Source organism: Heloderma suspectum, chromosome 6, assembly GCF_057233095.1.
Source record: "Heloderma suspectum isolate Gila_16-S chromosome 6, 16-S_ref, whole genome shotgun sequence".
NCBI lineage: Eukaryota > Metazoa > Chordata > Lepidosauria > Squamata > Helodermatidae > Heloderma > Heloderma suspectum.
Genome location: NC_139463.1, coordinates 107,406,944 through 107,479,032, shown reverse-complemented (window position 1 = coordinate 107,479,032; position 72,089 = coordinate 107,406,944). Strand labels below are relative to the sequence as shown.

General features: G+C 45.8%; 2 protein-coding genes across 2 annotated transcripts in view; both read right to left on the bottom strand.

The window, feature by feature from the left end:
* Positions 1-15,061: 15,061 nt before the first annotated feature.
* Positions 15,062-24,536, bottom strand: LOC146342345 (vomeronasal type-2 receptor 26-like). The gene is made up of 3 exons (XM_084807812.1): positions 24,501-24,536; positions 16,432-16,558; positions 15,062-15,963 (listed from the first exon to the last, which is right to left on the bottom strand). Exons 1-3 carry the CDS (start codon positions 24,534-24,536, stop codon positions 15,062-15,064), a joined length of 1,065 nt encoding a protein of 354 aa, XP_084663938.1.
* Positions 24,537-71,664: 47,128 nt separating this feature from the next.
* LOC146342344 (vomeronasal type-2 receptor 26-like) overlaps positions 71,665-72,089 on the bottom strand; it is an 8,124-nt gene continuing 7,699 nt past the window's right edge. Inside the window, exon 5 of the mRNA XM_084807811.1 lies at positions 71,665-72,089. This exon is cut by the window's right edge and continues 477 nt beyond it. Within this exon, the coding sequence (XP_084663937.1) occupies positions 71,665-72,089 (425 nt within the window).

The window sequence follows — 72,089 nt, the reverse complement described above, 5'->3', positions numbered from 1 at the left end:
TGGGAATCCAACGACAGTTTTTTTTTTTTTACTTACAAGGAGACTTTATTGGGTAACTTACAGCACACAGGCGTACCTAATGGTTGGATCAGACAGCTTCTCTGAACCACGAGCCATTGGGCTAAATGGGTTTTATACCATACATGTTACCCATGAGACAGCACAACATTAGCAAGCATTTTCAGCATAGGCTAGAAGTGTTTGGTTCTCAGGCACAGCCTCCTGTAAACAAACTTCGCTTCCCAGGCAGAGTGCTTGATAACACTTTCATTCATTAGCATGGAACGTGCTATACCATGCTATCTGCCCTTTGAATCATTTTCATATGCTCAGAAGGCTTAGAGGCTTACTAGCAAGGGAATTGCAACAATAATGAACTTAAGCAAGCACTGTGGAACTCTAGGCCCCTCTTACACTGCAAATGACTTGGCTACGCTCCTGGGCCCAATACATTTTACCCTCAGATGATTCAAGGCCACTAGCAGTCTTGCCCAGAGGGCCAGATCTTTTTGCTCTGCTGTTTTATCACTAGGGGGTTGACATCTACTTTAATGTACACTTTAAATGCGATAGCCATATAAGCAAGCACACAAAGTTACAAAGCAGCCAATAACAGTAAGAATTATTGCAACTACTCACTTTTATCACCCCCTGATCTCTTGAAACTCATTTGAAATTAGGTCGAAAAGGGACTCCCCTCTGAGGTGCTGTGTTTTTTTCACTTTGCACATACAGAACCTTGTTGCTGTGATTCATCACACTTTGCATGTATGTAACAGCCCAAAGGCAGGCTATTACTTCTTCCCCCTGTTTGGGAAGAGAAATCTCTCTCTCTCTCTTTCTTGCTTTCTCTTTCTTGCTGATCTGCCTGTATTGCAGATCATGTTTCAAACTTTCTATATAAAACTCTCCGCTCCATGCACTAGCCTTGTTTCTTTATTTGTCTTTTTTTCAAGTTAAACTCACTGACTTAAACCTTTCTGCCCTACACTAGTCCCAATGACGCACATTTGGGATAGGCTCTTCTTAAGCTCCAGGCATAATCAGCTGCTTCCAATTTACCCTGGGGGCAACTATGGCCACACTTCTTCTCTACAAATGTTCTTTCTCTTTGCTTCTTGCCTTCTCTGTCTTCTTTTTTTCTCCCTTCTGTATGTGTCTGCCACTTTCTCTATTTCTCTGTCTTTCTCTACTTGTCTCTGTCTTTGCCCTTGTCAACCACTGGGAACCACACTCAGTATCATTTGGAGTTGCAACTAACAGTAAAAACATCTGCAAATATCACATATATTTTATGATATCTAAGAAATCATAAAATACACACAACAAACTTTTTTTTTGCAATTTAACACAATGAATGGAAAACACTTCTTGCATGGTAAGGCATGATGGAGCAGATCCAGCAACTATACTGCTCCTCTGGCTGCATGCTCAGGGCTCATCAAAATCAAGGGATGGGCATACTCACACACGCAAAGAGTTCTAGGTCACCATTTTTGCATCAGCAACTCTATGCTGCATGAGTTCTAGCAGAAGGAAATCTAAAAGTCATAGATCAAACTCAGCCTGTTGTACACTGAGCTGACTACAAACACAGACACACAGTCTACAGCAATGAGAGTTCAAGTTTATGAAAAGCCTCACAGCACTGTGAAAAGGGGGGGAAGCTCTCGGGGCTATCTATCGCTAGACAAGCTTGCCAGGGATTTGTAATATCTCCCCCCCCCCACACACACACACACACACACACACACACCCCTCTTCTCTTCTCTTTCAACCTGGTACACGAAAGCAAAGTGCTGAAACTCAGAATGCTGGGGGGTGATGGGCATCACCTTATACTTGCATTTTTCAGGCCGCCATTAATCTTTTTCGGGGAGGCGGTGGGGTGATTTGCAGGACTTCAAAGGCAAGCTTCCCAGTTTGTTTGTATTTGTAAATCCCAAGCTCAAAACAGGACACGATGAGGTACAGGGCAGCCAAATCTTTGCTTTGGCATGGGCAACAAATAACTCAGGTCAGCTTTCTTTGCTGGGGTCTCAAACAGGAAAACAGTCTTAATTTAAAGTTGTAACATCACTGACAGCGTCAGCCAGCCAGCTACACAGATTTCACTGTTTTTTAAGACAGTTACTCCAATATCTTCTTTTCTTTTCAATCAGGTTGGGTCTCCCAGCTTACACAGTTCATTGCAGCTTTCAGGAGCATGGTAGTAGCGCGATTTTGGCTTGGCCAAATGATGAAGACGGACACAAAGAGGGAAGGGAATTGGTCAGCGAGTAAGGGGTCTCACTGACCGACACAAGAGGACTTCTTACACCACGTGCTTTGCTACTGGCCTGGGCACCCGGACGGTCAACGGCGTGCTATAGAAACCGCAGTAGCCACTCACACAATCTTCTATCACTTCATTTATACGTTTCTGCCGCCCACTATCCCACTTTTTCCACTAGAGTGAAGCAGTTTCCTCAGCGCCTTGCTGAGTACTAGTGCCTGCTCGGGGAGTGATCAAGTCCCCCTTCCACCCCAACTGGGTGGGTTCCCCTTGTATACGTATACTTACACTGGCCTTTCTCCCGAAGGCGGGGCCCACTTTCAACTTCATATACTTGCCTTTCTCCTGAAGACCTCTAATGTGGGTTTCAACTCAATTGCAGCTGCAATATGGGCAGGGCTCAAGTTCCTTCCTCCGCTTCCCGAGGTTGTCTTGACGCTCGCTGCCGTTCGGGCGGTCCCGGCTCAGGCTTTCTCCCGTTCACCTGACAAAAAGGTCGGTGGCGCCAAGAAAGGGAGGCATGCGCTGAGCTCTCCCTCCCGGCACGGCGACTAAGAGCAAGCAACTGCCACCTCTCTGTCTCAGTGCCTGCCACAATCCGAGTCACGGCACCATTTATGTTGCAGGAATCAGAGTCAGAGAGACCACAGAGTGAAGGAAAAAAGAGTTTTTCTTTATTAACGCGCGGGCTTTATGGCTGGAATCACTTCCAAAGAGCCAAAAGCCCTGAGGTACATCAGCAAATTGTTTTTATAGACATTATGACACATAGGAAAAAGCTCCCCCTCTCTTTTCTGTGTGGTTTTGCAGTATTCAGCATGTCCTCTTCTAGCACCATTGTTTATAGCACAGGAAATGGGTTATAGGGCATGATAAGCAGAGAACAGCAGAGAACATGATATACAACCCTATGCTGACCTTAGCCTTGTTGACAAGATAAGACATTCCTGTGTCTCGTCAGCTTACAAACATATATTTAAGGGAGCAAGAGCTCAGCAAGAACGTGAGGCATGAGGCTACTTAGTCTGACCCTCTACATTGCTACTACATTTCCATTTAAAAATGCAATCAAACAAACAACGACAAAAATCAGTTGAACCCTGATGACCACTTCATCATTAGGTTTAGTCAGGAGTCTAGTCCACGGGTGTAAAGAAATGCTGTTGGTTCAAGGGCTGAATTCAATTTTGGAGAAGTTCTTTTGTTCCAGTGATGAGTGAGGTCTAAAGCAAAAGGGATGGAGCCCAAAACACAAAACTACCAGCATACTTTAGCCTGCAACGCTTACTGCCAGTAATTAAATCCTAGGAGAGGCATTTCTGCTTTCTGCTTCATTGCCTACGCTAAAGCCTTTGATTGTGTGGATCACAACAAACTCTGGCAAATTCTGAAAGACATCGGGGTACCAGACCACCTTACCTGTCTCCTGAGAAACCTGTACGAGGGTCAAGAAGCAACAGTAAGAACCGGACATGGAACAACCGATTGGTTCAAAATTGGGAAAGGAGTACGACAAGGCTGCATATTGTCACCCTGCTTATTTAACTTATATGCAGAGTACATCATGAGGAATGCCGGGTTGGATGAATCAGAGATCGGAATTAAGATTGCCCTGAGTTGGACACGACTGAACGATTCAATCAGCGATCATCTGATTGAATCATCAGTCGTTTCACGACTGAAACGATTCAATCAGCAATCATCTGCACGCCAGGCATTCCTGTCCTCTGCTCTCTCCCGGAGTGTGCTCAAGACAAGTTCAAGTTCAAGTTTTCGTTCCTTATTTTGGCACGTCTTAGTCTACGTAAACATTTACGTAGACTAAGTCGGCGAAAATAAGGGGAACACAAATAGTGTAGCGTCTACGCTATTTGCGTTCCCCTTATTTTCGCCATCTTATTTTCGCCATCTTCGCCATCAAAATAAGGAACGCAAATGGCAGCGGCCATGGCCGCCGCCATTTGCGTACGCACGTTTGTTTGTTTTTTAAAGTCAACCGTGATAGTCTACGTAAACATTTATGTAGCCTATCATGGTTTTTTTAAAAAAACCTAGCTGTGATAGGCTACGTATATTTTTACATAGCCTATCACTTTTTCTTTTTTTTTTAAACTGGAAATGGCAGCGGCAGCAGCCGGTCGGAAGACTGGCCGCCGCAGCCGCTACCGCCGAACTGCCGCCAAACCACCGCGGGAGCCACCGGCGGAGCTGCCGCCGCCCGGAAGATCTGCCCCAGGTAAGTCTCGTCCTGGGGGGGATCCGCGGGGTGGCAGGGGGGTGGCAGGCCATTCCACCACAGATTTCAGGGGGCCTCAAAATCCTACAAGCTAGGCTTCAGCAGTATGTGAACTGAGAACTACCAGCAGAGGAACTAGAGATCAAATTGCCAACGTTCGCTGGATCATGGAAAAAGCAAGAGAATTCCAGAAAAAACATCTATTTCTGCTTCATTGACTACTAGGGATGGTGGAGAATTCTGGCACGGATTTCAGTGAGGCCGAATGCCAATGCATTCGGCCTCCTGAAACCTGTGGCGGAACGGCCTCCCACACCCTGCCAACCGACGGAATCCCCCCTGGGACGAAGCTTACCTGGGACAGATGTTCTGGTGGCAGTGGTTCTGGCGGCAGTGGCGGCGGCAGCTGCTGGTCTCTCAGCCAGCTGCTGAAGCCACAAATGATAGCTGCGTAAGTATTTACATAGCCTATCATGGCAAAGAGCAGGGGCGCAAACAGCGATTGGTTCAAAATTAGGAAAGGAGTACGACAAGGCTGCATATTGTCGCCCTGCTTATTTAACTTATATGCAGAGTACATCATGAGAAACGCTGGGTTGGGTGAATCACAGGTCAGAATTAAGATTGCTGGGAGAATTTTCAACAACCTCCGATATGCAGACGATACCACCCTAATGGCAGAAAGCGAAGAGGATCTCAAGAGCCTCTTGTTGAGGGTGAAAGAGGAGAGTGCAAAAGCTGGTTTGAAACTCAACATTAAACAAACGAAGATCATGGCATCTGGCCCCATCACTTCCTGGCATATAGAAGGGGAAGAAATGGAAGCAGTGACAGATTTTACTTTCTTGGGCCCCAAGATCACCGCAGACGGTGACTGTAGCCATGAAATTAAAAGATGCTTGCTCCTTGGGAGGAAAGCTATGGCCAACCTAGACAGCATAGTAAGAAGCAGAGACATCATCTTGCCGACAAAGGTCCGTCTAATCAAAGCTATGGTTTTCCCAGTAGTAATGTATGGCTGTGAGAGCTGGACTATAAGGAAGGCTGAGCGCTGAAGAATTGATGCTTTCGAACTGTGGTGCTGGAGAAGACTCTTACGAGTCCCCTGGACTGCAAGGAGGTCAAATCAGTCCATCCTAAAGGAAATCAACCCTGAGTGCTCATTGGAAGGACAGATAATGAAGCTGAAGCTCCAATATTTTGGCCACCTAATGCGAAGAGAAAACTCCCTGGAAAAGACCCTGATGCTGGGAAAGACTGAAGGCAAAAGGAGAAGGGGACGGCAGAGGATGAGATGGCTAGATAGCATCACGGTCTGCAATGAATATGAACTTGAGCATGCTCCGGGAGAGAGGGCAGGACAGGAAGGCCTGGCGTGCTATGGTCCATGGGGTCACGAAGAGTTGGACACGACTGAACGACTGAACAACAACAAGACCAGCTGGACACCATGGGATCTTACACACAAATGAAGTCGGATGTCCTGGAGGAGATGCCAAGCCTCAGAACATGCCAGCACGTGATGGCGATGAATCACAGCTGTGTGGAACACATGGAATGACAAGACGTACTTGCCATGACCATAAATTCTCTGAAATGGCTGCTGGTTCCTGTTGTACTTCTGGATTCCTCCCTGTCTCCGAATCTCTGTATATGAGCTCAAGAAAAGACAAGACAAACCACCTGTTCCTCTGAGTTCCATATTCCACCAGCATGTGCATCAGATATGAATGCCACCATCTCCAACCATCTCTGTTTACCAGGAAGACCTCCAGTTTATGAGTCTACATCCCTGAAAATTCATATCCCTTTGCCCTCTTGCCGGTCCAGGAGTGGCATGGTCAGTTTAAAAAGGTTTTTTCTTTCTTTAAAACAGCGTTGCTTTAAACAAAGAGTTTATTGCTCAGGCACACCTAAGACAGCCTTCTTTTGGGAAGCCCCTAGGAAGAAGAAGTGTTTTGGCTGAAAGTAAATGGAGACAGAGGATTTCAATTTAAAAAGAACACCCGCAAACAAGGCAGTGAGCACAATTCATTTTTTAAAAAACCTTATGTATTTATTATCAGAATATACTACACTGCGTTTTTATTTATGAAAATTTTGTGACTCTTTGCGGACGATGAAAAAAAAGCGGTATGACTGCTGGCTCCGCAGGACCTTGTGGTGCCGTTCCGCAGAGGATTCCGTGGCACGGACTGAAGGGAGTTTGATCCCATGTCAGTCCGTGGCAGAATTCTCTGACATCCCTACATAGGAGTTTTGCCCCGGAAAGATTTGTTGTATGTCTGCAAAACCTGGAGCTGTCCCAAACATGCTAGTACTCCCCTCCTATGACTCAGAGGCCCCAATAGCTGACTGGATTCACTTTTAGTCAGAAGTACACGGCGTGTTGTTCAGTGCAGTTGAATCCTGAGTAAACATGGATAAGATGACCCAGTTGCCCAAGACTAGACCTAGGCATGAGGCACCATTCTGAGGCATCTGAGGTTGCACCGAGGCGGTGAGGGCAGAGACAGGAAGGAAGAAGAGTGGCCTCTCCTCCGCCCCTCCTCCCGGCCCCTGCTGTACTTTGTATTTCCTTGTCAGCAGAAAAGTCGGACTGAAATGGGTTTGAAGGTTCATCTGGAATGAATAAAGAATTGCTCAGCCTGTTCCTCTAAGGAGACGTGCCTACTCCCTCCCTTCTCCTTTTTTCTCTCCGTGCTCTCTTTTGTTTGCCCATTTTCAGCACAAGCACAGAGCTGCTAAAAGCTGACTACGAAGGGTGGAAAGGCCATTTCAGGGCTGGCATCTGGATCTGAGGCCATTGGTGCTTTCTTTCCTGTTTTCTTTTCCTTCGCTTCAGGTCCAAAATATGGCAGTGAAAATGTTAACAGGGACTGGCCAATATGATCATATGATGCCAGTGCTTTATGATCTATACTGGGTGCTAGTCCATTTCCAGGCCCAATTCAAAGTGCTGGTATTAACCTACAAAGCCCTTAAACAGCATAGCGCCAGGTAGCTGGAAGGACTGTCTACTTCCATAAATATCTGCCCTGACCCTTCCATCATCCTCAGACGCCTTTCTCTGGCTGCCTTGGCTGATTGATGTGAGGTAGGTGGCTACTGGGGTGAGGACCTTTTCAGCGGTGACACCTTAGTTCTGGAACACCCCGCCAAAGAGGCTCGCTTGGCACCTACATGATTGTAGTCTTTCTGGTGCCAGATCAAGACCTTATTTTTCCAGGCTTTATAGCCCTTCCGTTTTAAAAATTGTGTGCATTTTTTTAGATCTTTGCACTATTGCTGCTGGCTGTTATCTTCATTCCTACTTCACTTGTATTCCATTTCAAATGTACGTTTTCATCTTATGTTTTACTATGTTATCCTATTTTATGGTTACACATTTCATTTTATCAAGCTGTCAGAGAGCCTTGGCTAATTGGTGGTGTAGACATTTAATAAATAAATACAATAAATAATTCAGGTGAGGAAGTGAAAAGGCCTCCTGGAACCAGTAATGATATCGAGCAAAAAGTATGGGATACATTATGGATAAATCAGTCAAAGAAAACCGTATCGACAATCCCTAGAGAGAATTCATCAAAATTGTTACACCGATGGAATATGGTGCATCTGGCAAGGAGAGCCACTACAAACAAGACAAAATGGAGGTATTCCAGGAAAAACTGGGCAGTCATCTCTCAGGGATTCCTGCCCTGAGCAGAGGGTCTGATGGTCTAAGTGGCTCTGTCCAGCTCTATGATTCTATGATTCTATGTTGGAGAAATTGGAATCAGCAGGGTTTATATATTCATATGCAGTGATTATGTCCTGTTGTGTGTTACAGTTTTGGAACATCATATTCTTAGATATGGCAAACACTACACATTGAACTGCATATGTTAGATCAGCATTGGCTCTACTAACACGGAATGCTTTAAACTGGGCTGTGTCTCCATGACAAAGGAAGGAGAAACTAATGGAGCAGTACTGGATCTTTTAAACAAGGAATCAGCTTTGCTGCGCTTTGCTCCATGCAGGGCTCCACGAGCAGGTTCTCCGTACCAGTAAAAATCACTTCACAGAACATACTTCCTGGCGGGGGTTGGAGTGAATGTCATCTCACTGGCAGGGGCTGCTCAGCCAATAAGACAGGCTCCCCCCCTTCCTCCTTCCCCCTGTAACTCCAGATGTGCCTGCATTTCAGGAACAAGCCTCATTGAGCACAATGGGAATTCCTTCCAAGTAGACACACATATGCTTGTGCTGGGAAAGAGAGGGGGAGAACACAAAGATGGGAAACCAGCCCCCATTTTAACCCACAGGATCGCTACAATGAAGGATTGAAGTAGTTACTTCCTAAGGCGATAAAACAAACAAAGGAGAATCAGAGCCTTGAGATCACGCTTTACCACACTTAGAGGATTGGGCTTTAAACTGTGCCATGTCAATTGAGGGGGATCTCTGTAAGTTCTGGTGTGGGCATTCAGAGGGCAAAAATCATTGACCACAATGGGAGTTACTTCTGAGGAGACACAAATTGGTTTGTGCAGGGACGGGAAACACCCCTTGACCCGGGTCATGGTGAAAGGCACACCCCTGGGCAGGGCTAGCATATCTGAGGTAAAGGTGGGGTTTGGGGCACACAGCAACTATACTGAGGAGAACCTGGCAAGGAAAAGAATCGGACTTTAAGCAGTCACAGGAAATCCAGCTCTTCCCTGATAACTTCAGGGTGGCTGCTGGATGGCCATGATGTCATGTATCCCTAAGAACCTCAACACACAGCTGGCTTGGAGTGAATCACTGGTGGAGACAGCCCCTTGGATTCTGGCACTGAGCAGTGGGTTGGACTTGATGGCCTAAATGGCCTCTTCCAGTTCTGAAAAATCAAAACCATCTCCTCCCCAAACCAAAGTGGCCAGCCACATACACATAAGCAAATCAACAGAATAAAATCAAAATGCGTCATTTTCTGTTATTAATAGTTTACTTCATCAAGGACAAAACAAAATATGGGAGAAATTCATAAAAGAAAGTAAAGCAAAACCATACACTGTCTTTTATTATTTGAAATCATCAGATATGCCTTATTGCTCTCCCCATTTGCTGGGGAGAGAACAGACCTAATCCTCTTCCTACATTGCCCCTTGAAGAGCAAACTCCAAAGAGCCTTCAATAGAGTTAACTACCCAAGGCTGGAGGAGTCAGTCTGGAGGAAAGGTATCAAGGAGAAATATCAGCGAATAAGCAGCTGTGGGCATTCTTTCTCCTCGTGCATATGGTAGAGACATAAGGACATAAGAAGAGCCACTCTGGATTTATTTATTTATTTATTTATAAATTTATTAATCGCCCATCTGACTGGTCACCCAGCCACTCTGGGCGATGTACAACCCACCATAAAACAATTTAAAACAATAAAATTTTACCATAATTTTTTTTTTTTAAATACCCTAACCCACCCCAAATGCCTGCCTGAACAACCACGTTTTTAATGCACGATGGAAGCTCATTAAAGAGGGGGCATGGCGGAGTTCCCTAGGGAGGGAGTTCCACAGAGTGGGGGCCACCACAGAGAAGGCCCTCTCCCTCGTCCCCACCAGTCTAGCTGTCCTGGCTGATGGGACAGAGAGAAGGCCATCCGAGGCTGATCTTGTTGAGCGGCCTGTCTGGTGTTGCTGGAGGCGCTCCTTAAGATAGGCTGGGCCGGAACCATATATGGTTTTAAAGGTCAAAACCAACACCTTGAATTTGGCCTGGAAAACAACTGGTAACCAGTGCAACTCCTTCAGCACTGGAGTGATGTGATCTCGCCGGCGGCTGCCTTTAATCAGGCGAGCCGCCACGTTCTGTACCAGCTGCAGCTTCCGAACCGTCTTCAAGGGTAACCCCACGTAGAGCGCATTACAGTAGTCTAAACGAGAGGAGACCAGGGCATGTACTACCGATGGGAGCAGATGGTCGGGAAGGAAGGGGCGCAGCCGCTGTATCAGATGGAGTTGATACAGCGCTGTCCGGCTCACAGCTGACACCTGAGCCTCCATGGACAGCTGGGAGTCCAAAATGACCCCCAGGCTGCGGACCTGGTCTTTCAAGGGTAGCCGTACCCCATTCAACACCAGGTCAACATCCCCCAGCCTCCTCTTGTCTCCCACCAAAAGTACCTCGGTCTTGTCAGGGTTCAGCTTCAGCTTATTCCTCCCCATCCAGCCACTCACCGTCTCCAGACATTTGGACAGGGATTCTACGGCCAACCTTGGTGAAGATTTGAATGAGAGGTAGAGCTGCGTGTCATCCGCATATTGATGACACTGCACCCCAAACCTCCTGATGATAGCCCCCAGGGGCTTCACATAGATGTTAAATAGCATCGGGGAGAGGATGGAACCCTGTGGCACCCCACAAGTAAGTGGCCACGGGTCCGAAACCTCCTCTCCCAGTGCTCCCCTCTGGTACCTGCCGGAGAGGAAGGACCGGAACCACCACAATACAGTGTCTCCAATGCCCAACCCCTCCAGGCGGTCCAGGAGGATACCGTGGTCAACGGTATCAAAAGCCGCTGAGAGGTCAAGGAGAAGAAGGAAGGAGCATTCACCCCTATCCAGAGCCCTCCTCATATCATCCACCAAGGCGACCAAGGCCGTTTCTGTCCCATGCCCAAGCCTGAAGCCCGACTGAAATGGGTCTAGATAATCAGTTTCTTCCAAGTGTGCCTTCAACTGCACCGCCACCACACGCTCAATCACCTTGCCCAAAAATGGCAGATTTGAGACTGGGTGAAAGTTGTTCAAAACTTGAGGATCCAAGGAGGGCTTCTTTAAGAGTGGTCTTATCACTGCCTCCTTGAGGGCTGATGGCATCACTCCCTCCTCAAGGGAGGCGTTCACCACCGCCTTGATCCCCTCACCCAGTCTCTCTCTGCAGCTCATAATGAGCCAAGATGGGCAAGGATCAAGTAAGCAGGTGGTCGGCCTTACAGATGAAAGCACCTTGTCCACTTCATCAGGAGGAAGAAGCTGAAACCAATCCCACAAAACTGGTTTGCCACAGGCCGCCTCTTGCTCACTAACTGTATCCACAGTGTGCAGAGTAACACACCTAATCTGATCAATTTTATCTGCAAAGTGCCTTGCCAAAGCCTCACAGGAGGCCTTAGAATGCTCCAGTGGTTCCGGAGCCACAGGACCGACTAGGCTCCGGACCACTTGGAACAGCCTCCTGGGGCAGCACTCTGCAGACGCGATGGAGGCAGCATAATATTCCTTTTTTGCTGCCTTCACCGCCACATGATAGGCTGAAGATATAGCTCTAGCCCGTGTCTGATCGTCTTTGGAGCAAGACTTCCGCCACCGGCGCTCTAGCCATCTCACCTCCTGTTTCAGAGCTCGTAACCGCAGATTGAACCATGGTGCAGTCCGAGCCCTGTTCAGGGGGAGAGGGCGTTTCGGAGCCACCCGATCTAATACCCCAGTAATTGCGGCATTCCAGCCACCAACCAGGGTCTCGACCGAGTGGCCGTTGGCATGCCCCAGAGAATCCCCAAGCGCGTTCAGGAATCCATTTGGATCCATAAGACGCCTGGGGCAGACCATTTTAATGGGTCCTCCACCCCTGCAGAGGGGTTGTGGAACCGAGAAGTCCAACATCACCAGATAGTGATCTGACCATGACAAGGGGGTGGTGGATATACCCCCAACTTCCAGATCACTCCCCGCTTCTCCAGAAACAAACACAAGGTCTAGTGCATGACCGGCTACATGGGTGGGCCCAGTTAGAATATGGTGCAGCTCCCAGGAGGCCATGGTCTCCATGAAGTCCCGAGGTGCTCCTGTGAGGATGGCCTCCAAATGTACGTTGAAGTCCCCCAACACCAGTAAGTTAGGGGACTGTACACGCACATCAGAGACCACCTCAAGCACCTTGGCCAGGGAGTCAGTCGTGCAGTGGGGTGGACGGTACACGAGCAGAATCCCCAGACTGCCCTTCGGGCCCAACCTCCAGTACATGCACTCAACAACCTTGGTCTCCCGGAGAGGGGTCTGGTGAAGACCAAGGACTCTCGGTAGATAACAGCCACTCCCCCTCCCCGATCCCCAGCCCTCGGCTGCTGTGCATACGAAAATCCAGCTGGACACATGGCTGCAAGGGTTGGAGCAGCAGCCTCGGCCAGCCAGGTCTCCGTAATACATGCCAGGTCTGCACCCTCATCCAGGATCATGTCATGGATGAGGGAGGTTTTCTGGGTAACAAACCTGGCATTGCAGAGCAGCAAACGAAGGCCAGAAGATGGGGTCACGCCTCCCCCAGCCATCCTTTGGCTCTGGACAGGCCCGGAGCAGGGGACAGATACTACACATCTCTCCCTTGTTCCCTTGGATCAGACCAAGGGTCCATCTAGTCCAGCTTTCTGTTCACACAGTGGCCAAAAAGCTGCCCACAGGAAAGCCACAAGCAGGACATGAGTGCAATATCACTCCCCTGCCCATGTTCCTCAGCAACTGGTGTACATAAGCTTACTGCCTCTGGTATTGCAGGTAGCACATAGCCATCAGGACGAGGAGCCATTGATAGCCTCCTCCTCCAGGTTTCTATCTAATCCCCTTTGAAAGCCATCCAAATTGGTGGCCATCACTACATCTTGAGGTAGCGGATTTCATAGTGTAACTATGCGCTGTGTGAAGAAGTACTTTCTGTGATCTCTCCTGAATCTCCCACCAATCAGCTTCAAGGGATACCCCAGGTTCTAGTATTTTGAGAGAGGCAGAAAAATGTCTGCATATCCACATTCTCCACACCAAATGGTCAGAAGCACAGAAGAGGCACTGGAGGTTGACAACATCATGTAAAGGACCCGCAAACATCCGTCAGTAACCAATCTCCTTTGCAGGTAGGCATGTAGGAACTAGAGATGTCAGAGAATTTCACCACAAATCTCGGGGAGGCCGAATGCAAGCTCATTCGGCCCCCGAAATTGGTGGCAAAACGGTCTGCCCCCCCCACCCCCCCTGGATGGGACTTACCTTATGTGAATGTCCGTGGCGGCGGCGGCGGTGGTGGCGGCTCCGGCGGCTGTTCGGCGGCGGCGGGTGCGGCGGCCGGTCTTCCGACCGGCTGCCACCGCCGCCATTTCCAAGTAAAAAAAAACCAAAATGTGATAGGCTACATAAACATTTACGTAGCCTATCACGGCTGATTGCAGTGATGCAAATGGTGGCAGCTACGGCCGCCGCCATTTGCGTCCCGGCCGGCCAGGATTTGCAGCGGGAGGGATGGGGCGCCTCCCCCCCAGCCAGAATTTCAGGGGGGAGGGACGGGGTTCCTCCCCCCCTGCCCAGAATTTTGGGGGGAGGGACGGAGCACCTTCCCCCCACCGCGAATCAACTTTTGGGTTCAGGTAAGGGACTTTCGTACATCCCTAGTAGGAACCCACCCCAGCTCAGGTTCTCCGGGCGCCTGCTGAAACACTGCCCCTGCAAGCTTGACGAGTCGCCCGCACTCACTCCGGGCCTGTCTGGTAAGCACCAACCATTTTGCCACCCTTTTTTGGTGAAAAAGGGGGCTTAAAATGTGCATATTTAAATATGCGCAGTTTGGGACCAAGAAAGCGTAACATGTGCAATACTAGAGGCATTATGCGGGCCCTTGCCAGACAGGTCAGGGTGAGCCTGGGAGGACATGAGCAAGGGCAAGTGAGGGCAGGCTCCTGGACCAGCTGTGACAGGGCAGCACAGGGAGGGATGTCCAACTCCCACTTCTGAGGTCAGAGTCTCCTCAGACGGGGGAATCCCAACTCTCCTATGGGCCCTCAGACAATGCTACGGGGGCTTAAGATTGGTCCCTAAAAGGCTCAGTTTCAGTGTCTGGTTATTATCCTCACTGAACAAAGCTTCCCCACAGTATTGGGAAGGAAGTCATGGCATTCCGCTGACCTTAACAGTAATACATGACATTTGCACAGCTTTTAGGGGTTCAAAGTATTCTGTGTGAATGACCTAGTTGTAATCCTGACAACAACCATATATAAGCTATGTCAGTATTTTTATCCTGCATACTGCAGATGGAAGGGGCGGGGGGAGATGGAGGCTGAGCAAGAGTGGCTTGCCTAAGGTGACCTTGTGAGTTCATGGCAGAAGGAAGGTCCAAACCAGATATTCCTTGATTTGTACCTCGGTTTCAAAGACACGAAACTAAACCAGCCCACAAATCCCCACCCTCTTAATCGTCAGCCACAGATGACTTCAAGCCCAAACAAGCAACCCCCCTGTCAATTATCCTCCCATCTCCATGCTGAAATCCTCAACAATCCATGCGCCAACTGGTCTGCAAGGCCACTTAACATGGATCTTAGATAATGGTAGCCACCACGAGCCAGAAATGGATAGAGTTTGAATACCACCCGTGAAAATCACCAAAAATGCCCCACCAACTTCAAAGGACACCACTGGCATTGCAAATGTGGGGGAACAGTGTTATCCCCACTTTAGTTCCACCAGGTTGGGAAATAGCTCAAGAAAAAGACACTCTGAAATCAAGGGTGATGTCACTTCTCCCCCTAGCTGGGACTATTCTTTTTTCCTGACTAATTGCTCCTTGGTGTTCAGTTCAGGCCTGAATATAATAATGTAGCATTTCGGGAGGAAGATGCAACCCAATACGCCAGCACTGGAGGCCAAGATGGAGAAGACCTCCACGGCCACCATGTATTTCCCCTTGGTGCTCAGGTAGGTTGGCACAAAGGACACCCAAACACTGCAGAAGACCAACATGCTGAAACTGATCAGCTTGGCTTCATTGAAAGTATCAGGCAACTTCCTGGCAAGGAAAGCCACCGTGAAGCTGATGAGGGCCAGAAACCCCATGTAGCCCAGGACAATGGAGAACATGAGGGCTGAGCCTTCATTGCATTGAACTAGGATTGCGTCGACCTGGGAGTGCATGTCCAACTCTGGGAAGGGGGGAGAAGTTGCCAGCCACACAAAACAAATGCCAGCTTGAATAAGAGAGAGAGACAATATCACTGATACAGGAAGTCTCTTCCCCACCCATTTCCTCACCCTGTTTCCAGGCTTTGTAGCTACAAAGGCCAAAACCACAGTGATGGTTTTTGCTAACACACAAGCCACAGCAATGGAGAAGATGAGGCCAAACACTGTTTGCCTCAGAAGGCAGGTCACCTTCCCAGGCCGGCCAATGAATAAGAAGGAGCAGAGAAAGCAGAGCAACAGGGAGGAGGCCAAGATACAGGTGATGCTCCAGTTGTTGGCTTTGACAATGGGTGTATTTTGGTGCTGAATGAAGGTCCACAACACCAAAAGTGTGATCACAGAAATGAAAAGAGCCAAGGAGGTGAGAACTGCTCCCAAAGGCTCCTCATAAGATAGGTAGCTTATGACTTTAAGAATACATTCGTCCTGATTCTTGTTTGGATACTGATCTTCTTGGCACTTCTCACATTGATCTGCATCTGAAAGTGTTGAGCAAAAACTTTACATTAAAACATATTCTCTGTGTTTAGCTGGAGTTTTTTAATTTGACCTCATTTAACAAATCCTCTTTCTTCAGCATCAGTGATAACGATTCTGTCAGGATTTCCTCTTCTTGCCCCTGTTCATACTCAACACAGTAATATATTTGTCTTTCACAAAAAGGGATAGGAATTAAAATACATATGAATCTGAAACTTTTCGATTTTTGTGTGATTTTCTCTAGAATTCAGATGGGTAAGTGGCCAAAGAATACAAAGATTCCCTGAATTTAGCTGGAATTGTTTAACTGGAGCTCATAGAACAAAGTTTCTTCTTCCTTTGTCCACCGCTGTTCATAGTAAACACACTCATATATTCCTATTTAGAGAACCATGATAGGAATTAAAATATACCTGAAATACAAACTTCTGGGTTATTTTCAAATCACTCGGGATTCCTGCACTTACCCATCTGGATGGAAATCCTCCCTTGGGGGCACTCAACACAATCATAGCAACACACTTGCTTCCCCTGCTGGACGAACCTGCTCTGTCCCGGGTGGCAGCTCTCGACACAGGTGGAAGTGGGCAGTGTCTAATGGAAAGCAGAAGGAAAGCCATTTGGCATGAAAGTAACTTTTCCTGATAGGTGCAATCCTCAGCTACATCTCTTTTTCTTCTAGCGTTGCCCTTATTTTCGCAGTAGTCTACCTAAATCTTTACGTAGACTACAGGGACCAAATAAGGAACCCGAATCGCGGCTCCCTATGGGGGCCACCATTAGCGGTACACACTTTTTTTTTTTTTTTTAGTCACCTGTGATAGGCTACATGATGATTAACGTAGCCTATCACGGCTGACTTTGCAAATCTAGCCGTGATATTCTACGTTAATCGTTACGTAGCCTATCACAGGGGCGGTATTTTTTTTTTTTTACTTTTCTTGTAATGGCATCTTTCCCCTGATGAAGACCTGCCGAACTGCCGCCGGGACCTGCCGCCGGGAGCGACTTTAGTGAAAGGTAAGTCCCATCCCAGGGGGGTGGCGGGGGGCGAGGGGGGTGGCAGAGAATTTCTCCACGAACAACCTTCGGAGGACCAAATGCGTTGGCACTCGGTCCCCTGAAGTTTCGGGGAGAAATTCTACCCCAACCATATTCAGAACATGGTAAGATCGCAGGACTTTGGTCAGGTCAGCATCTTTGGGCATATGGCAAGACATTAATGCATCAGGAAGGCCCAACGCTTACCACAGACCATTCATGAAGGTGCTTCTTGCTGCCATTGCCACAGACTGCTTGTCCACTGTCTCAGTTGGGTGAACAGCTCAGAGATTTCATTCCTGCTCATTCTCCTACACTCCCTTTTGGCGAGTTGGGAAGGATTCAACTAACTGGACCCAATCCACACTACCACCCACCCAGAGCAGCCTTCCCTAACCTTAGTCCTTCCAGATGTTTTGACCCACAGCTCCCATCAGCTGCAGCCACTCTAGCCAATGGCCAGAGATGAAGGAACACCTAATTACTTTGAATGAGTTCAAATCTCCAGGGCCAGATGAACTGCATCCTAGAATAATAAAGGAACTGGCAGAAGAACTCTCAGAACCGCTGTCTATTCTCTTTGAGAAATCATGGAGGATGGGGGAAGTGCCAGATGACTGGAGGAGGGCTAACGTTGTCCATATCTTCAAAAAGGGCAAAAAGGAGGAACCTGGGAACTACAGACCAGTCAGTCTGACATCAAGCCCAGGGAAAATCCTGGAGCAGATGATAAAGGAATCCATCTGGAAGCACCTTGACAACAATGCCGTGATTACTCGAAGCCAACATGGATTTGTCAAAAACAAGTCCTGCCAGACAAATCTGATCTCATTTTTTGATCAAGTGACCTCTCTTGTAGACCGTGGGAATCCTGTTGACATCATGTACCTCGACTTCAGCAAAGCTTTCGACAAAGTGCCCCATGATATCCTGATGAGCAAACTAGCTCAAAGTGGGCTAGATGAAACAACGATCCGGTGGATCCACAGTTGGCTACAGAATCGGACTCAAAGAGTGCTTATCAATGGGACCTTCTCAAACTGGGGAGAGGTAATGAGTGGGGTACTGCAGGGCTCAGTCCTGGGCCCAGTGCTCTTCAACCTTTGTATTAATCACTTGGAAGAGGAGGTGCAGGGAATGCTGATCACATTTGCAGATGACACCAAATTGGGCGGGATAGCTAATACTTTGGAAGACAGAAACAAAATTCAAAGTGATCTTGATAGACTGGAGTGCTGGGCAGAAAGCAACAGAATGACATTTAATAGGGATAAATGTCAAGTTCTGCACCTAGGAAAAAGAAACCAAATGCACAGTTACAAGATGAGGGATACGTGGCTGAACCACACTACAAGCGAGAAGGATCTTGGAATTGTTGTCGATCACAAGCTGAATATGAGCCAACAATGTGCTGTGGCTGCAAAAAAGGCCAATGCTATTTTGGGCTGCATTAATAGAAGCATATCTTCCAAATCTCGGGAAGTACTAGTTCCCCTCTACTCAGCACTGGTTAGGCCTCATCTGGAGTACTGTGTCCAGTTCTGGGTACCACACTTGAAGAAGGATGCAGACAAACTGGAGAGGGTTCAGAGGAGGGCAACAAAGATGATCAGGGGACTGGAAACAAAGCCCTATGAAGAGAGACTGAAAGAACTGGGCATTTTTAGCCTTGAGAAGAGAAGACTGAGGGGAGATATGATAGCGCTCTTCAAGTACTTGAAAGGTTGTCACAGAGAAGAAGGCTCTGTGACAATCAGGATCAAGAAGAGATCAGGATCTCTTCTTGATCATCCCAGAGTGCAGAACACAGAATAATGGGCTCAAGTGACAGGAAGCCAGATTCCGGCCGAACATCAGGAAAAACTTCCTGACTGTTAAGAGCAATACGACAATGGAACCAATTACCTGGGGAGGTGGTGGGCACTCCCACACTGGAGGCCTTCAAGACGAGGCTGGACAGCCATTTGTCAGGGATGCTCTGACTTGGATTCCTGCATTGACAGGGCGTTGGACTCAATGGCCTTGTAGGCCCCTTCCAACCCTACTATTCTATGATTCTATGATTCTTTGATGGGAGCTGAAGTACAAAACTTCTGGAGGGACCCAAGTTGGGAAGACTACAGCAACAGGAAAAACAGCAGGAATAGATACATCAGTTTCTAGTGAGTGTAGCCTTGATAGTCTCTTGTGGTTAACAAAAGAGAGAGTCTTCTGTGGAGTTAGAGACTAACAAGTCCACTTCATCAGATTCATGCAGTGCTACCCTTGATTTCCAATTTCCCATTGGCGCAGAGAGAGAGAGAAAGAGAGAAAAGCAGTGCAATCAGATGGTATTATAACACAAAAGTATAGCCTCTGGGAATTGCATCATTAGTTTAGTCAGTTGGTCAGATTACTGTATCATAAATATAATAAAAAAATAAATCAGAAAAACTTGAAAGAGGATTTTAAAAAGTGGTAACTTGCCTACATGGAGATAGCTTATACTGGCATGTCAGCAGCTACCAGAGCAAAATCCACATTCCTAAAAGATACCATAAGGTTTGTCACAAGAAATCCTAATAAGGTGCTAGTGTACTTGTTTAGCCTTCTGGATAAATAAATATCCCTATAAATACAGGGTAGGGATGGATGAGAAATTCATTTCAGTGCAGTGTTGATAAAAATTTACCAAACTTTGCAAAGATCTCCATATTTTGGACAAAAAGGATTTAAGATTTTAAAAAAAATGGAATGGGGGAGGAACCCAAACTGACAAACTCCCCACCCAAGCCCAGGGATCTGCGTCCTGAGCTCATAAAAGTCTGGATATGAATCCCGATGTCTTCAACCATGTTAGTGCTTAACTGGGTTGCCACCTTCTTCTTCTCCACATTTTAAACTAGGGGTGGTAGGGGTTCTGGTGGGGGTTTGAAGCTCAGCAATTTTTTGCTGGCTCACCCCCCCCCAACAATGGTCCGTGGATGCCCTTGCTTGCCCAACTCAGTCAGGCAAGTGCGTGGCCACCCGCTCCCTCACCAAGCTGTCATTTTGCATTAAAATGGCAACTAGGCCTTTTTCGTAAATAACCATCTATGCAAATGGTGGCCATAAAGTGGCCATTTACTCAACATTACAGGCGTCGATGGACCATTGACGCCTGTAATGTTGCGTAAATGGCCACCTTATGGCCACCATTTGCGTAAATGGTTATTTACGGAAAAGGCCCAGCAGCCAATTTTACTCAAAATGGCAGGTCAATAAGGGAGTGGGTGGCCAGGAGCCTCTCATCACCTGCCCATGGACCACTCAGGGGCTCGCCGTGTGCGGCGAGTAGGGTTAGGCAGCTGGTGGTGGCCCAGTAAGGGGTGTATCGGCCAAGAACTGGTGAGTTCACCCATCTCTACTCTAAACAGCTATATGGCAAGCAGGCACATCATGATCCTCTTTATGCTGGGAATACCTTCAATCTGGTGGATGTAGATGGGTGAGAATTTTATTTTAGTTCATTTTTGATAAGAGTTTGCTACAATTCATGAAGTTCATATTGGGAGAGAAAGACCTTGAGATTTAAACAGACAAACCCTGAATTATGGAGAAAGCAAAATTGACAGATTTGCCCAGTCCTAGACAGGAAGCAGACAATCTTGGTACCCGTTGTCCTACATATGTTTCACCCTCGTGGAAAGCTTCTTTAATACATCTGATGATCATGTACAAAAGAAAAGTGGGAAGGGGGGAAGAGCAGGGAGAGGCTGAGTAGCTGATCTCCATCATATTAGCTGTGCCCAGGTGCGAAGGTCTGAGGCCTACAGAGGGAAAAGGAAGACAGGTCAGGCCTAGAGGACTGGGGTTTTCTGTTGGGAGGGGTAACCCTGAGAGGACTAGTTTCATTTCTCCAGTTAGGTGTCAGTTTCATTTCTCCACTGAAGTTTCGTTTCTTCATGGTTGAAACAATACTTTTGATTTTGAGGGCAGAGGGTATATAAAAAGAGGGAGAGAGCCAGTAAGAGGTAGAGACAGCCAGAGCCTGAAGTGAGAGCAGAGTCTGAAGAGTGAGCAGGAAGAAGCAGCTAGAAGGGTCTAAGTACAGTTAGGGTACTTTTAGATTTGAAGCAGTAATTTTGGTTTTGAGGGAGGGGTATAAAAAGAGAGTGAGGGAGCCAGTAAGAGCAGTGTCTGGGAGACCAGAGACTGAAGAGGGATCAGGAAGAAGCAGCCCGGAGAAGTCTAAGTACAGCTAAGGTAAAGGAACTTGTGTTTTGCAACTTTTATTCTCTTTTAATGCCGTTTGTATCACTCAGCTCTATTGTGTAAATACCTTCAGTTGTAATTAGTTTGCATTAAATCTACTAGTAAACTGTTGTGTTTAAACCATGGTTCTAGAGTGTCAGTCACCCCATGTCTACAGCCTAAACCCCATGTTACTGGGAAAGGGAAGTTGCAAAGAAGGAAGGTGGGCCTCTTAAGGAGGCAAGAGATCCTGAAGGAGTTGCTCAGAGGGTCCAGGTCATAAGAGGAACCTTGACGGCAGGTTTTGCTGCTAAATCCCAATGCAGAAGATCCTGATGCCAATTTCCAGAGTCTGTGCATAAAATATGGTGGTGATGTTGATCACTGTGCTTACCTGCCTGAATTTATGATTCCACATAATAGCACTTCCATTCACAATGAACTCTTTCCCTGCAGGAGCCTGGGGGTCCATCCTTCCAACTTGGACTCTCTGAAAGGATTCGTTGGGGAAGGTGACCAAGTTGATGAGATCATATCCCCCTGCCAGGTCCCCATTATCATTGAAAAATATCTCTTCACCAGCACTGTTGTTAAAATGGATGTTTCTCAGAAACCAGTGAAGCTAAAAGGAAGGAGAAAAAAAAGGAATGGGGTCAAACGGCAAGGAACTGGTTAATATCAGTGCTATGCAAACCTGACTTTCACTACCTATTAGCCACTGAATCATTACCACCAAAAATGAATCTACAAGAGTTTGTACTTTCCCAACATTTTAAAATGTCTATCCAAGGTAGGAAGAAAGATGTCAACTATCAGAGCACCAACACAAACCGACAAACTCCCAGAACACCTGAGGTCTCCACAATATACAAAACAAGAATCCTAATATGCTACAATAGGAATTCTGAATGGGCTCCTTCAGAGGGTTGTGACCCTGGATTGGGGTTTTGCATACAATGCTTCCTGCCCCCTGCCCAAACTGAGGTAATCAGCAAAAGCATTGTTTATGACAAAATCTCAGCCAGTCCACCCAACAGGTTCACTTTCTGGACATGACTGTGCAAGTCCATAATGGACATACAAGCACAGCTTATATCGGAATCCTACTGACTGCCACAGCCGCTTTCAGCCAGAACTCAGCTTTCATGGGTTTTAAAGGGGCTGGACATTCCTTTTCAGTCATGGTCTAAGAAATTAAGTCTGCTAACGTGGTTGTCCCTTTTCTACTGTTGATTTATCTACGATTTGGCTTTTCTTGTATTTCGAGTTAATTCTGGTATGGTATATTATAATGTTTTGCCATTTCAGTCCACTCTCTCTGTTGGATTCATATAAACGATTTCCTTGGAGTATAAAACTAGCTGTAACGCTTCCAGAGACTGATTGTCTCCATACACAAGAATCACGTTGATTTCACTCCGTGTGAGAGTTGATTGAATTGGTCCCAATTTTTTTTGATATATTTCATGTGGTAAAAATTTTGTCACTGTTGGGATCACGTGCATCCAAGCAACGCAAAGATTGTTCTCCAAGAGCCTTGGTCTCAGAGTTCGGAGGAAAGTTTCCCCACTGTCATCCTCTGAAACAATGAGGCCAATCCAGTTCCATCCGAAATGCTTGAGTAGCCCAACAATCCCGACATACTGAGGACCTTCATTTGGGACCATCCGGTAGAATGAAGGAAAGCGAGTTTTGTCCCTTAGTGCTGGATCAAAGGCGCCATAGCTGAGCTAATGGGAATGATACGATACCTTCAGGATGGAGAAAACCATCACGTCGTTCTTGACCCAAACTGACTCCATCCAAACCTTTGCCAACATCTCGACCTCACTCAATATAACCTACTCTTATACATTGTGGTCTCTAACAGTCTAATCTTAAATTTTCTAGCAAACTCACCTGGTGTTATCAATACTCAGGCTGCAAGTAGATTCTAAACAGGATGTTGAAGCAACTAACTTTCATGGGCATCCACAGGAAGGGCCAGCGGGGGGCAGACGCCAACCATTCCGATGACCCATAATCTCCAGATTCTCAGCTTTCATGTTTTTAAAAAGCAAGCCTCTTGCTCTGGTAGAACCTGAGATATGCATAGACACTTCTCTGCCCATTTGGTTTGTAAGCAAATATAGCACCTCCCACCTTTCATTGGTTTGAACCAATGAATGAAGTCATAGCAGCGTTTGACACACCCTCTGTCTGCAGAATTAACTTCCTGGTTCATTGGAAAGCCTTTTGGTGGGTCTTTCCTTGTGGAAAAGTGATTATTGCCTCAAAAGATCAATGTGGAAATCCAGGCTTTTAGTGTAGCTCTGTAGTGTGTCTACCCCCACCCCCAAAATAAAATGTTGGAGGAAGGACAGCTGTTCATGCTCTTTCGAATTCATCTCTTAATAATTAATTAATATTTTCCTGAGTTTGTAAACAGTATTTTTCTTTAACTGGCATTGCAATGCTCATAAAGTTCATCATTATTACGTCTATGTTACAGGAGTCATGGTTGTAACTGAGTGTGGGTTACTCCAGCCCTGCAGAGTAGCTCAGTGTTGCTATTCCCATTTAGGGGTGTCCAGCATGGGGAAATCAAGCCCTCTTGGGGTTCGATGGCTTTCCCCCGAGGCCCTGGCTCAGCTTGCTTTAGTGAGCCAAGCCACAGGCTCCCCACCAGATGTGCTGTGTGCAAATAGCTCCTGTGCGCAAATGGGCGCTGCGCACAAATGACTCCTTCTCCCCCTCCCAGGACTGATAAGGGGGAGAAGGAGCCGTTTGCACATGGTGGCAGCAGTGCCAGGGGTAGTCGGTGGATGGCAGTGGCAGGGACTCGCACTGCCGCCCCCTGCCAATGTCAGCAGCACTGCTGCCCCCATGAGCAAACCTCTTGTGCTCTCCCTCCCGACACCAGAAAGGAGAGTGTGAGGGCTTTGCGCATGGTGGTTGTGGCAGGGAGCGGGCAGCACCAGCAGGAGTTTCCATGTCCACAACCTGCTGCAAGTACCACCGCCACTGTGTGTGAGGGCTCCTTCTCCTCTTCCTGGGCCCCAGGAGGGGGAGAAGCAGCCATTTGTGCACAGGCCGTGGAAGGAGAAGGGAAGTCTCACATACAGCAGCTGCCTGGTGTGCACAAAATGGAGGATGGGAGGGGAGCAACAGTCCCCTCTCATCTTCCTGCCCCACTGCTGTGCCACCACTACAGCAGCAGGGGCAGGAGGATCAGAAGGGAGCCAGTTTTGATACAAGCAGGAGCTTGCCCTGTGCTGACGTTAATCTCACCATGAACACATACCTGTGGCATCTTGTAGGCATTGAAGATGTCGGCCATCTGGATGGAGTTTTGAGAGGTGAGTGCTCCAACGACAGCCATCAATTTCTCTTTCCTGCCACAGTTATAATTGATGGGATTCCTCTGTCCTGGGAAGAGAAGATCCAGAGTGGCCCAGCAGTTTCGCCCTGGATCAAATGCACTGTCATAAATCTTGGAATCGAGTGTGGCGTTGGGTAAAAATTTGGCATTCTTGTTGATCTCATGAATGGCAAAAGTAAAGGCAAGCACATGCTGGTAGTTTTTAGGGATCATGCTGCAATGAGAGGGTTATATATTATTAAATCAGGTATGTTGCATCTTGCATTATGATTCACTCATCTAACTAAATAGGAAGATTATAATAATAATACCTAACAACAACATTCACTCATTGCTTCTCACCACAGACTTTCACACAGGCATAAAGAAATCCATAACTAATAGAACCAGAGTAAAAATCCAAATCAGTATAAAGCATAATCAGCAAAACAATAGGAAGAAGAAAGGGGGGAGAGCCAGGAGGGGGGAAGCCTCTCTCATTTGTTGAGCAGCCCCTGCCAGTCAGATGACAGTCACCCCAGCCCCCCGCCCCCCAGAAGTATGTTCTCTGAGATGACTTAGAATGATGCAAAGCCTTCGTGGATCCCTGCCCGGATCAAAACCAGCTCCATGAAAATGCGGGTAAGCCACTCCTTCATTCTCCTTCCATTGTCATGGAGACACCCCCATAATCTCTTTTCCAAATGCAGTGTACTGGATTGTTGTGAAAATATAATGTACATCTGAAATTTTATTTATTTATTTATTTATTTATTTATTTATTTATTTTCATTTCATTTCATTTCATTTCTGTACTGCCCAATAGCCAAAGCTCTCTTTGCAGGTATAGCATAACATACAATGAAATAAATGGCTAGATCCATGTGGCTAATTTGCAGGGTAAATGTCAGTTTTTCTCACCTTGCTCTTCCAATGCCCCACTCTTTCTGCCCAATGATTGAACTACTGGGAATGTTTCTCATCCACCTCTCTTTTCCTCCCAGCTTGTCTGCAGGGGTATTGCTAGGTACCCAGAAGATCAAGCCCAGAGAAAATGTATTGCATAGAATTGGCATATGCTGATTTATAGGCATATATGAACATTTTGATTTACTAGAATTTAAATTTTACAAAGGCAAGCCATCAAAATCCAAATTCTTCCATTTGCACCCCAAAACTGTTGTTCTTCAAAACAATTCAATTCCCCTTCAGTAAGGATGGAGGAAACAGGGATGACCCCATACTGAAATTCTCCAAACTTTGCTTGCAAGTTTGATTTAGCTTGTTCCCCTTCTTATTTGTGGCCATTTGTTGTTGTTGTTCATTTGAATGGGGAAAGTTGTGCATTTTTCAGAAGTTGTGCATTTTTCAAGTTGTGCATTCACCAAGAGTTTCCCGTTTTTAAATAGGCATTTTTTTAAAAGTGCACATTTTGTGAATGCAAGCACAAGTTCAGGAAACTGTGAACACTTTCAGAGAACATGCACTCCTGTTAGCATTCAGGGTTATGAACAGGGCATTTTGAGTGATGTGCAAACTGAAATGAAATTCTCAGACATCCCTGCCCTTCCATGACTCCCATATCACCTCAAATGTACTATCATCATTTATTTCCACCAATTAATATCCTGCCCAAAATAGCCCTCCCCCAAATCAGTCCCCCCCCCCTCAGTTCATTACCAACCAAGATCACTTGCTCCACAGTGCAGTGTTAACAGAGACCCTCTTTAATAAAAGTGCAGTTTGATGGCTATTATGAGGGAGGGAGCTGTCTGGTCTGTCAAAAGAGCAGAGAAAGGATCCACAGATGCTTAGCATCTCAGGGGCAAAACTAATGGGGTGCGGAGATAGACAAATCACCCCCTTGTGCATGTCAGGCTCCTGTTTTGATTAGGCTATAATGTACAAAGTTTTGGTTCTCAGGCACTGAGTGTGTGTCCAAGGAGAGGCACCATTCCCTGAGGAGGGGTGCCCATGAGGAGAACTGATGAGGGCTTCAAGACCAGGAAAAGCTGTTTCCACACTCAGGATCTATGACAGTCCCTGAATTGTCAGAGAAGCACCACAGGAACAAAGCAACTGGATGAAGAACCATCTAAGCTAACTGCAGCCATTTATGGCTTTTAAAATAATAAAATAGAGTGTAGAACTCTGCTTTCTTTTTTCCTTTCTGAATCTTCTCCATTTTTCTTTTTGCATTAATGAATTACATATTAATAAGGAAAATAATCATGCGTGTTTCTTTTGTTCTGAGGGTCTGCATGTGTGTGTATGGGTAGGGGTAGGTGGGTTGCTTTTTCTTTTGTTACCCCTGGCAGCCTTTGGAGAGATTGACAGCTGACTCTGGAAGTCTGAATTGACCATGATTTCTTAAAAGAAAGAAAGAAAGAAAGAAAGAAAGAAAGAAAGAAAGAAAGAAAGAAAGCAAGCAAGCAAAAAGAATCCTATCATTGGCTCAATAACATCTAAGTAACTATGTTTCTACCTAAATCAGGGGTTAGGGAACACACAGGCTACAGGCTGCATGTGTCCGTCCCCCGCGGCTTTTTTTTTGCAACACACACACTGTGTTCCCCTTCCAAGACTGCTGAAATTGCAGTAATTTGCAGGGAAATAAGGCACAACGGAGCATGCTTGTTTGCAAGATGAATCATGCTTTTGGAAACACGATTCTGCTTGGAAACAAGGCACATGCAGGGAAACACACCTTGTTCCTCTGCAAAAATGCCATAATTTTGGATATGGCAAATTTGGCAGTGGTGATTGCGGGGTAGGACAACCCCCGGAGGTTTGCCCGCCCCACATCCAACAGTGGTCCCGCAGAAAAGAAAAGTACTATCTAGGGCAGTTTGGATGTGCACGTAAGGATTCTTCCCACATGGATGAATGTCTGACCTCTGCTCCCCATCCAGCTCAAAAAACATTTTCATCAATTGAGATATAGAAAAGTTTAAGGAAGAACCAGATCTGACCTTGACATGCTAATTGTTCTGGTTGTACAGGGTAGAGTGGAAGAATATTAATCTGAATGAACACCATCCTGGCTTCAAAAAGAAAAGAATGAAGAAAGAGAAAAGATGGTGCTTAACAGTAGCAATTTATTTTTTGAAGTGAAGAATGATCCCTGGGTCCAGTACAGAACTTTTCATATGAGAGAGTAAAAGAAAGGAAGAAAGGAAGAAAGGAAGAAAGGAAGGAAGGAAGGAAGGAAGAAAGAAAGAAAGAAAGAAAGAAAGAAAGAAAACTTACTAAGCATTTCTTGCAGTGGAATAACTGGGATGTTTTTTAAACTCCTGTGTAACAGTGTTAGCAAGTGTCATGGACACAAATTGGCCAATGAACATCTCATCTGAAGGTTTATATGAATGAGATTGGACTGTTGACCTCCAGCTATGTATGGAGCTGGAGTTCAAACTTCTGCTCGAAGAATAATATAACAGTAGCAGCAGCAAAATCAGATGGAACGTGGACAGATTTGGACAAAGCTCCAACCAGACCCATTCATGACCACTTATTGCCATCATCCTCAGTATCAGTCCTGGAAGAAGATACAGAAAAGCTTCAGTTGACAGAGCTGTGCCTGCCTCAACTTAATCTCCCAGATAATGGTGGAGCAAGTTGTTCAGACAGGAGTCTTTATAGATTGAATGTCACATCTAACAGTAGAGATGGGCTGTTTGAGGTATCAGTTGTTGTTTTTTTTCCCATGGGGACCTCTGATTACCTGTGGGGCTTCCAACATCAGCAATGCCAAACACATTCATTTTAAAAATTACAGGGCACATCATCTGTTTTCTCCAAGTCCTCAAGTCCCAGTATAAGGAAATAAAATGTGTTATTCATATCCCCGTATAGGGCTTGCCCTGCTTAATCTTGGGGCAGGAAAGATACAAACCTCTGTTGGGGTGAAGCAGTCGATTGGAGACTTGGCCTAATTGTCTGAATGGATACAGATTGGCATAGGACCAGTGGAGAGAAGGTGGATGGCGGATGTGCATTCTACATCCCTAGCCTGCTCAAGCTCATCTCAATCTGCCTTCAGCTGAGTCAGCCCATTAGTGCATCTATCCCAGGACTGACTAGTCAAGATGCTCTAAGATCTCTCCCTGCCATTGAAATTGGCAACCTTTTAACTGAGCCCTGCTACTAGAACTTATGGTCCCTGGAGCTAAGGACACTGTTCTGTAACGAGGCTGGAAGCTAGACTGGAATGTATCTCAATAATCAGTGTCATCTAAATCTCACCTGCCCTCACATGATGCCATCCATTCCAAGATCTTGCTCAGAAATGGTAGATTCAAAACTGGGTGATCATTCTTCATAGCCTAGGGATCTAGACAGGCCTTTTTCAACAGTGGTTTTACTACTGCCTCCTTTAGGAATGCTGTAACTATGTATCCCTTAATGAGTCATTGACCACTCCTGATATTCATGTTGTATGCCCAGCCCTGGAAGACCTGTCTAGCCAGCAAGAGCAAGGACCTAAAGTCCAAGTGATAGGCCTCAGTCCTCGAAGCAGCTTGCACAAGCTGAGAAGTATCCATAGCCACAGGACGAGCGGGTGCCATGGCTACATCCATCTCCATTTCTTTCAGAATGGTGGCATCCAAGTTGGAGAAAATATAAATAATTGTATCTACAAATGTAACACAATGGGCCTAGTGTGTGTGTTGAACTATACGAAGCAGACTCCTGACCACCTGAAACAGCTCTATTGGCAAATGTTGTGCAGACACAGTGATGGGGAAGAAATAAACTCCCCTTCCCAAAGTCATATCCACAGAGTAGGCCCTAAAAGGGTCATAGTTTTAGTCATATTTGCTTCGGTTTTTACACCAGCTGCATTCTACTTGTTGACCTTGCCATTTCCCAGCTCCTCAGAAAACCAAGGAGCCAATAGGACTTTATTGTTTGGCTGAGCACATTTAGGAGTGATCATACGCCATTTGCGTCCCTGTTCCTTCATGTGATAGGCTACATAAAGATTACGTACCCTATCACATCAAAGTTCAGGGATGCAACTGGCATCCGCTATGTTGGACGCCATTTGCGTATGCAGTCCGTCAGTCCAGCCAGCAATACAGCAATGGTGGCCATATCGCTGGGGCTTCGGAGCTGGTGGCAGGCAGGATCCGCCGGTGAGGACTTCACGGGGGATGTGGAGGTAGGAGAGCTGATGCTCCACGCACTTCAGAGGGCCGGATTCAATAGAATCCGGCCTCATTGGAGTCCGTGGAGGATTTCTCCAACAAACCTAGAGTCATCATAGGATCCCCTACCCACATATCATTTTCTTCCCTTCCAGTTTAGATGCCCAAACCCAATGTGTGCACCGCCACATGTATTGGGCCAGATATTATTTGAGATGTATTGGGCCACATGTATTGGGCCAGATATTATTTGAGACAGGCCCATGGCTGTCATGGTGGCCATGAAGTTCTGAACCACTCCACACAAGGCAGCCTTGGCATGCATGGTAAGTTGACTGAGACTATAAGTCTTGGAGGTCTCCACATCTCCTCTGAGACTACCTCCATTTCCATACATGAATTTCCATCCACATGTTCTCTGGCTTGGATTCCCCCCTATGACTCAGAGGAGGACTCAGAGGGGAAGGAGGTTTCATCCAGTGACCTATCATCTACTAATCGGGGATCTTCCAGGCCAGAGGATGTAGCTTTAGTAGACTACTCAGATTCAGAGGGCACCCATCCAATACAGTCTTCATTGCCAGTAGGAGCCAGCAGCTGCAGAATCAGAAAATGGTCCTTTAATAAGCAGACAGCTACTTACAGCGGGAAGAGTTAACACAGGTCCAGACGGTTTCAGAAGACCTCTGCATGTTGCTGAGACAACAGCTCTTCCTGAGTGAGTTCCAGCCAGCAGAGATCTGGCCAGGGTGCTGAAAGACCCTGTCCTGCCCTCCTGCTGAGCTGGACCTGACTCCGCCTTGTCCTTCCAGTAAGTGCAACTGCTTCAGGGTGGCTCCCCTGGGAACTTTGAGCCAAGGCAGGAAAATATCAGCAGACTACATAGGGGGGTACAGGACCACAACTGCTGTTTCCACCCCTGAACACAATGCAACGAGAGTTCCTTTGTCACAGATCCTAGAAGGACTGTTATCTCAATAACTACAAGGAATTGCCATATTTACATACAGGCCTAGTTCTTCTTGCAGTGGCAAATCCATGACTGGGCAGTCCCACTGGAGGTGAGGCCTCATATAACTGAAGCCTCCTCCAACCAAAGACAAGCAATATAATTTTAAAATGCACATAGGGAAACTGAAGTCCTGAGCTTTGCCAGATGTGGTTGCTAAATTATGCAGACACCAACTTCTTTCCCCCCTGCTTGAACTATCCAATCCAGGCTGGAGATAGTGACGTAATTGTCAGGTGTGTTTTCACAAGCTGATCAGAGTGCTCCAGGTATGCTTATCTGAGTCACCATGGGGAGAGCCAGAAAGGCAGCAGGATGTCAAGAAGCAGCTGCAGCCCTACAGCAGGAAAGGTAGCAAGCAAGGAAATCATGCAAAGTGAGGCGAAGGATCAGAGGAGGGTGGAAGGAGGCCCAAAGGGAGCAGGGTAGACATTTGAATCCCTAGACAGACTGGAGGTCATCTAAGGCAGATCTAAATTCATTAACATTCCATATCTTTTACAACCTAGGCCTATGTTTTGCCTGAGACATTCAGCGACTTGGGAGCCAAACAAATCTATGAAATCCCAGAAATTCAACTGGTTTTCCATTCTTACACCGAACTTCAATTATTCCAGTGATGCCTTCACCAGAGAAAGTGAGGTCATGAGCCATCATAACAGGAAGTCAGTGAAAGGGGAGATGAGTGTCGATGGTCTCCAGTGACTGGTTTGCCATCAACGGTGCAGATGTCTTGAAGCTGCTGTTCTGAGGTATGAATGATGTAAGTGTGAAAGATTCCAAAGGCAATGCATCTCTTGATCAGAATGACAGAATCATCCTGCAGTAGACATTGCCATTCCGGCATTTGTCTTTGGAAAATCGACATGATGTAGTTTGAAGTATTCATAATCACGGAAAGCTTCCACCCCTACCATCATCCAAGTGAACACCAGTAGCAGCCATAATAGACAAAGCCCCTTTGTAGCCATGGCTCGCTGTGTCTCTTCCTAATTATCTCTGAACCAATGAAAAAGAAAATCATGTGTTTGTGTGTATGGGAGGGGGGGATGGGTAGAATTCATTACTTGCTTTCCCCACCAACATATTGCACTATTTATTTATCACATATATATCCCATCCTTTCTCCAATAAGCTCAAAATGGCCTAATTACATTGTCTTACCTTCACAACAGTCACTGAGGTGGCCTTTGTTAGGAGACAGAATTGTCCCAGGTTGGTAAGGAGTTCAACTGATACCGCTCCAACCAACCTCCAACTATCAATGCTGTGGTCACTTTTTTAGGATTTTTGCTTAGCTCTCTTAACAGGAAAAGACAAACTGGACCACCTGCTGAATGGGATATTTGGTCAACAATTTATTTAGTTATTTATTTTATTTCTATGCTGCCCAATAGCCGAAGCTCTCTGGGCGGTTCTCGACAAAAATTAAAACCAAACAGCACACAATAAAACAATTTAAAATAAACAGAACATTAAAACCACTATATGAAAAACAACAAGTTGGAATCTTTATGGCATGCAGCTATACCCCTCCATGCCCCTCCAATCTTGACTGGTGCTTGACTGCCCCCCCCTGCACCTTCTGGAGGACACATTTGGGAGAAGTTTATCCTTCCCTTTCATCCAACTAGGTCTCTCTTTCAGGGCCAGATCATACTGTTTCCCCTGAAAGACTGGCATTATTAAACAGCACCTTGAGATGCCACCACTGTTAACCAGGCTGGGGTATGTTCTGTCAGGTAACATGGCACATAGATGTTGAGACTGGTTTCTCCACCACCATAACAGCCTCTGTGCATGACTACTAAAAAGAAAAGTGTTAAAACTCTGCAAAGGTCTATCCAGTATTACACACTAGAGGCTCATCAAAGGGCTAGAGGAGGGAAGGGAAACCTCGGGCCTGTGGGCCAAATCCAGCTCTCCTGGAGCCCCAAGCTGAGCCTTCAGGGTTGCCCAGGCAGCTATGACCCTTCACCTGGCCAACACCACCAGTCCCCCCACCACAGATGGTTTGTTTGTTTCCAGCCTTTAGCACATCTTTTCCCATTCTAAAAACTTGAAATGCCTCTCCTAGGATTTACTTACTGGCAGAAAGAGTTGCAAGCTAAAGTATGCTGGTAGTTTTTTGTTTGGGGCTCCATCCCTTTTGCTTTAGACCTCACTCATCACTGGAACAAAAGAACTTCAAAAGAATCCAAAACTTCAAAAGAATCCAAAATTGAATTCAGCCCTTGAACCAACAGCATTTCTTTACACCCCTGGACTACATCTTGACTAAACCTAATGACGAAGTGTTCATCAGGGTTCAACTGTTTTTTGTCGTTGTTTGTTTGATCGCATTTTTTAAATGGAAATACAAAGAAGGCTCTTAACCACTCAGCCCAAACACACCATCCTGTCTGTATGTTAATAAAGGAAAAAGCGGAGGGAGATGAGCATCCAAAGTAAGTCACAAAGGTGAGAAACAGGTTCTCAGGATGCAAAATAGTTTAGTAACAAGAAGCCCAATGTGTTTCCATCTGTTATTCTCCCCAATAAAATGTTGGAGAGAGTTCACACCTTTGCACAAGAAACCTTCCTCTTACCAGACGTAATATAATTCTGTCACACAGAGTAGTGGGCCAAGTGTCTCCTTCTGCTGGTATGTTTCTGAGAGTATCCTTTAGACACAGGTGCCTAATATACAGGTAGACCAGCTGGACACCATGGATCTTACACACAAATGAGGCTGGATGTCCTGGAGGAGATGCCAAGCCTCAGAACATGCTAGCAGGTGATGGCGATGAATCACAGCTGTGTGGAACACATGGAATGACAAGACGTACTTGCCATGACCATAAATTCTATGAAATGGCTGCTGGTTCCTGTTATACTTCTGGATTCCTCCCTGTCTCCGAATCTCTGTATATGAGCTGAAGACAAGACAAGACAAACCACCTGTTCCTCTGAGGTCCATGTTCCAGCTGATGTGAGTATCATGTGCATCAGATATGAATGCCACCTTCTCGAGCCATCTCTGTTTACCAGGAAGACCTCAGTTTATGAGTCTACATCTCTGAAAATTCACATCCCTTTGCCCTTTTGCTGGTCCGGGAGTGGCATGGTCAGTTTAAAAAGGTTTTTTCTTTCTTTTAAACAGCATTGCTTTAAACGTTGCTCAGGCACACCTAAGACAGCTGTCTTTTGGGAAGCCCCTAGGAAGAGGAAGTGTTTTGGCTGAAAGTAAACGGAGACAAAGGATTTCAATTTAAAAAGAACACCCGCAAACAAGGCAGTGAGCACAATTCATTTTTTAAAAAACCTTACATATTTATTATAGGAACATACTACACTGCGTTTTTATTCATGAAAATTTTGCGACTCTTGGCGGACGATGAAAAAAAAGCCGCATAACCGATGGCTCCGCAGGACCTTGTGGTGCCGTTCCACAGAGGATTCTGTGGCACGGACTGAAGGGAGTTCGATCCCATGTCAGTCCATGGCAGAATTCTCTGACGTCCCTACATAGGAGTTTTGCCCCGGAAAGGTTTGTTGTATGTCTGCAAAACCTGGAGCTGTCCCAAACATGCTAGTACTCCCCTCCTATGTCTCAGAGGCCCCAAGAGCTGACTGGATTCACTTTTAGTCAGAAGTACACGGCGTGTTGTTCAGTGCAGTTGAATCCTGAGTAAACATGGATAAGATGACCCAGTTGCCCAAGACTAGACCTTGGCATGAGGCACCGTTCTGAGGCATCTGGGGTTGCACCGAGGGGGTGAGGGCAGAGACAAGAAGGAAGAAGAGTGGCCTCTCCTCCGCCCCTCCTGCCAGCCCCTGCTGTACTTTGTATTTCCTTGACAGCAGAAAAGTCGGACTGAAATGGGTTTGAAGATTCATCTGGAATGAATAAAGTATTGCTCAGTCTGTTCCTCTAAGGAGACGTGCCTACTCCCTCCCTTCTCCTTTTTTCTCTCCATGCTCTGTTTTCTTTCCCGTTTTTCAGCACAAGCACAGAGCTGCTAAAAGCTGACTACGAAGGTTGGAAAGGCCATTTCAGGGCTGGCATCTGGATCTGAGGAAAGCTGGTTACACAGAAAAGAACCTTGTGTTGTTTTTAGTTGTTTAGTTGTTTAGCAAGATGCAAATGGCTTTAGTTGGGGAAAGGAGAACTGGAGAACACTTTGTACAATGAAGAGTGCTATGGCTACATTTCCTTACTACTAATAAGAAACTATTCTCCTCTGTTTGAGCATTGGGCTCTGCCTGTGTGATGTAACGAGGTCTCTCTAAACATTCCAGCAGACAGTGGCCACGTTGGTTTCCTTATGCCAACTCCAGTCCTGCTTCTCCTCCCTTCATGGCTGAACTTGGCTTGCTTGCATGCGGTATTTAGTGAGTGGAAGAGCTAGCAATCTTCATATACCACCCTTAATCATAATAGATTCCCGGGCAGATTGCAACACAGTTCAAACCACAGATCACTACTTTAAAAACAAAACCAAACAATTGTCCCCACTGGATGTCTTGGAAGGGGGGGGGAGAGGGTGATATATTTTTTTAAAAAAATTAAGGAAGTGATGAATTGCTATATACCTCTGCATGTTTCCAGAAGGCAGGGAGTATTACTTGCAACCCAAATCTTATGTTTCCAACTGAGTACCTTTCTTTCTCTATAATGAAAACATGGAGGTACCTGGTACCTTTGGACCTGAGGTTGCAGGTATCTTCTCCAGCACCTGTGTTGTGTGTCAATATTTTCAGAGTAGAACTGTTTCTTTCTTTCTTTCTTTCTTTCTTTCTTTCTTTCTTTCTTTCTTTCAATGTATTAAAGGAAACACATCTTTAAAGTATATCTTACCTAATGATTTCTCTGTTCTGCTGTTCCTTCTTATTTTACTTCTTCTTAGGGCAGGCAATATTTGATGCCCTATTTGGTGGCTTGCCCTCTTTACCTTGGCTGCAGGTTCGCTTTCCCTGGTCCTGAACCTGAGCCCTTGGGTCAGCATTTGCAGTCCTGTGTGGGCTTCTGAACTTGTACTTTCCCAGACCTACTTTTACAGTGGCTTTACCTTGTGAACCCCCCCCCCTTTAAAAATATTTTTTATTTGTTTTGTCTTTATAAATGAAATAAACAATACCAACAACCTGATCAATAACTACAATTTCCCAACAATGCAGTATTCTTATGAGGACACAACAATAACAAAAAGGAAAAGAAAGGAAAAGAAAAGAAGAAAAGAAAGTGTATTTACGTAGCCTATCACAGCTACAGCGATGAAGCAAATGGCGGCCGCAGCCGCGGACAACATTTGCAAGTCAGCGCGAATGCCAGCAGGTAGGTGTCCCATTTTGCACGCCCTTCGTGGGGGGGGGGGGGCGGTGGGGCTTCGTTCCACCACGGATTTCGGGGGGCCGAATGCACTGGCATTCAGCCTCACCGAGATACATGGTGGAATTCTCTGACATCCCAAATGAGCAGTCAGGGTTGATTTCCTTTAGGATTGACTGATTTGACCTCCTTGCAGTCCAGGGGACTCGTAAGAGTCTTCTCCAGCCCCACAGTTCAAAAGCATCAATTCTTTGGCGTTTAGCCTTCCTTAGAGTCCAGCTCTCACTGCCATACATTACTACTGGGAAAACCATAGCTTTGATTATACGAATCAGGATGGGGCCAGATGCCATGATCTTAGTTTTTTTTTAATATTGAGTTTCAAACCAGCTTTTGCACTCTCCACTTTTACCCTCAACAAGAAGCTCTTTAGATCCTCTTCGCTTTCTGCCATTAGGGTGGTATTGTCTGCATATCTGAGGTTGTTGATCATTCTCCCAGCAATCTTAATTCCAACCTGTGATTCATCCATCCCAGCGTTTCTCATGATGTACTCTGCATATAAATTAAATAAGCAGGGCGACAATATACAGCCTTGTCTTACTCCTTTCCCAATTTTGAACCAATCGGTTGTTCCATGTCTGGTTCTTACTGTTGCTTCTTGACCCTCATACAGGTTTCTCAGGAGACAGGTAAGGGGGTCTGGTACTCCCATCTCTTTAAGAATTTGCCAGAGTTTGTTGTGATCCACACAATCAAAGGCTTTAGTGTAGTCAATAGGGATGTACGAAAGTCACTTACCTTTTTGCAGCTTTGATTCGCGGTGGGGGGGAGGTGCTCTGTCCCTCCCCCTGGAATCCTCCCTTGGCTGGCTCTGCTCTGCAGCGGCTCCATGGAGCCACTGGCCAGGGCCATCCGCAGCCAGAGTTCTGGCCACGGCCAGCTGCTGCACCTGCAAATGGTGGCCGACATAGTGGCTGCCATTTGCATCCTGCCAGGCTACCATGATAAGCTACATAAGTATTTAGGTAGCCTATCATGGCAAAGAGCAGGGGTGCAAATGGCGGCCACTACGCCGTTTACGCCGCTGCTCTTTCTGTGATAGGCTATGTAAGTATTTAAAGGCAGCTACACAAATGGGTTGCGGCCACCGTTTGTGCCCCTGATCTTTCCTGTGACAGGCTACGTAAATACGTACGTAGCCTATCATGGCAGCCTGGCAGGATGTAAATGGCGGCCGCAGCAGCTGGCTGAGAGACCAGCTGCCACCGCAGGAACTACCGCTGGAGCTGCTGTTGCCGGAACATCCACCCCAGGTAAGCTTCATCCCTGGGGGGATACCGCAGGGTGGCGGGGGGTGGGAGGCCGTTCCGCCACAGGTTTCGGGGGGCCGAATGCTAGTGCATTTGGCCTCACTGAAATCCATGCCGGAATTCTCCGCCATCCCTAGTAGTCAATGAATCAGAAATAGACGTTTTTCTGGAATTCTCTTGCTTTCTCCATGATCCAGCGAATGTTGGTGATTTGATCTCTAGTTCCTCTGCCTCTTTGAAACCCAGCTTGTCCAAATTTGTTGGCATATTGAATGCAGCACTTTAACAGCATCATATAGTTTTTCTGTGTACTCTTTCCACCTCTTCTTAATCTCATCTGCTTCTGTTAGGTCCCTGCCTTCTTTGTCCTTTCTCATGCCCGTCTTTGCACAAAACGTTCCCTTGAGATCTCCAATTTTCTTGAAGAGATCTCTAGTCTTTCCCATTCTGTTGTTTTCCTTGATTTCTTTGCATTGTTCATTTAAGAAGGCCTTCTTGTCTCTCCTTGCTATTCTCTGGAACTCTGCATTCAGTTGGGTATATCTTCCCCTTTCTCCCTTGCTTTTCGCTTCCCTTCTTTCCTCAGCTACTTGTAAAGCCTCCTCAGACAGCCACTTGGCTTTCTTGCATTTCTTTTTCTTTGGGATGGATTGAGTTGCTGCCTCCTGAACAATGTTATGGACCTTCGTCCATAGTTCCTCAGGCACTCTGTCTATCAGGTCTAATCCCTGAAATCTATTCCTCACCTCCACTGTATATTCGTAAGGGATATGATTGAGGTCATACCTGAATGGTTTAGTGGTTTTCCCTACGTACTTCAATTTCAGCTGAAATTTTGCAATAAGAAGCTCATGATCTGAGCCACAGTCATGCTATTTGCATTCCCCTTATTTTCGCCGTCTTAGTCTACATAATTATTTACGTAGACTAAGATGGCCCAAAATAAGGAACGCAAATGGCAGTGGCCGTAGGCGCCACCATTTCCGTACGCCTTTTTTTTTTTACCCAGATGTTTTAGGCTATGTAAAAACTTACGTAGCCTATCATGTGGGTGTAAAAACTCCCAAACAAACCTGCAAATGGCGGTGGCGGCAGCTGGTTGGAAGACGAGCCGCCGCTGAAGCTGCCGCCGGAGCCGCCGCCTCCCGGAAGAGGTAAGTCTCATCCCGGGGGATTCGTGGGGGTGGGTGGGGGGGCAGGCTGTTCCACCACAGATTTCGGGGGGCCGAATGCACTGGCATTCGGCCTCCCCGAGATCCATGGCGGAATTCTCTGCCATCCCTATTCCCAACCAGTCATGTCCGACTCTAGGGTGTGGTGCTCATCTCCATTTCTAAGCCGAAGAGCCAGCGCTGTCTGAAGATGCTTCCATGGTCATGTGGCCAGCATGACTGAACACCGAGGTACACGGAATGCTGTTACGTTTCCCACCGAGGCGGTACCTATTTATCTACTTGCAATTTCTTGCTTTCGAACTGCTAGGTTGGCAGAAGCTGGAACTGAAGACGGGAGCTCACTCCGTCACGCAGCACTCGCGTCTCGAATTGCTGTCCTGCCAACCTTCCGGTCTGCAGTTCAGCGTCTTAACCACTAAGCCACTGTGGCCCTCAAACTTGTATAGACTTGTGCAATTATAACATTTAAAAAAAAACTTTCAGGAAGATTTGCCCATATTTACAGTAAGTACTGCATTTATTGGCAGTAACTACCGCACTTTAGCGAATTTTCGCAAATCTCCCCAAAAGTTTTTGTTTGAGCTACATTTGCGCCAGTCTCCCTGAGGTGGGAAAAAAAGTTAAATGTATGCAAATCTTTTCAAAGGTGAGGGGGGGGGAAATAACATTAAATGTGCACAAATTTCCCAGGAGGGGAAAAAAAGATGCAAAAATACCTCTGCTACACTAGTGAGTGCATTTGTGCTCATTAGTGGAATTGTCTGGTGAGGTGGTGCGGCAAAGGTCCACAGGTTATGTGCCAGGAGTGGGTGGGAGGACTAAGGGGGAAACAAGCCATGGATAGCCACAGAGTGCCTGATCGTCTGTCGGGACTCGGGAGTAACATGGGTTAGCAATAGAACAACCAACCCACCATGGCTTATTTTTAGCATGGCTAAAATGACTTTGTCTTTCTAGGCACAAAGATTACTGCAGACGCTGACTGCAGCCAGGAAATCAGAAGACGTTTCCTTCTTGGGAGGACAGCAATGACAAGTCTTGATAAAATAGTGAAGAGCAGAGACATCACACTGACAACAAAGGTCCGCATAGTGAAAGCAATGGTCCCCATAGTAACCTATGGCTGCGAGAGCTGGACCATAAGGAAGGCTGAGCGAAGGAAGATAGATGCTTTTCAACTGTGGTGCTGGAGGAAAATTCTGAGAGTGCCTTGGGCTGCAAGAAGATCAAGCCAATCCATACTCCAGGAAAGAAAGCCAGACTGCTCACTTGAGGGAATGATATTAAAGGCAAAACTGAAGTCCTTTGGCCACATAATGAGAAGACAGGATACCCTGGAGAAGATGCTGATGCTAGGGAAAGTGGAAGGCCAAAGGATGAGGGGCCAACCAAGGGCAAGATGGATGGATGATATTCTGGAGGTGATGGACTTGATCTTGGGGGAGCTGGGGGTGGCGATGGCTGACAGGAAGCTCTGGTGTGGGCTGGTCCATGAAGTCATGAAGAGTCGGAAGTGACTGACCGAATAAACAACAACATTGTGACATGCAAACTGGCCTTTAGAAAACAGAAAATCACAAAGGAAAACAGCAAACAGCCACTCTACATTATGAAATCTACAATTGGAATGCTGGCAGCAAAAGCTCATACACTGCACATGCCAGATGAAAGAACCCATGAGCTTTCTCCACGCCGAGGAGAGATTGTACAGTCAAGAACCTGGATTGCTGAGGATACAGTTCCACATGTAGGACTTTGAGGCAAGCACATGTAGGGACGCATGAGGGATGGGAAAACTGTCCCACACCCTGTTCAGGTGCCGCTCATCTGACTCCTGCCACTTGCCCAATCACTGGCAGGTTCACTGGGCAAGCCACCAGGCAGGCCACGGGGGTCTGGCGATAGGTCGCAGTGTGCTGCTTTTTCATGAGCCAGCATTTTGCACAAATTGCAGGTCTAGCTATTTACAGAAATTGCGATTTGCACAAGAGGATCTGTGCAAAATTGCGGGTGTAAATGGTCTAATTTAAGCCTGCAATGCTGTGCAAATTGCGCTATTCACGGCCACAATTTTGCGCAAATCACGATTCCCATACATGGCTATACCTGCGATTTTGTGCAAAATGGCATCTCATGAAAAGTGGGAAAATGCAAGCTTGCCCAACTCGGCATGCGCCAAGTCAGGGAAACTCGGGGATCTATGAACCGGCATCTGGGGTGCAGAGCTCATGGAAGCTCAATGAGCTCCACCCCAAAAATGGGTTCCTCTGAAGTGCCTAGGACACACATGCAATCAATTCAAGACAGGTTAATTCCGCCGAACCTGCACACAGCACAGCTATACACTGATAGACCATAAAGTCTGAATAAGGCTTCTGCCTTCAGCCAGGTCGCTGGGAGACTGCATCCCACACCCCTGCTTCCCAGGAATAACATCAAGCCAAGGCAGAGACCAACCTGGCCCATCCATGGACCAGAAGAGGAGGAGTTGCGGGATGCTCACTTCCTCTCTTTGCCAGAAACCTCACGTGGCTCCAACTGACAGCTGCCCTGGGACAGGAGGAGTGAGGGGAGAGAATGCTCTGGCTCCATTCACTAGCCAAAGGAACAAGAGCCACCAAGTGCTATTCAAACAAAAGCAGCAAGAAGAGAAGATCTTCTGGCCCAGAGTGCATTAGAATGCCCGTTTATATACTCACCACTTTGTTCTGGGCTTAAAAGCCTGATCTCCGTCCTCTTCCCTTTCCCTCCACTCCCCTCCCTTGTCAGTTTGAAGGAAGCCTGATGGCAGATGACCTCTCTCTCTCTCTCTCTCTCTCTCTCTCTCTCTCTCTCTCTCATTCATCTGAGCAACTTTGGGAGACAACAGTTGTCGGGAACGTGGGATAAAAATGTAGTAAATAATAAATAACAATACTCAGAATCTGATTAGTGGTAATACTTGGCCTTTGTGATAGTCTGTAGTAGTGATGGTTGCATTCTTATTTGGAGGTTCCCCCCATCTGCTCTTGATTTTTATGCCCCCCCCCCCGGTTTCTTTGAATGCTTGATGTTGAAATAAAGAAAAAAGACAAAGCGACAAAGATAAGACAAAAGAGGAGTCATCCCAGTTTGACTATTAGCTCACATAAACTGTTTTTTTTTTCCCTGTCTAACCAACCTTATAACATATCTCTGTATGCTATCTGTAATTGCGCACATAGATTTTTGAGATTTTTTTTTTTAATGCAGGAGAATACCTATGCTTCTGGCTGTGCTTGAATTTCCAGCACAATAGGCCTCACTAAAATGCTGTTTAGCTGCTCTCCCTGAGAGATATGAGTCTCTTGTGGCACAGCAATGTGGATGTTCTGTCTATTTAGATTACACAATGTTTGCTCACTTTGTTGGAGACCTCAGGACTCATTACATTCCACAACACAACTGTCAATGGAGAGATAAGGCTCCTGTTATATATGTCACAGTTTGTCAAGGGATCTGTCAAGCAGCAATACCACCTTGGCTCCAGAGAGTAAGACTCTTCCTGCTGACTGGACCAGGTAATGTTCCATCTCTCCCCAATGGGGCTGAACAGGGAATGGAAGAGCTAGACAGAAAGAAGAGAAATAGGGAAAGCAAAGGACAACAAAGAGAAGAAATATATCAAAACTAGGAACAGAGTTTAGGTGTGCCAAACGGTTCTGCTGTATGCCTCCTGCCCTAACTATCTTTTACCAGAATAAGAACAGTTATTACAATTCACTACTATGGTACCTCTGTGTTCTCAGCAACATCCTATAGGGATGGGGGAGAATTTCTCCCCGAAACTTCGGGGGGCCGAGCGCCAACGCATTCGGTCCTCCGAAGGTTGTTTGGGGAGAACTTCCCCGCCCCCCGCCCCCTGCCCCCCCCCAGGGATGGGACTTACCTTTCACGAATGTCCCTTCCGGCGGCGGGTCCCGGCGGCGGTTCGGCAGGTCTTCGTCAGGGGCGGGGGCGGCAGCCGGTCTTTCGACTGGCTGCCACCGCCGCCATTACAAGCAAAGTAAAAAAAAAAAAAAACGCCCCTGTGATAGGCTACGTAACGATTAACTTAGCCTATTATGGCTAGATTTCCAAAGTCAGCCATGATAGGCTACGTTAATCGTCACGTAGCCTATCACGGGTGACTTTAAAAAAAAAAAAAAGCGTGTACGGCTAATGGTGGCCCCCATAGGGAGCCGCCATTCGCATTCGTTATTTGGTCCCTGTAGACTACGTAAAGATTTACGTAGACTACGGCGAAAATAAGGACAACGCAAATAGCATTGCCCTTATTTTCGCCGTAGTCTACGTAAATCTTTACGTAGACTACAGCAACCAAATAAGGAATGGGAATGGCGGCTCCCTATGGGGGCCGCCATTTGCGTACTTGCTTTTTTTTTTTTTTTCAAAGTCACCCATGATAGGCTACGTGACGATTAACATAGCCTATCACAGCTGACTTTGCAGATCTAGCTGTGATAGGCTACGTTAATCGTTACGTAGCCTATCACAGGGGCGTTTTTTTTTTCTTTTGAAGTTCGCGGCCGGGGAGACGGGGCGCTTCTCCCCGGCCTGAATTTTGGCCGGGCGAGGCGGGAAGCCTCCCCCCCCCCGGCCTGAACTTCGGGGGGGGCAGCGAAGCACCTCCTCCCCACCGCAAAGCAAGCTGCGAGACCAGGCAAGTGACTTTCGTGCCCCCCTAATCCTGTATAGGTAGGGAATATATGTGGGGAGATGATGATGATGACAGAGATAGATAGATAGATAGATAGATAGACAGACAGACAGACAGATATGGCAGGGAGGGAGAGCTCAGAAGGAAGGAAGGGAGGAAGGAAGGAAGGAAGGAAGGAAGGAAGGAAGGAACTAAATATCTTATATATATAATTCAAAGTTGGGAGTTAGCTGGTCATCCCTTTTTTGTCTGCTTTCCAGTTGACCAATTCTCATGAAACATACTTCACTGGAAAGCTCTTGACACACAGACTGCACAAATAACAACAGTTTTCACTATGATTCAAAGTCAGGAGTTTATTTATGTCCACAAAGCTTCAAAAAAGAATTAGGCTATCTTCTATAAAAATGTACTATAAAGTTTTATGTTTAATATCAAAAAATGTCATGTATAATTAAACATAATTGCAATTTGGAGCCAAATGAAATATGAACACAAAAACGTCTCTGTACACCTTTATAAAATACAGGTGCAGGCAAAAGTACGATTAAATGCCAGTAACAGATGGCCTGTAAACAAGTCATGAAGCGATTAAGAGTCACCTACACTTTGACCATTTTAAAAAATGCAGTTAGGTAAGTTAAATCTTTCGTTAGATTTGATTTTTCTCTGTGAATTGTGTCCATGGGGAACTAGCTGGTTCCAGAATAAACATGATGTTTCTAGCAGGATTATGAGCCAGCACTGCTAGAAACCAGATCATCTTGTGTTCCACTAAGCGATTCAAACATTATGAAATCTTCGTCAAGGCAATCTATTTTAAAAGACCTTGCCACATTGTGGCACTATACAGAAACATTAAAGTAGATTCTGTGTAGGCAATTTAAACTAGTTGTGATTTTTAAGCAGGCATTTACATATGAAACGGTGTACAAGAATGTAGGCAGGGATGCCCATTTCAGTGTCCATCACTTTGAAAACAACACGGTGTGATTGTCTTGGGTGTGCATTAGGGACGGTGGAGATTTGGATGCTTGTAAGATTTATGACCACACTTTCTTTTCCATCATATGATACATGTACGGTTGCTTATGTACATGGATCTTAGCCAAAACACAGAGCTGGTTCTGCCCAAAAGCTTAGATTCCAAACCTTAATGGCGCTGTTGCTGTTTTAAAGCAAGATCGAATTAGAGAAATGGAAACAAAGTTATAGGTATGCATTCATTCCTGTCTAAAAATACATAAATAAAACCTTTTTGTACAGTTACAAAAAATGTTTTGCAGATGGCGTGAGCAGGACTGGCATTATCTTCTTCTTCTTCTTCTTCTTCTTCTTCTTCTTCTTCTTCTTCTTCTTCTTCTTCTTCTTCTTCTTTTGCCTGAGGTGGAACTGCAAATACAGTAATAATAAATTAAATGACTACCCACTGCCCTTTTCATGACACCACAAATCAGTTGTTTGCAGCCACTGCCTCACTCTGTCTAATGGGAGATCCAGTCCTGGTGTGTGGGGGGGTGTACAGGCCCAATCCTATGCATGTTGAGACAGAAAAACGTCCTGCAAGTCCCAGCATGCCCCAGCCAGCATGGCTGGCTGGGGCATGCTGGAACTTGCAGGACTTTTTTCTGTCTCAACATGCATAGGATTGGGCCTTAAGTGAAGTGGAGTGAAGTTACTTCACTGGGATGATGACATTCAGGGCATCAGCCAATAGGAACCCACAGTTGCAAAATACACACAGTTTCTCAAAAAAGCTTTGTCTCCCCTCCAAATGAAAGAATTAAGTTTCTTTCTTTTCAGTGAGAATTGTGCTGAAAACCTGAAAAGCAGTTTAATCACTGCCAAATGCAGAGTGCCACTGCTTGAGGTCAGTGATGCATTACCAACCCTGTTTCAGTTTGAGAAGTTCAATCCAATCCAGTAAATTAATCCGTTATTTCATTGGTTCCTATCTTCTTCATTTTTCAAGGAAAATAGCTAGTCCATTTTAGGGATGGATGAAAGCCCTTACCTGGTCCCGCAGGTTTTTTCGGGGGGGGGGAGGTGCTTCATTTCTCCCCCCGAAATTCTTGGCAGGTGGGGAGGCGCCCCACCCCTCCCCACCAAAATTCTGGCCAGGGGGGAGGCGCCCCATCCCTCCCCGCCGAAATTCTGGCCAGGGGAGAGCACCCCGTCTCCCCGGCCGCGAAAGAAAAAAGTAAAGTAAAAAAACAAAACAAAAACGTGATAGGCTACGTAAAGATTTACATAGCCTATCACGGCTAGATTTTCAAAGTCAGCCATGATAGGCTATGTAAATCTTTACGTAGCCTATCACGGCTGACTTAAAAAAAAAAAGCACGTACGCAAATGGTGGCGCCCATGGGCGCCGCCATTTGTGTTCCTTATTTGGGCACGGGTAGTCTACGTAAAGATTTACGTAGACTACGGCGAAAATAAGGGCAATGCTATTTGTGTTTCCCTTATTTTCGCCGTAGTCTACGTAAATCTTTATGTAGACTACCCGTGCCCAAATAAGGAACGCAAATGGTGGCGCCCATGGGCGCCGCCATTTGCATACGTGCTTTTTTTTTCTTCAAAGTCAGCCGTGATAGGCTACGTAAAGATTTACGTAGCCTATCACGGCTGACTTTGAAAATCTAGCTGTGATAGGCTACGTAAATCTTTACATAGCCCATCACGTTTTGTTTTGTTTTTTTACTTTACTTGGAAATGGTGGCGGTGGCAGCCGGTCGGAAGACCGGCTGCCGCCGCCACCACACCGCCGCCGCACCGCCGCCGCACTGCCGCCGCACCGCCGCCGCACCGCCGCCGCACCGCCGCCGCACCACCGCTGGGACCCGCCGCCGCGAGGGACATTCACACGAGGTAAGTCCCATCCCGGGGGGGGGCGGAGAATTCCCCACCAATTTCAGGGGGCCGAATGCGTTGGCATTCAGCCTCCCAGAGATTCATGGAGAAATTCTCCGACATCCCTAGATTTGAACGATTCTTTTTTGCAGAGATTTTACTTCTAGAGGGGAGGGAATAAAACTTTCAGGAATGACAAGTCTAACATTCACAACAACAAACTTGTAATGAAGCAACCCCCAAAGACAGAAATATAGGGACAAGATAGAGACATAAAATGTGATTCTGAGAGACATAAAAAATGTTCATCCCAGTTTGTTTGTTTATTTATTTAGTGTATGGCACACATTGCCAGGGAGTGTACAATGTTTTTACATGGTAGATGTTCTGGCGCCGGTAGTTGCTAGTCTTTGTTGCACTGATGCTCCACAAGAGGGCGAGCTAGCTTTGCATCGGCTGGCCAGCAGCGTTCTTAGGCAAGTCGGCTCATCCGGGCTTTTTCTCCACCGCTCCTCCGCCGATTGCGTCCAGGCAGATTCTGTGGCAGTTCCTGCTCCCCGCATAGAGTGCTGCCAGCATTTCCCCCCACCGAAATGGGGGTACCTATTTATCTCCTCGCAGATGGTATGCTTTTGAACTGCTAGGTGGGCAGGAGCTAGGGATGAAATGACGGGAGCTCACTTACGTCATGCGGAGCTGGGCTCGAACCATTGGCTGGCAAACTCCAGAGTCATTAAGCCGCTGCACCACCCGTGTCCCAGTTAGAAAAGGGAAGTGATCAGAGAATTTAGGGTCATTTAGCCTGGACACTTACCTGGGAAAAAATCTATTGAACTTACTTCTAAGTAGACATGCATATGAGACTTCCTTCTGAGTGAACATGCAGATTATTGCAGTGTTAGTAATAAATCTTCAAGTTTCTAGATGTAATTCTGCTTCATTTTCATTGTCTATGGGTAATTTCTGCTATTTCAAATCGTCCCCAGGATTTCTAGTATGATTTTTGTGTAAGATAGCTTCAGCTATTGGGTGGTATATAAACTAACTAACTAACTAACTAACTAAGATACGTTATTGTTCTGCTTGGTTCTCTGTTTATGGGTATCTGTGGCTGTACAACTATCAGAGAAACATTCATTGAAAAGAAGACTTCTGGACTCAGTCTTTGACTGACAAATCTCTATTACATCAGGTAAGAAGAAGGCCTCATTATAGTCAGGTGAAACTATACTGTATCTCCAACATTCCAGTGAGGAGTGAGACAAGGGTGAGATGTGAGCACTTATGCTTGAAAATCTGAGAGAATTCCATATAAACCACTTTGACATGGAATTAATCTTGCTTTCTTTCATGAGTCAGTGCAGAATGCATCACTAAACAGTGTGGTGTAGTTGTTAGAGTGTTTATGGTGTGGCGTAGTGGTTAGCGTGTTGGACTGGAACTCAGGAGATCAGGGTTCTGTTCCCACTCAGCCAGGAAGCTCATCAGGTGACTTTGGGTTAGACTCTCAGCCTAATCTACCTCACAGGGTGGTTGTGAGGATAAAATAGAGGAGGACATGTAAGCTGCCTTGGGTTCCTTGCAAGAGGAAAAACAGCGGGATATCAATGAAATAAATAAATAAATAAATAAATAAATAAAACGTACTACAGTCCATTCTTTGAATGCCTGAGCCAAAGCAGCACAGCTTCCAGGCCAACCCTGAGCCCCAGTTTTCACCTCTCCTTTTCAAAACTAACACCCGAGAACTCTCACTGTAGCATTGTGATCATTTTATTTCCCTGTCATGAAATTATTATTTTTTTAAAGGGAAAATGAATAGCCATAATTCTTTTCTCATAGCCATGTAGAACCCCACTAAAGTTGGAGGGGGCATTTTTCTTGTTGATTGGGAGACATAAACGTGAGGGAAGCAAAGAGGACCCCAGCTCCAACTGCAGTATTCCTTTCACCTTTCCCCCACACAAGAACACCTACCACCAACTGCCCTAATGGAAGGAACATCAGAGGCCTAGCTCCTGTTCCAGTGGGGCTGGTTGTTTTGTTCTGAATGTTTTGAATGTGTGGTTTTTGGTGTATCCATTCTATTTTATGATTGAATGAGAGTTTTAATTAAGTTTATTTTAATCTCAGTTTTGTTACTGTTAGCAAGGGATGTGCATCTCAGCAAAACTCGAGCACACTGAAGTTCTCCGAATTCCATCTCAAAGCTCCTTCTGACCTGGGTCGCTATCAGTTTGTGAACATTGATTTTTTTCTTTTCACATGAAAATCTATGTGTATTTTCATGCGTATTTTTCAAAATGTATGCATGAATTGTGTACATCTTTGAAATATACACATTCTTCTCCCATTGATTAAAGCATATTTGTGTGCCTTTTTCAAAAGTACGCATTTTTCCATCTGCATTTTTCACATGTACGTGTGCTGTGGAATGCAATTTTTTGAGTCCACGAATCACACTGCAAGCTTGGAAGTGTATAGATTTTAACCACAGATTGTGTCTGAGTCTGTCCAAACTGGGTAAATCCTGATCAAAGATGAACTGAAATGAATTTCTCATACATCTGTACTGTTAACCAACTTTGTATGATGGAAAGGCTGGGTATGAATTAAAGATAAATACATCCATACGTCAATACAATGTTGTAAGCCACTTTGAGGAGATCAGTTGAAAACATTATGAATAAATCTGACAATATGTTAGGGGAGAGCAAAGTATGGGAGCACTCTGTTATTATTTCCATTTCACACCTTTTCCAATCTTCATTTGTCTAGAGACCAACAGATACATCAAGTGATGGCTGTGAAGGAAGCCTGCCTATTATGGCTGCTTTTGGCATTTCCCTAGATGGGGACGGGGAGTGAAACAGAGGGGACATTTGAATTCTTCAAATGGAGGCATGTGGATGTTCCGAAGACTGAAGCCCCAAATAATGCTGTTTACTGCCAAAATATTATGGAGAGTAGAGGCCATACCCACCTATATTTCAGTACTTACATTCATGCCTCCGACAGTGAGCTGAGAGATATCTGCACTTATAATGGGCAACCTATTTCTGGGGAATATAGAACTGACTATCGCTTTCCGCTCACTCACTGTGATCAGTATGACAGTGGTTTCCATGGTTTTAGCTGACTTGGAAATTTTAAGGTTTTGTGTAAGAATGGAGAGCCAGTGGAATATAGAGGATTTACTGCTTAGACTAAGTGAGTCATTGCTAAATGCAGCAGTGCCTTTCTCCCTTCGGTTCTGAGGAAAAAATATAGACATCGGTTGGAATAGATGTGCAGTTCTGCTTAATTATGTAGTGCCTTAGGCCAGCCTGGCTCTGGGTTGGAGCCAGATACTTAATACACCCATTGGAATTAACAGGGCAACTTAAGTCCCATTGATTTCAATCGGTTTACTCTAACTATGACTAAGTCTGTATCAATCCTCTGTCTTGAGGGTTACATTTTCATGCTCCTCACTTTTGGGCCTCCATCTGCCCACATGTTTGTAATCAGGAAATGGGCCAAATGGCTCTCTCTTACATTTGGTATGTGTCTGTGTGTGTGTGCCCCAGTCTCATCTTGCTGTAGACAGTCTATTGCCAATGTCTGACAATTCCATGGTTTAGCAAATGTGTGTTTTGGAGAATATGCACACATTTGTATACATTTCTAAAGAAGCTCACTCCTGGGGCTAGAGAGTCCCCTGTAGGGAGTAGCTTTTTTCCTACCTGGAGCCCAGAATTTCCTAGCATTTCCCTGGGTGGAATGAGAGCTTGCAAAACCCTGATAATTTCCAAGGTGAACAAGGGGATGCTCATCTATCCCTCACCACCACCACCACCATTTCAGTAGGTTTCACAAATAAACAGTCCTATTTTGTGGCAACATGCTGTCTTCTGCAATATTGTGTAAGGGTGCAATCCTATAGCTGCTAGTGGAATCAAATGAGTTCAGATTTTTATGAATCTGGCCCATGGTTCAGTAGGGCACTGTCTTTTCCCCAGTCAGGCAGAATCCATGGACTTGTGGACCATTTTTCTAACTTCCTGGAATTTTCTGCAAATTTAGTAATAGAAAAACATGCAAAATAAAAAGAAAATAGCCAAAAATGTACATTTCCCCCCTAGGCAAATGTGTGAAAATGCTCATTATGGGGGGAGCTGTGCATTTTGGGGGGATTTGTGCAAGTGTGAATTTGTGCAAATTTGGAAACTAAAAAAAAAACCCTGATTCCATCAATGAGTGGATGATGAAACAAAAGGTACCTGACAGTCCCTGAAACACAGATGGAATGGATTTTATATAATCCACATATAATCCACACATCCCTAGTCAAAGTCCATCCTTTACTGAGCTTAAATGAGATTCTCAGGAGGGAAAACGTTATTTCCCCCTCCACTGTATGATGAGGGAAATGATTGGTTGAAAAGCCATTAAATGGTTAATGCACATGGTAACCCCGAGCTGGGATATTTTCTCTCTCTCACTCTCTCTTCCTGTGTAGACCTCTCCATACTGGTTTTGGCTTCACTTTTGCCTTCCTACTCTGCCTACTTCAGTTGTAACCAGGAAGATGTCTGTTAATATTAAGTAAAGGTCCTGTTTAAAGCTTGCAGTTGTCTACTGTCTCAAGTGTGGTCAGACAAAACTCACTTTGAAAGAAAATATGCAATGAAAAATGTATGCATTTGAAAAATGCATGTGAAACTATGTGTACTTTTGAACAATGCACACAAACACACTTTAATCCATGGCAGGAAAATGCCCACACTTCAAAAATCTGCATAATTGATGATAAATACATCTGGAAAGAGAATTGTACAAAAAGAACAAAAACACTTCTCGCAATCTGAGATACAGATACAGATAGAATTACATCTATATCCTACCTGACTTCCATTGTGGAACTCAAGGTGGCTACATGTGGTTCCCAGGTGGTCTCCCCTCCAAGCACAGACCAGACCCAGACCTGCTGCCTCATGTGCCTTCAGACAATGCCCTGGATATGGACATGATATGGATGCAGATTACAAAAAAAAAAAGAATTGATCCATGTTGTATGTTTTAATTTTGTTTCATTGGTTTCATTATTTTGTAATGGGAAATGAGTAATAAATTCCAGCAATAGCAACAATAACGTGATTTAATTTTTTCTATAAACCAGCCTGGAATCTATTGCAATTAGGGGTTGTTTATGAATATCACTATCTCTCCCACTCACTAAGTAGTACAGAATGCAAGCAAGCAAAGTTCACCCACGATCGAAGGGAGGAGAAGCAGGATTGGATTTGGCATAAGGAAACAGAAGTAGCCACTGTCTGCTGGAATGTTTAGAGAGACCTTGTTTACATCACACACAGAGTTCGATGCTCAAACAGAGGATAATGATTTATTATTAATAATACACAAATGTAGCCATAGCATTCTTCATAGTGCAAAGTGTTTTCCAGTCCTCTTTACCTCCCTAAAGCAGTTTATATACTGATCATAATGGAAGCACAGTTAGTTTATGGATAAATTATATCCCACAAAAAAACTGTGCAATTCTCTCCCTCTCCCCCCCCCCCCCGCAATGTAAACATCTACCCTTGGAGACAGATGCCAGTCTGGAAATGTCCTTTTAATCCCAGTAGTCTGCCTTAGGTGCTTTCTGGTAGTGCTGAAAACAGGCAGACAAAAGAGAGCATAGAAAGAGAAAAGGAGAAGAAAGGGAGTAGGCACATCTTATAGCAACAGCCTGATCTATACTATGCTCATTCCAGATTGCTCGCCTTCAGCTCCATTCCAGTTCAGCTCTTCTGCTGAAAAGGGAATAAGAACTACAGTGGAGGCTGGGACAATGGACAGTGAACAGGGAGGATGGAAACCTTCCTTCTTTCTTCCCTACTGCCCTCTGCCCCTCAGTGCAACCTCAGAGCCCTCAGAGCATTGCCTCATGCAATCTATCTTTCTGCAACCATATCCTCTGTTTAAGTTTATTTACTATGCATGTTTACTCAGAAGTCAACCCCATGGAACAAAGCAGAACCTACCTCTGACTAAACAAAAATCCAGTCCATTGTTGGAACCACTGAGAAACAAGGGGGAGCTATCGGCATGTTTCAGAGAACCCCAAGGTTTACAGAAGCACAGCAAATCTTCTTGGGAGGAGTCCTAAGTCAGCCATTCCCCCACACAAAAAAGCATGTGTCTATTGAGCAATCAAACAGCTGTAAGATGCACACACAGTTCAGTCTTTTTCTAAGCCTCATTATTTATTATCTTTGTCACCGACCATTCCTTTAAGGAGCTCAAGAAGATCTAGATGCCTCCCCCCACCACCATTTTATTAGCCATGTGAGTAACTTAGGCCCATTGTCAGTGAAATTCACAGCTGACTGGGGATTTGAACCTATGTATCCTGTGGTCATTCAGCTTCCTGACCAATACACCACACGCTCTCAGGGTCTCATGTTGGCCTAGATCCAATTCTCCATGGGTTCCCAACTTGCCCTGTGCCCCCTTCATGTAAACAAGGAGCAAAGCTGGTAGTGTTAAGATGTTGGTCTTTGTTGATTTTGTTCAGCAGAATGGGACAACCAGGAGAAGCAGTATTTATTTATTTATTTATTGCATGTATATCCCACCTTTTTTCCTCTTGCAAGGAACACAAAGTGGCTTACATTATCCTCCTCCTCCTCCATTTTATCCTCACAACAGCAGCCCTGAGAGGTAGGATGGGCTGAGAGTCTGTGACTGGCCCAAAGTCACCCAGTGAGCTTCCAGGGCCAAATGGGGACTAGAGCCTGGTTCTCCTGGCTCCCAGTCCAACACTCTAGCCACTATACCACACTGGCTCTCTTTAAGATCTGTGGACCTACAGGTTGATTGTAGACGTCTGTCAAATGGTCAGCATGGGCACCAGTGACTTGAAATAGTTCTTGGTAAATACAGGAATTCTCCCCTAAGCTGAGTTATCTTAGTTGGGACAGTGATTAGCCAACATATCTATTAATGGTTTATATCCTTCTGCATCTGATTTTGTCTCTCCCTGTCTACATGAAAGTAAAACTTTTCTTTTCTTTCCAAGAATTCTTTCCAAGACTTTATTCCTTTATAACTCTTTCAGAATACGAGTCGCTAGCGCCAAAGCAAGGAACAGCACCGGGGAAAGATAGCTGAGTAGCTTAAGCTCCAGTTAAGGCAGTGGGTCCCCATTTGAAGAAGAATCATGGGCTAGGGACACGACCGTTGTTTGCGCACCAAACAGGCGCTACGCCTCCTTTCCGTGCCCTCCATCTGTCGTCGCTCCCTGCGTCTGCGCCGAGCAAGCTCCCCTCCAGCGCTCTCTCACTGCCAGGGTCATTATCTATCCCAGGAATGCTGGCAGGAGGAATCTCTGCCAGCTGCTGCGGTTGTGAGAGATGAGCGAGCTCCTCTCCCACGGATTGCTGATCCTCCTCAGAATCAGAACTGCTCTGGGGCTCTATTGGCTCCGTTTCCACCCTGACATCTTCAGCTATTGGGCGGTATAGAAATGAATGAATGAATGAATGAATAAAACAATGATCAGTTGACATTATTGGCCAAAGCTCTTTTTATACCAAAGCTACATCTTCCATTTTATGTTGAAACTATCAATCCTATCTGTAGCTGATCTATGAACTCCAGAAGATGCAAACTGTGCTGAAACCACCGTGATGATTTGCAGCGAAACATTGCAGAGCTCCAGCCAGGCTAGAACTGAGACCTTGTGGTTCTGTGGGGAGCTTGCAGCAGGTGTGGACAATTTAGGTTGGGGAGGGGGGGTCACCTATTTTCCCTTTCTTTGTGAACATCCCCAGACCTTTTCCCACTGCATTCTAAAACACCAAAAGAGTCATGTTCAATGTCCGTCTCTTGAAACCTGCCTGTATAGTGTTGGGAGGAGAGTTTTTAAGCCCCGTGGCTTGTATCCCACCAAACCTGATCCTCCCTCCAGAATGATACAAGTGGTTAAATGCTCAAGTGGGCCAATTGCCCATTATCCTCCCCCACCAACCATTTCATATCTAAATGCTTAAAAAAAAAAATCACAACCTGATTGTCTATACAGAAATAACTTTTCATGTTTCTGTATAGCACAACTGTGTGACAGGAACCTTTAAATAGGACTACCTCAATAGAGGCTTCATAGTGACTGGGTTTGCATGACAGGAGAACCCATCATGGACAACTAGCAATGACTGGTTTGCATGATGAAAATCATGCAAACGTGTTTGTAATTTTTTTAGAATTTCTTTCCCCCCATTCCTTTGCAAGTTGGACAGATTTGCCTTTCTGATATGTGTAGTCCTGCCTGGTCAACGACCTTGTATATTTCAGCTGTCAAAGCGAGTTAAGTGGAGTAGGTTAATATACAGGGAAACAGACAAGGGGAGACTGCATACAGGGAAATTTTATTTATTTATTTGCAATATTTCCATACTGCTCCACATCAAAACATTTCTAGCAGCGAACAGCAAAGATAAAAGAATAAAACACCATGTTGAAACAATTACATTTGCACACACTTGCCAAGGGCTGGGGGAGGGGAGGGATAATGGTTAGAGACAGGAGGAGCCCATTAGTGCAATTGAGAAGCACCAAAAAGTGGGGGGGGGGCATATCTGCTACTTAACAATGTAATCCTTTCGTGTTTAAATGTTGAACTGACACTTGTCAGCGTCTTGCTTCCATTCAACACTTCTCTAAGTCTCCAGCAAGCCCAGAAAGGGGAAATATTGGCTCCCTGCAACTTCTTGCAGCTCCTTTTCAGAGCAGTTACTGCTGTGCTGTGGTTATGGTGCCCCCCCCCCCCCGCCACCGCCCTAAACTCTAAGAAATATCTGTGCAAGTTTCAAGGCAGGGAAGTAAATGGAGGGGAAATCGGCACAAACTTAGAGGCTTGGCAGTAAAAGGAGAATTTTGTGCAACTTCATTCCCCCCCCCCCATGCACACTTTTGGTGCAGCTACTTCTCCCACTTCTCCCCACTTTTTCTCTCTCCACTTTGCTCCCTTTGACAACTGGAACATACAAGGATATTGACAAGGCAAGTGTACACATATCAGACAGGTATATCTGTGCGCTTGCACAGGAATGGGAAATGATGATGATGATGATAACCACAGCAACAACAATAATAATAACACAATTGTACAATTTTCAGGTACTGAAGAAATAATAATAATAATAATAATAATAATAATAATACAATATGATCCCATTTGTGTGTTCCCGAAGCACGGAAAAATAATTTTTAAAAGGTGGCAAACAAAAAGAGATAGTGATCAGAGTGGGGACTTGCATCTGCTGATATTGTCCTGTCTTGGCTCAAAGTTCCCGGGGGAGCCAACCTGAAGCAGTTGCACTTAGTGGAAGGACAAGGCGGAGTCAGGTCCAGCTATGCAGGAGGGCAGGACAGGGTCTTTCAGCACCCTGGCCAGATTGATGCTGGCTGGAACTCACTCAGGAAGAGCTGTTGTCTCAGCAACATGCAGAGTCCTTCTGAAACCTTCTGAGGGCAGGCAGGCCTGGACCTGCTGTTAACTCTGCCCCCTCTAAGGAGCTGTCTACTTATTAAAGGACCATTTTCTGATTCTGCAGCTGCTGTCTCCTACTGGCAGTGAGGGGTGCCCTGTGAATCTGAGTAGTCTACTAAAGCTACATCCTCTGGCCTGGAAGATCCCCGATTAGTAGAGGATAGGTGACTGGATGAAGCCTCCTTCCCCTCTGAGTCCTCCTCTGAGTCATAGGGGGGAATCTAAGCCAGAGAACATGTGGATGGAAATCCATGTGTGGAGATACTGTCAGGGAGAATACATCTACCACTTACACTGAGTGCAGGCATGAGACAACTCCCTCACCATCACTCTGTACTCTGCTGCCCCACATCTCATTCCACCTGAATTCCAGTTTAAGTAGGAAATTTCAGAAATTTATTCCAGTTCTGCAGCATGTGTAATCTGCACCAGCCTTCCTTCATTACTTTACATGTCCTCCAGCCCCCGCCCCCCTCACTGTATGATACACATGTGTACAATGGTGCAGATCTTGATGTGAGTGTGCAGTTGGTTGCATCAAGATTCCTTTTGTTTTACCAATGCACAGTAGCACTTGTGCACATCAGAAAAATACCATACAAAAACAATTGTGATGCAGCCATACCTATGAGGCTGGGTGCAGGATTTGCCTTCCATTCATGGAACAGCTCACTCATGGAAGGGGCTGATGCCTCATTTTGTGGTATCCCCCCTTCCCTCCTGAACTACAGCTCACTCCATTCAACAGGGTCCCTGGACCTGCTGTGTAGCCTTTTCAGGGGGCTGAAGGGGCTGCTGTGGGGAGGAGGGAGTGGGGACATCCACTTCTGGCAGGCCTAAGTCTGGATCTAATCCAGTATGTACATACTGATTGTTTTCCTTCACTGTTTTCTCAATGCATGTCTACGCATATCAGCAATGAAGAGGGTGGGGGAGCTTGCAAATGTTGAAGCATTATCCCAGTCTTCCCCCCCCCCTTTGGAGTTGTAGGGGATTTCATAATTTGGTATATCTTTAATTATTTATAGGTTCTGTTTCCCAAATGTTACAAGACTATGCAAGTCGAAAATACATGACACGGGTTGACATTTGGTAAGTGGCATCTCCAAGAAGAATATTGTAAGATTATAACAACACAGGTGTGCCTGTATAGTTAACGCAATGAGCATTCCACCATGTTAAAGACTGAGTAGTCAAAATTTTTATAAAATCAAAATGATTTCTCCAAACTCTCTGAAATTCACCTTGGGGTATCTCCTTCTTCAGAACCATAAGGTGACACAGTATCAGATATACTGCGAAGAAATGGCTTAGAGAGAGCCATGTTTAAGTAGTTACAAGCAGTTTTAAGATTGTACCTTGATGTGCCCATTTCTCTGTTTGTGATTACAGGGTTGGATCCAGACTCGAAATTAGAGAAGGTCCATTGAAAATAATGGGACTTAAGTTAGTCGTGACTAAGTCATTTCCTATTGATTTCAATGGGTCTTCTCTACTTACTACTATTCACCCATTGTATATACACACATACTATTCCTTCCTTTTATGTTTGTTTGTTTATATACTTTCAAAAATGCAAGGAAATTGCAGAACTCTTGCCCCACCTATTTTGATGACAATGCCATCTGCTTTTGTGATCTCATTCAGCCCCTATGAAAGTGCTTTGTTTTGTTTTTTGCTGTGGGGGGTGGGGGATGATAATTTTGCTAAAATTTCCAGGGGCTGGGGGGGCTGGTTGGCACTTGATTTAATTTTTTAAATCAAGAGTATATTTTTTGCTAAGTCTTAAAATTAAGTAAGGTAAGTAAGCACCAATACCCCTCTTCCTACTGGCCACCCAAATATTTCACTGGGCCCTGGGAACAATGCTACATAATAAATTTTCAAAATGGCAGCTAGGCTGCCAATCTCTCACTCAAGACACAGATACAGACTGAAGTAGTGGCTTGACATTTTTAAAAGTAGGAGAGAGAGGGAGAAGAAAGAAAGAAAGAAAGAAAGAAAGAAAGAAAGAAAGAAAACTACCCTCACCATTTCATAAAACTGCAAATGCCTAATCCCCCATGCACAAAAATGTTTGCCCCCCACACTCAAATATTCACCCCCATCACTCAAATGCATCCCCCAACCCCTCTCCCAAACCTGACCCCCAAAGGCGGCTTGGTATTCTCAGCCCGGGCCGAATAATTCCCCCGTTTAATCAGGTGTGGGCAAATACCACAATGCAGGTCTTAGGGTAGCAAAAGTAAAATCAAGGGGGAGAAACACAGGCAGACAGGTGAGTGAGGGACTTAAATTCCCCTCACTAGCCCCTCTCCACCACCATACAATTTGTGATGCACCTCATGCTTTTTATGGATCCACTCTTCATGGATCTTTTCCTTTTTCGTTGCAGCCACAATCTTTCTATCCCTCCTCCCTTTTTTGGGCAGAGGTTCCTCATATATTCCTATATAAAAAACAAAACCCTGCCAGTTTAAGACCAGAGTTAAGCCTATCTCATAAAACTCCACATGATTATATAGTTTAGTTACTAGATGCCACTGTTGTTGTTGTTCAGTCGTTCAGTCATGTCCGACTCTTCGTGACCCCATGGACCATAGCACGCCAGGCCTTCCTGTCCTGCGCTCTCTCCCGGAGCGTGCTCAAGTTCATATTCATTGCATCGGTGATGCTATCTAGCCATCTCATCCTCTGCTGTCCCCTTCTCCTTTTGCTTCAGTCTTTCCCAGCATCAGGGTCTTTTCCAGGGAGTTTTCTCTTCGCATTAGGTGGCCAAAATATTGGAGCTTCAGCTTCAGTATCTGTCCTTCCAATGAGCACTCTGGGTTGATTTCCTTTAGGATGGACTGATCTGACCTCCTTGCAGTCCAGGGGACTCGTAAGAGTCTTCTCCAGCACCACAGTTTGAAAGCATCAATTCTTCAGTGCTCAGCCTTCCTTATAGTCCAGCTCTCACAGCCATACATTACTACTGGGAAAACCATAGCTTTGATTAGATGGACCTTTGTTGGCAAGGTGATGTCTCTGCTTCTTACTATGCTGTCTAGGTTTGCCATAGCTTTCCTCCCAAGGAGCAAGCGTCTTTTAATTTCATGGCTACAGTCACCATCTGCGGTGATCTTGGAGCCCAAGAAGGTAAAATCTGTCACTGCTTCCATTTCTTCCCCTTCTATATGCCAGGAAGTGATAGGGCCAGATGCCATGATCTTCGTTTTGTTAATGTTGAGTTTCAAACCAGGTTTTGCACTCTCCTCTTTCACCCTCAACAAGAGGCTCTTGAGATCCTCTTCACTTTCTGCCATTAGGGTGGTATCGTCTGCATATCGGAGGTTGTTGATAATTCTCCCAGCAATCTTAATTCCAACCTCTGATTCACCCAACCCGGCATTTCTCATGATGTACTCTGCATATAAGTTACATAAGCAGGGTGACAATATGCAGCCTTGTCGTACTCCTTTCCCAATTTTGAACCACTCGGTTGTTCCATGTCTGGTTCTTACTGTTGCTTCTTGACCCTCGTACAGGTTTCTCAGGAGACAGGTAAGGTGGTCTGGTACTCCCATCAGTTTAAGAATTTGCCAGAGTTTGTTGTGATCCACACAATCAAAGGCTTTAGTGTAGTCAATGAAGCAGAAATAGACGTTTTTCTGGAATTCTCTTGCTTTCTCCATGATGCAGCGAATGTTGGCGATTTGATCTCTAGTTCCTCTGCCTCTTCGAAACCCAGCTTGTACTTCTGGTAGTTCTCGGTTCGCATACTGCTGAAGCCTAGCTTGTAGGATTTTGAGCATCACCTTGCTGGCATGTGAAATGAGCGCAATTGTGCGGTAGTTTGAACACTCCTTGGCGTTGCCCTTCTTTGGAATTGGAATGTAAACTGACCTTTTCCAGTCTTGTGGCCATTGTTGAGTTTTCCAAATTTGTTGGCATATTGAATGCAGCACTTTAACAGCATCATCTTGTAGGATTTTAAATAGCTCGGCTGGAATACTGTCATCTCTGCTAGCATTGTTACTAATGCTTCCTAAGGCCCACTTGACTTCACTCTCGAGGATGTCCAGCTGAAGTTCAGCGACCGCACTGTCATGGCTATCAAGGACATTACTATCATGGCTATCAAGGACATTAAGATCCTTCCTGTATAGTTCTTCTGTGTATTCTTGCCACCTCTTCTTAATCTCATCTGCTTCTGTGATGTCCCTGCCTTCTTTGTCCTTTATCATGCCCATCTTTGCACAAAACGTTCCCTTCAGATCTCCAATTTTCTTGAAGAGATCTCTAGTCTTTCCCATTCTGTTGTTTTCCTCGATTTCCTTGCACTGTTCATTTAAGAAGGCCTTCTTGTCTCTCCTTGTTATTCTCTGGAACTCTGCATTCAGTTGGATATATCTTCCCCTTTCTCCCTTGCTTTTCGCTTCCCTTCTTTCCTCATAAAGGAAAGAAAGCCTCATCAGGCAGCCACTTTGCTTTCTTGCATTTCTTTTTCTTTGGGATGGATTTCGTTGCTGCCTCCTGAACAATGTTACAGACCTCTGTCCATAGTTCCTCAGGCACTCTGTCCATAGTTCCTCAGGCACTCAGGTCTAATCCCTGAAATCTATTCCTCACCTCCACTGTACATTCATAAGGGATATGATTTAGGTCATACCTGAATGGTTTAGTGGTTTTCCCTACGTTCTTCAATTTAAGCTGAAATTTTGCAAGAAGCAGCTCATGATCTGAGCCACAGTCAGCTCCAGGTCTTGTTTTTACTGACTGTATGGAGCTTCTCCATCTTTGGCTGCAAAGGATATAATAAATCTGATTTCGATATTGACCATCTGGTGATGTCCATGTGTAGAGTCATCTCTTGTGCTGTTGGAAAAGAGTGTTTGCTATGATCAGCGTGTTCTCTTGGCAAAACTCTATTAGCTTTTGTCCTGCTTCATTTTGTACACCAAGGCCATGCCTGCCTGTTATCCCGGTGATTTCTTGACTTCCTACTTTAGCATTCCAGTCCCCTATGATGAAGAGGACATCTTTTTTTGGTGTTAGTTCTAGAAGGTGTTGTAGGTCTTCATAGAACCGATCAACCTCAGCTTCTTCAGCATCAGTGGTTGGGGCATAGACTTGAATTACTGTGATGTTGAATGGTTTGCCTTGGATTCGTACTGAGATCATTCTATCATTTTTAAGATTGTACCCCAGTACTGCTTTTCCCACCCTTTTGTTGACTATGAGTGCTACTCCATTTCTTCTAAGGGATTCTTGCCCACAATAGTAGATATGATGGTCACCTGAATTAAATTCGTCCATGCCTGTCCATTTTAGTTCGCTGATTCCCAAGATGTTGATGTTCAATCTTGCCATCTCATGTTTGACCACCTCCAGCTTACCTTGATTCATTGATCTGACATTCCATGTTCCTAAACAATATTGTTCTTTACAGCATTGGATTTTCTTTTCACCACCAGACACATCCACAGCTGAGTGTCCTTTCGGCTTTGGCCCAGCCGCTTCACTCTTTCTGGCGCTACTTGGAAATACCCTCTGCTCTTCCCCAGTAGTATATTGGACACCTTCCAACCTGAGGGGCTCATCTTCCGGCATCATCTCTTTTAGCCTTGTGATACGTTCCATGGGGTTTTCTTGGCAAGAATACTGGAGTGGGTTGCCATTTCCTTCTCCAGTGGACCACATTTTGTCAGAACTCTCTGCCATGACCTGTCCGTCTTGGGTGGCCCTGCACGGCATAGCTTATGGCTTCACTGAGTTACGCAAGCCCCTTCGCCACAACAAGGCAGTGATCTATGAAGGGGAGATGTCACTGTACTTACTTGTAACTGTGTGGAGTTTGGAGTTCCCTGCTGATGTTTTGCTCATGTTTGAAAGTAAGTAACAAATGAATTCATTAGACTGAATTGGATTTCTTGAGGTCCAGATGGATTGGGAGTGTTCTGACAGGTTGCAAATAAAATATTGATCCCCCCCCCCACACACACACACACACGTTCTGCAGTGGATGGTGATGACACTGACTTTTCAAGTTTTTAGCTTAGCTTTTTTGGAACAAAAGAAAACCCAGATTTTCTATGTAGGTAGGAGACAAATCCTTACTGGAAATAACAGCATGTACAGCTACAGCCTATTGGCTATTGCCTGTGACATCACTGGAGTTAATTGACACACTCCACTTAAGGCCAAGTAGACTTGACCATTCGGGATGTATGGGAATTTTGTTTCAGTTCGTAAATCATGTGAAAATGCCCTATTCATGAATGGGAGTGCACGTTCTCTGAAAATGTTAGCAAATTCTTGATCTTGCATTCACATTCACAAAATGTGCACTTTTTAAAATGTGCATTTTTAAAAATATACATCTTCAAAAATGCACAACTTTTGAAAAATGTGGGCGTTTCCCATTTGAATGAACTGAAAACAGGTCACAAACGAGAACAAGAGTAAACCAAACCGAACCGAGCTTTCACAGTTACAAGATGGGGGATACATGGCTCAACAACACTACAAGTGAGATAGATCTTGGAATTGTTGTTGATCACAACCTGAATATGAGCCGACAATGTGATGTGGCTGCAAAAAAGGCAAATCCTATTTTGGGCTGCATTAGCATAGCTTCCAAATCCCGGGATGTACTAGTTCCCCTCTACTCAGCACTGGTTAGGCCTCATCTGGAGTACTGTGTCCAGTTCTGGGCACCACACTTGAAGAAGGATGCAGACAAACTGGAGAGGGTTCAGAGGAGGGCAACAAAGATGATCAGGGGACTGGAAACAAAGCCCTATGAAGAGAGACTGGAGGGCACCCCTCCAATACAGTCTTCATTGCCAGTAGGAGCCAGCAGCTGCAGAATCAGAAAATGGTCCTTTAATAAGTAGACAGCTCCTTAGAGCAGGCAGAGTTAACACAGGTCCAGACCTGCCAGCCCTCAGAAGGTTTCAGAAGGCTTCTGCATGTTGCTGAGACAACAGCTCTTCCTGAGTGAGTTCCAGCCAGCAGAGATCTGGCAAGAGTGCTGAAAGACCCTGTCCTGCCTTCCTGCATAGCTGGACCTGACTCCGCCTTGTCCTTCCAGTAAGTGCAACTGCTTCAGGGTGGCTCCCCTGTGAACTTTGAGCCAAGGCAGGACAATATCAGCAGAGTACATAGAGGGGTGCAGAACCACAACTGCTGTTTCAACCCCTGAACACAATGCAACGAGAGTTCCTTTGTCACAGATCCTAGAAGGTCTGTTATCTCAATAACTGCAAGAATTGCATATTTACATACAGGCCCAGTTCTTCTGGCAGTGTCAGATCCGTGACTGGGCAGGCCCACTGGAAGTGAGGCCTCATATGACTGAAGCCTCCTCCAGCCGGAGACAAGCAATATGGTTTTAAAATGCACATAGGGAAGCTAAACTTAAGGTGAGAGGATTCTAGCCCACACGTCAATGTAACAAGCTACTTTTCATGATGGGGGAATAATGTAGAATGGAAGGTCATTCGGTTATGTCAGCCTCCACCTGCAGTCCCAGATTGTACAGTCCAGACACAGAGGTTTGCCACCTCATCTGGTATTTGGTGCACAAGGAGGTTAGGGTTCTGGTAGGGATGGGGGAGAATTTCTCCCCGAAACTTCGGGGGGCCGAGCGCCAACGCATTCGGTCCTCCGAAGGTTGTTCGGGGAGAAAATCGCAAATAGCGTTGCCCTTATTTTCGCCGTAGTCTACGTAAATCTTTACGTAGACTACAGGGACCAAATAAGGAACGCGAATGGCGGCTCCCTATGGAGGCCGCCATTTCCGTACGCGCTTTTTTTTTTTCCCAAAGTCACCCATGATAGGCTACGTGATGATTAACGTAGCCTATCATGGCTGACTTTGCAGATCTAGCTGTGATAGGCTACGTTAATCGTTACGTAGCCTATCACAGGGGCTTGTTTTGTTTGTTTTTATTCTTTTGAAGTTTGCGGCCGGGGAGACGGGGCGCTTCTCCCCGGCCTGAACTTTGGAGGGAGCAGCGGAGCGCCTCCCCCCCACCGCGAAGCAAGCTGCGAGACCAGGTAAGTGACTTTGGTGCACCCCAAGGTTCTGAATGCAAGATGGGAAGGTTGTGACTTTTTCTTTTTTTTCTTCTCGTTACAGAAGCGGGACTATCACCAAAGAGACATCTGGACTCCCCTTCCTTTATCCCCCCCCCCTTGAGAAGATTTTGCGCAATGAGGCCAGAGGTTTTCTTTGAATAACGAAGCACATCTTTTCATGCTTAAACAAGGACAAATTTTATTTTTTCAAAGCCAGAATGATCCACGATCTCAGATACAGAAGAAAACCATCCAGAACATGTATCTGCTACCTAATTAAAAGCTTGCTAACTAAAGGCTGTAGGAGGAGGGTTTGGGATTTGGCAAAGAATGGGACTCCTTTAAATGGACCCTTCGAAGGCCCAGAAGTCCAGAGCTTTGCCAGATGTGGTTGATAAATTATGCAGACACCAACTTCTTTCCCCACCCCCTTGAGCTATCCAATCTAGGCTGGAGGTAGTGATGTAATTGTCAGGTGTGTTTTCACAAGCTGATCAGAGTGTTCCAGGTATGCTTATCTGAGTCACCATGGGGAGAGCCAGAAAGGCAGCAGGATGTCAAGAAGCAGCTGCAGCCCTACAGCAAGAAAAGTAGCAAGCAAGGAAATCATGCAAAGTGAGGTGAAGGATCAGAGGAGGGTGGAAGGAAGCCCAAAGGGAGCAGGGTGGACATTTGAATCTCTAGACAGACTGAAGGTCATCTAAGGCAGATCTAAAGTCATTAACGTTCCAGATCTTTTACAACCTAGGCCTATGGTTTTGCTTGAGACATTCAGCGACTTGGGAGACGAACAAATCTCCTAAATCCCAGAAATTCAACTGGTTTTCCATTCTTACACCGAACTTCAGTTATTCCAGTGATGCCTTCACCAGAGAAAGTGAGGTCATGAGCCATCATAACAGGAAGTCAGTGAAAGGGGAGATGAGTGTCGATGGTCTCCAGTGACTGGTTTGCCATCAACGGTGCAGACGTCTTGAGGCTGCTCTTCTGAGGCATGAATGATGTAAGTGTGAAAGATTCCAAAGGCAATGCATCCCTTCGTCAGAATCATCCTGCATTAGACATTGTCATTCTGGGCATTTGTCTTTGGAAAATCGACATGATGCAGTTTGAAGTATTCATAATCATGGAAAGCTTCCATCCCTACCATCATCCAAGGGAACACCAGTAGCAGCCATAATAGACAAAGCCCCTTTGCAGCCATGGCTCGCTGTGTCTCTTCCTAATTATCTCTGAACAAATGAAAAAGAAAATCATGTGTGTGTGTGTGTGTGTGTGTGTGGGAGGGGGGGATGGCTAGAATTCATTACTTGTTTTCCCCACCAACAAATTGCATTATTTATTTATCACATATAGATCCCATCCTTCCTCCAATAAGCTCAAAATGGCCTAATTACATTGTCTTACCTTCACAACAGTCACTGAGGTGGCCTTTGTTTGGAGATGGAATTGTCCCAGGTTGGTAAGGAGTTCAACTGATACCGCTCCAACCAACCTCCAACTATCAATGCTGTAGTCACTTATTTAGGATTTTAGTTTAGCTCTCTTACCAGGAAAAGACACTCAAACCAGGCCAACTGCTGAATGGGGTATTTGGTCAACAAGATGGAATCTTTATGGCATGCAGCTATGCCCCTCCATGCCCCTCAAATCTTGACTGGTGCTGGACTGCCCCCCCCCCCCGCATATTCTGGAGGACACATTTGGGAGAAGTTTATCCTTCCGTTTCATCCAACTAGGTCTCTCTTTCAGGGCCAGATCATACTCTTTCCCCTGAAAGACCTGGCATTATTCAACAGCACCTTGAGACTAGGGGGCACTGCTGAAAGGCCACCACTGTTAACCAGGCTGGGGGATGGTCTGTAAGGTAACATGGCACATAGATGTTGAGACTGGTTTCTCCACCACCATAACAGTCTCTGCGCATGACTATTAAAAAAAAAAGTTTTAAAACTCTGCAAGGTCTATCCGGTATTACACACTAGAGGCTCATTAAAGGGCTAGAGGAGGGGAGGGAAACCACGGGCCTGTGGGCCAAATCCAGCTCTCCTGGAGCCCCAAGCTGAGTCTCCAGGGTTGCCTATGCAGCTATGCGCCTTCACCTGGCCAACACCACCAATCCCCCCACCACAGATGGTTTGTTCGTTTCCAGCCTTTTGCACATTTTTTCCCCATTCAAAAAAATTGAAAAGCCTCTTGTTGTTCAGTTGTTCAGTCGTGTTCGAGTCTTCATGACCCCATGGACCATCGCACACCAGGCCTTCCTGTCCTGCGCTCTCTCCCGGAGCGTGCTCAAGTCCATATTCATTGCATCATTGATGCTATCTAGCCATGTCATCCTCTGCTGTCCCCTTCTCCTTTTGCCTTCAGTCTTTCCCAGCATCAGGGTCTTTTCCAGAGAGTTTTCTCTTCGCATTAGGTGGCCAAAATATTGGAGCTTCAGCTTCAGTATCTGTCCTTCCAATGAGCACTCCGGGTTGATTTCCTTTAGGATGGACTGATCTGACCTCCTTGCAGTCCAGGGGACTCGTAAGAGTCTTCTCCAGCACCACAGTTCGAAAGCATCGATTCTTCAGTGCTCAGCCTTCCTTATAGTCCAGCTCTCACAGCCATACATTACTACTGGGAAAACCATAGCTTTGATTAGATGGACCTTTGTCAGCAAGGTGATGTCTCTGCTTCTTACTATGCTGTCTAGGTTGGCCATAGCTTTCCTCCCAAGGAGCAAGCGTCTTTTAATTTCATGGCTACAGTCACCATCTGCGGTAATCCTGGAGCCCAAGAAAATAAAATCTGTCACTGCTCCTATTTCTTCCCCTTTTATATGCCAGGAAGTGATGGGGCCAGATGCCATGATCTTCGTTTTGTTAATGTTGAGTTTCAAACCAGCTTTTGCACTCTCCTCTTTCACCCTCAACAACAGGATCTTTAGATGCTCTTCGCTTTCTGCCATTAGGGAGGTATCATCTGCATATCTGAGGTTGTTGATAATTCTCCCAACAATCTTAATTCCGACCTGTGAATCATCCAACCCAGCGTTTCTCATGATGTACTCTGCATTTAAGTTAAATAAGCAGGGCAACAATATACAGCCTTGTCGTACTATTGCTGCTGGCTGTTACCTTCGTTCCTACTTCACTTGTATTCCATTTTAAATGTACGTTTTCATCTTATGTTTTACTATGTTAACCTATTTTATCGTTACATGTTTCGTTTTGTCAAGCTGTCAGAGAGCCTTGTCTAATTGGTGGTGTAGACATTTAATAAATAAATACAATAAATAATTCAGGTGAGGAAGTGAAAATGCTTCCTGGAACCAGTAATGATATCGAGCAAAAAGTATGGGATACATTAAGGATAAATCAGTCAAAGAAAACCGTATCGACAATCCCTAGAGAGAATTCATCAAAATTGTTACACCGATGGAATATGGTGCATCTGGCAAGGAGAGCCACTACAAACAAGACAAAATGGAGGTATTCCAGGAAAAACTGGGCAGTCATCTCTCAGGGATTCCTGCACTGAGCAGAGGGTCTGATGGTCTAAGTGGCTCCGTCCAGCTCTATGATTCTATGATTCTATGTTGGAGAAATTGGAATCAGCAGGGTTTATATATTCATATGTGGTGATTATGTCCTGTTGTGTGTTACAGTTTTGGAACATCATATTCTTAGATATGGCAAACACTACACATCGAACTGCATATGTTAGATCAGCATTGGCTCTACTAACACGGAATGCTTTAAACTGGGTTGTGTCTCCATGACAAAGGAAGGAGAAACTAATGGAGGAGTACTGGATCTTTTAAACAAGGAATCAGCTTTGATGCGCTTTGGTCCATGCAGGGCTCCACGAGCAGGTTCTCCGTACCAGTAAAAATCACTTCACAGAACATACTTCCTGGCGGGGGTTGGAGTGAATGTCATCTCACTGGCAGGGGCTGCTCAGCCAATAAGAGAGGCTTCCCCCCTTCCTCCCTTCCTCCTTCCCCCTGTAACTCCAGATGTGCCTGCATTTCAGGAACAAGCCTCATTGAGCACAATGGGAATTTCTTCCAAGTAGAAACACATATGCTTGTGCTGGGAAAGAGAGGGGGAGAACACAAAGATGGGAAACCAGCCCCCATTTTGACCCACAGATTTTGACCCACGAATTGGTTTGTGCAGGGATGGGAAACACACAGGGAACACCCCTTGACCCGAGTCATGGTGAAAGGCACACCCCTGGGCAGGGCTAGCATATCTGAGGTAAAGGTGGGGTTTGGGGCACACAGCAATTATACTGAGGAGAACCTGGCAAGGAAAAGAATCAGACTTTAAGCAGTCACAGGAAATCCACCTCTTCCCTGATAACTTCAGGGTGGCTGCTGGACGGCCATGATGTCATGCATCCCTCACGACCTCAACACGCAGCTGGCTTGGAGTAAGTCACTGGTGGAGACAGCCTCTTGGATCCTTGCATTGAACAGTGGGTTGGACTTGATGGCCTTAATGGCCTCTTCCAGTTCTGAAAAATCAAAACCAACTCCTGCCCAAACCAAAGCGGCCAAACACACATAAGCAAATCAACAGAATAAAATAAAAATGCATCCATTTCTGTTATTAATAGTTTACTTCATCAATGTCAAAACAAAATATGGGAGAAATTCATAAAAGAAAGTAAGGCAAAGTCATACACAGTCTTTTATTATTTGAAAGCATCAGATATGCCTTACTGCTCTCCCCATTTGTTGGGGAGAGAAGAGACCAAATCCTCATCCTACAGTCATTGCCCCTTGAAGAGCAAACTCCAAAGAGCCTTCAATAGACTTAACTAGCCAAGGCTGGAGGAGTCAGTCTGGAGGAAAGGTATCAAGGAGAAATATCAGCAAATAAGCAGCTGTGGGCAGTCTTTCTCCTCATGCATTTGGTAGAGACATAAGGACATATGAAGAGCCACTCTGGATCAGACCAAGGGTCCATCTCGTCCAGCATTCTGTTCACACAGTGGCCAACCAGCTGCCCACAGGAAAGCCACAAGCAGGACATGAGTGCAATACCACCCCCCTGCCCATGTTCCCCAGCAACTGTTGTACATAAGCTTACTGCCTCTGGTACTGGAGGTAGCACATAGCCATCAGGACAAGGAGCCATTGATAGCCTCCTCCTCCAGGTTTCTATCTAATCCCCTTTGAAAGCCATCCAAATTGGTGGCCGTCACTACATCTTGAGGTAGCGGATTTCATAGTGTAACTATGCGCTGTGTGAAGAAGTACTTTCTGTGATCTCTCCTGAATCTCCCACCAATCAGCTTCATGGGATACCCCAGGTTCTAGTATTTTGAGAGAGGCAGAAAAATGTCTGCATATCCACATTCTCCACACCAAATGGTCGGAAGCACAGAGGAGGCACTGGAGGTTGACAACGTCATTTAAAGGACCTGCAAACATCCATCAGTAACCAATCTCCTTTGCAGGTAGGCATGTAGGAACCCACCCCAGCTCAGGTTCTCTGGGCGCCTGCTGAAATGCTGCCCCTGCAAGCTTGACGAGTCGCCCGCACTCACTCCGGGCCTGTCTGGTGAGCGCCCACCATTTTGCCACCCTTTTTTGGCGAAAAAGGGGGCTTAGAAAGGCGCATATTGAAATATGTGCAGTTTGGGACCAGGAAAGTGTAATATGTGCAATACTAGAAGCATTATGCGGGCCCTTGCTGGACAAGTCAGGGTGAGTCTGGGAGGACATGAGCAAGGGCAAGCGAGGGCAGGCTCCTGGACCAGCTGTGACAGGGCAGCACAGGGAGGGATGTCGAACTCCCACTTCGGCGGTCAGAGTCTCCTCTGAGGGGGGAATCCCAAGTCTCCTATGGGCCCACAGACAATGCTTCAGGGGCTTAAGATTGCTCTTAACCAGATATTTCTTGATTTGTGTACCTCAGTTTCATAGACACGAACCGTGGCCGTAGCCGCCGCCATTTGTGTACGCGCGGTTTTTTTAAACTCAGACGTGATAGGCTACGTAAAGATTTATGTAGCCTATCACGGCTGACTACAGGGACACAAATGGCGGCGGCTATGGCTGCCGCCCTTTGCGTCCCTGCTAGCCAGCGGCTGGATGCCTGGCTGCTGGCGGAGCCGACCGGCAGCTCCGTGGAATCCCCACGGAGCGGCGCCAGCCGGCCAGGATTCCGGGGGGAGAGACGGAGCACCTCCCACCCCCAGCAGAACACGGCGGAGACAGGTGAGGGCAATTTCGTATATCCCTACATCCATCCATCTTTCTCTTGGTCAGCCCCTCTTCCTTTTGCCTTCCACTTTCCCTCGCCTCAGCATCTTCTCCAGGATATCCTGTCTTCTCATGATGTGGCCAAAGTACTTCAGTTTTGCCTTTAATATCATTCCCTCAAGTGAGCAGTCTGGCTTTCTTTCCTGGAGTATGGACTGGGTTGATCTTCTTGCAGCCCAAGGCACTCTCAGAATTTTCCTCCAGCACCACTGTTCAAGAGCATAAGCTAACTGCCTCTGGAACTGGAGGTAGCACATAGCCATCAGGACTAGGAGCCATTGATAGCCTCCTCCTCCGGGTTTTCATCTAATCCCCTTTTAAAGCCATCCAAATTGGTGGCCGTCACTACATCTTGAGTTAGCGGATTTCACAGTGTAACTATGCGCTGTGTGAAGAAGTATTTTCTGTGATCTCTCCTGAATCTCCCACCAATCAGCTTCATGGGATACCCCAGGTTCTAGTATTTTGAGAGAGGCAGAAAAATGTCTGCATATCTCCACACCAAATGGTTGGAAAGCACAGAAGAGGCACTGGAGGTTGACAACATCATGTACAGGACCCACAAACATCCATAAGTAACCAATCTCCTTTGCAGGTAGGTATGTAGGAACCCACCCCAGCTCAGGTTCTCCGGGCGCCTGCTGAAACGCTGCCCCTGCAAGCTTGACGAGTCGCCCGCACTCACTCCGGGCCTGTCTGGTGAGCGCCCACCATTTTGCCACCCTTTTTTTGCGAAAAAGGGGGCTTAAAAATGCGCATATTTAAAAATGTGCAGTTTGGGACCAGGAAAGTGTAATATGTGCAATACCAGAGGCATTATGTGGGCCCTTGCCGGACAGGTCAGGGTGAGTCTGGGAGGACATGAGCAAGGGCAAGCGAGGGCAGGCTCCTGGACCAGCTGTGACAGGGCAGCACAGGGAGGGATGTCCAACTCCTACTTCTGTGGTCAGAGTCTCCTCAGAGGGGAGAATCCCAGCTCTCCTATGGGCCCTCAAATAATGCTTTGGGGGCTTAAGATTGCTCCCTAAAAGGCTCAGTTTCAGTGTCTGGTTATTATCCTCACTGAACAAAGCTTCCCCACAGTATTGGGAAGGAACTCATGGCATTCCGCTGACCTTAACAGTAACACATGACATTTGCACAGCTTTTAGGGGTTCAAAGTGTTCTGTGTGAATGACCTAGTTGTAATCCTTACAACAAGTCAACAACCATATATAAGCTATGTCAGTATTGTTATCGCCCATATTGCAGATGGAAGGGGGGGGGAGATGGAGGCTAAGCGAGAGTGGCTTGCCTAAGGTGACCTTGTGAGTTCATGGCAGAAGGAAGGTACAAACCAGATATTTCTTGATTTGTACCTCAGTTTCATGGACATGAAACTAAACCAGCCCACAAATCCCAACCCTCTTAATCATATCCACTGATTCCTTCAAGCCCAAACAAGCAACCCCCCTGTCAATTATCCTCCCATCTCCATGCTGAAATCCTCAACAATCCATGCGCCAACTAGTCTGCAAGGCCACTTAACATGGACCTTAGATAATGGTAGCCACCACGAGCCAGAAATGGATAGAGTTTGAATACCACCCGTGAAAATCACCAAAAATGCCCCCACCAACTTCAAAGGACACCACTGGCATTGCAAATGTGAGGGAACAGTGTTATCCCCAGTTTAGTTACACCAGGTTGGGAAATAGCTCAAGAAAAAGACACTCTGAAATCAAGGGTGATGTCACTTCTCCCCCTAGCTGGGACTATTCTTTTTTCCTGACTAATTGCTCCTTGGTGTTCAATTCAGGCCTGAATATAATAATGTAGCATTTGGGGAGGAAGATGCAACCCAGTAAGCCAGCACTGGAGGCCAAGATGGAGAAGACCTCCACGGCCACCATGTATTTCCCCTTGGTGCTCAGGTAGGTTGGCACAAAGGACACCCAAACACTGCAGAAGACCAACATGCTGAAACTGATCAGCTTGGCTTCATTGAAAGTATCAGGCAACTTCCTGGCAAGGAAAGCCACCGTGAAGCTGATGAGGGCCAGAAACCCCATGTAGCCCAGGACAATGGAGAACATGAGGGCTGAGCCTTCATTGCATTGAACTAGGATTGCGTCGACCTGGGAGTGCATGTCCAACTCTGGGAATGGGGGAGAAGTTGCCAGCCACACAAAACAAATGC

Coding starts and splice junctions, on each gene's coding strand:
- LOC146342345 (XM_084807812.1), bottom strand. CDS start 24,536: ATGGCCGACATCTTCAATGCCTACAAGATGCCACAG. Junction 16,559..24,500: donor ATGCCTACAAGATGCCACAG/GTATGTGTTCAT, acceptor GCTTTCCATTAG/ACACTGCCCACTTCCACCTG. Junction 15,964..16,431: donor GAGGATTTCCATCCAGATGG/GTAAGTGCAGGA, acceptor CAACACTTTCAG/ATGCAGATCAATGTGAGAAG.